At 36.4% G+C, this 71,736-nt stretch overlaps 7 protein-coding genes and 1 pseudogene across 7 annotated transcripts in view; 4 read left to right on the forward strand and 4 right to left on the reverse strand.

Annotated features, from left to right (window-relative positions):
• Positions 1 to 5,967: 5,967 nt before the first annotated feature.
• On the reverse strand, positions 5,968 to 7,177 carry LOC141826047 (sex determination protein tasselseed-2). The gene is made up of 2 exons (XM_074713301.1): positions 7,092 to 7,177; positions 5,968 to 7,002 (listed from the first exon to the last, which is right to left on the reverse strand). The coding sequence occupies exons 1-2, from the start codon at positions 7,175 to 7,177 to the stop codon at positions 6,159 to 6,161; spliced, it is 930 nt and encodes a 309-aa protein (XP_074569402.1). The 3' UTR covers positions 5,968 to 6,158.
• Positions 7,178 to 12,332: 5,155 nt separating this feature from the next.
• Positions 12,333 to 14,358, forward strand: LOC141826046 (putative WRKY transcription factor 26). The gene is made up of 5 exons (XM_074713300.1): positions 12,333 to 12,740; positions 12,831 to 12,965; positions 13,056 to 13,549; positions 13,626 to 13,787; positions 13,873 to 14,358. The coding sequence occupies exons 1-5, from the start codon at positions 12,441 to 12,443 to the stop codon at positions 14,180 to 14,182; spliced, it is 1,401 nt and encodes a 466-aa protein (XP_074569401.1). The 5' UTR covers positions 12,333 to 12,440; the 3' UTR covers positions 14,183 to 14,358.
• Positions 14,359 to 14,462: 104 nt separating this feature from the next.
• On the reverse strand, positions 14,463 to 16,979 carry LOC141826045 (putative pentatricopeptide repeat-containing protein At5g43820). The gene is made up of 3 exons (XM_074713298.1): positions 15,042 to 16,979; positions 14,796 to 14,846; positions 14,463 to 14,609 (listed from the first exon to the last, which is right to left on the reverse strand). Exon 1 carries the CDS (start codon positions 16,734 to 16,736, stop codon positions 15,072 to 15,074), a length of 1,665 nt encoding a protein of 554 aa, XP_074569399.1. The 5' UTR covers positions 16,737 to 16,979; the 3' UTR covers positions 14,463 to 14,609; positions 14,796 to 14,846; positions 15,042 to 15,071.
• Positions 16,980 to 17,377: 398 nt separating this feature from the next.
• On the forward strand, positions 17,378 to 18,011 carry LOC141826048 (abscisic acid receptor PYL4-like; annotated as a pseudogene).
• A 5,270-nt stretch (positions 18,012 to 23,281) lies between these two features.
• Positions 23,282 to 27,583, forward strand: LOC141828346 (uncharacterized). The gene is made up of 4 exons (XM_074715764.1): positions 23,282 to 23,356; positions 23,452 to 23,514; positions 23,612 to 25,982; positions 27,107 to 27,583. The coding sequence occupies exons 2-3, from the start codon at positions 23,490 to 23,492 to the stop codon at positions 25,888 to 25,890; spliced, it is 2,304 nt and encodes a 767-aa protein (XP_074571865.1). The 5' UTR covers positions 23,282 to 23,356; positions 23,452 to 23,489; the 3' UTR covers positions 25,891 to 25,982; positions 27,107 to 27,583.
• Positions 27,584 to 35,250: 7,667 nt separating this feature from the next.
• Positions 35,251 to 36,083, reverse strand: LOC141826502 (protein LIGHT-DEPENDENT SHORT HYPOCOTYLS 5-like). The gene has a single exon (XM_074713758.1). It carries the CDS (start codon positions 35,959 to 35,961, stop codon positions 35,314 to 35,316), a length of 648 nt encoding a protein of 215 aa, XP_074569859.1. The 5' UTR covers positions 35,962 to 36,083; the 3' UTR covers positions 35,251 to 35,313.
• A 5,111-nt stretch (positions 36,084 to 41,194) lies between these two features.
• Positions 41,195 to 68,628, reverse strand: LOC141827010 (uncharacterized). The gene is made up of 20 exons (XM_074714301.1): positions 68,545 to 68,628; positions 67,049 to 67,184; positions 66,902 to 66,969; positions 60,495 to 60,592; positions 59,710 to 59,881; positions 57,155 to 57,377; positions 56,290 to 56,416; positions 53,329 to 53,438; positions 53,139 to 53,228; positions 50,607 to 50,729; positions 50,290 to 50,423; positions 48,913 to 48,993; positions 48,785 to 48,834; positions 46,137 to 46,320; positions 45,973 to 46,044; positions 44,312 to 44,351; positions 43,552 to 43,805; positions 43,255 to 43,432; positions 42,658 to 42,869; positions 41,195 to 41,729 (listed from the first exon to the last, which is right to left on the reverse strand). Exons 1-20 carry the CDS (start codon positions 68,626 to 68,628, stop codon positions 41,433 to 41,435), a joined length of 2,733 nt encoding a protein of 910 aa, XP_074570402.1. The 3' UTR covers positions 41,195 to 41,432.
• Positions 68,629 to 69,291: 663 nt separating this feature from the next.
• Positions 69,292 to 71,736, forward strand: part of LOC141828691 (villin-5) — a 15,219-nt gene continuing 12,774 nt past the window's right edge. Inside the window, exons 1-3 of the mRNA XM_074716150.1 lie at positions 69,292 to 69,466; positions 70,695 to 70,798; positions 71,604 to 71,703. Coding sequence (XP_074572251.1) covers positions 69,440 to 69,466; positions 70,695 to 70,798; positions 71,604 to 71,703 — 231 coding nt within the window. The 5' untranslated portion in view covers positions 69,292 to 69,439. The remainder of the gene's footprint in view (positions 69,467 to 70,694; positions 70,799 to 71,603; positions 71,704 to 71,736) is intronic.

Genomic DNA, 71,736 nt, shown 5'->3' on the forward strand with positions numbered 1-71,736 from the left:
GTCTGTTCAACAGGTGTCACCCTTGTCTGATATTGAGTTCCTAATCTCCAAATTTCTTCGAACTCTAGAAGGTGCCCTGTATCATCTAAAATATGAACCTTAAGTAGGTATGACTTTGCTTCATTCCAGTCCTGAAGACTCACAAGAGTTTACTTAGATTCAGTGACATTTAAAAGCTAATCCTTAGATATTGTGATCTACCTGTCTGTTCAATAGATGTCACCCTTGTCTGATATTGAGTTCCTAATCTCCAAATTTCTTGGAACTCTAGAACAAAGAATGCTTCTTAAGTAATGCTGCCAAAATGGAACACAGTCAACTGATTGACAAAATCTAAACTACATGATTTTCATAAGGCTTAATTCATCCTCATCAATAGTAATTTCTTCTGAATGCAACAGGATCATCCATTCTTCTACAACTTGCACTATTGAAAAAGATTTGCCTACTTGAGTGGGTAAATCCAATGGTTGGAGCTTTGTCTAAGAGTTATTGGTTATTGCATTCAAAGTGATTTTGCCTTGTTCATTTCTAAACCTTATGCAAACTAGTTAGACTCTTTAGTTGGGTTGTGTTTCTTGGATGTATCCATCTGTTGTTTTATCTTAGGCTATTGGATCACACAAGTTTGAGGCACTAGTTCAGCTAAATCTATTGAGTCAATTGATTTCACCACTTGGTAGAAGTCTAACATGTCGGCTCATACAAGACTCAATATGATTCGTAATGTTGTGTTTGCACGAAATATAAATTGTACCAACAAAGAACATGGTGATCCATGTGTGTTGCATAAACCTTTTTCCATATATGCCATGTGAATTTTGTAGTGAGCCTAACACATACATGAGTGCATATGTTTGTGTTAGTGTTAGCTCTTAGAGTCAATTATATGATTGACAAAAAAATTTTGTATCATATTTTATTAATAAAATATAAAATTTATGGTTATTATATTTACATCAGATATGTGTCAGATAAATAAGTATAATAATGTCATAGGATAGTAGGTTCTAGTCTACATCATATCAATTAGTTGAATTGATAGTAGGAGACTATAGAGATATATCGAACAATACTCTTAACTATTTCTAGTTATGCTTTAATATACAAATGCAATATTAATATTAATACGTTGAGACTAGCATGTAAGTCAACTGATGACTTAATCTCACAAGTCATGGATATAAGATATCAAGTTGACACATGAGTATATATTAGAGAATATGTACTGAATTGACTTGTCATGAGAATGTTTCATGAATCGTTATATAAGCATCATAAACATTCTCATAATGACTATTAGTATAAATAGTCTTAGACCTAAAGTCATTATAGTTCCCTATATAAGGAGTTGTGTACTTTAGTATCGGTAAGCGTCACTTGTAACAAGGTGGACTATAAAGTTGATCACTGGGTATGAAATAAGTTATGTAAAGGGATGTAAATGATATAGATGAGATCTATCCCTTTCATATGACGGAAGTGATATCTGTGGGCCATTTGATTAAGTAGGACTACTAAAATGCATGGACATACTCAAATAAGTCAATATGAGATATTGAACTCATTTGGTTAAGTGAGTCTACTTGGAGATCAAGGAACACAAAGATTAATAAGGGGATGACACGGTCTATCCCTTATGGATCAATCTAGATATCGATGATAGAAGGATCAAGTTATACAAGATAATAGACACAGAAAGGTTAGGTTGAATCTCAACATTCTTATTACTTGAGTAGCAATGATGCATTGTTGGATGTCATTCATTGCTTATGTATATAAAATGTTATTTTAGTGACATTGTCAACGTTACAAGAACCTATTGGGTCACACACAAAGAACATGTTGATTTAGAAATGAGTTTATTTTAATTTGACTAAAATATGATGGACTCTAATATTATAGAGTTAAGTCTAATCTAAATTAGACCCATTGAGTTAGACTTAAATAAATATAACTATTGGATTATTGGATTAAGTCTAGTTCAAATTAGACTCATTGGACTAGACTCAACCACTAAAGAGGATTAATGTCCATTAATAGAGAATAATGGAGTATTAATGAAAAGGAGAGCAAAAGATAAAATCTTTTGTATTCATTGGATGAGTACAAAAGTCATTTTGCAATGCATTTTCGTAAATATTATATATTTCTAGTCTCCTTTTCTTCTCCTCTTGGTTGAACCATCCAAGTTGCTAGCATAATGAAGGTGGTTCTTCTTGAAAGTTGTGTTCGTGCGACGAACGAATGACGTATTCATGTGGATATCGAAGAGGCGTGACTATTTTGATCGTGCTGAGATCTGCCGAATCAAAGTTGATGTTGGGATTGTTCTGTTCACGGAATAAATATGACAACTCGATCAGACATGTATACTGTATTCACATGGAATACTATTTTATTTATTATTTTTCGTATAAGATCCCGACAGTTGCTTGTATGTTATACGTGACCATAAGTCGTCTATGGTTACCCTAACAAGTCCAATTTTTATTACGACCAAAGGAGCACCACATTTAGTGAACATGCCAAATCAATAAATATAAAGTATCAACCATAATTCTGCCAAACCAGTGATACAATAATAAAAAAACAAAAATAATGATGATACAAATAAGCACCACATTTAGTTATACAAACTTTATGGCTCAACCTTTCATCACTCTTGAAGTTTTTTTTATTTCATAACATTTATTACTTTTCAGTTATCATAATTTCCATGTTATGATATATTAGGCATTAGTTCTATGTGATCGAGTGTCTCATCCATTGGCCCCGAGGCATAGCTGAGTTGGTTACGATGCAGTAGAAGAGGACAAGGGTTTGAATCCTGACGAAAGGCAATACGCGGCTATTTTGTTTTCGAAGATTTCTCGATTTACCTCCTCACAAATGGTCGTGGGACTGATCGTGCCAGAAAAGAGTGTCTCATCCAACAAGCATACAAGTTGTGCCACCAACAAGCTACATGTGCAAAATCATAAGATCATGAAGAATTCAATAAAGGAGAGGATGAATTTGTTTGTAACAACAATTCCACAAGTTGTCCAAGTCTTGCAACTTCTTTTTTATGAAATCTCAGACAAACTCGACCAAGTGGAAGTGATCCTCGTAGCTCCTACCAAAATCTAACACATAAGGTTGAAGTAGATAGTTGGACATCTAGGAGGTATGTTCGACTGTCCATTTATGTGATAAAAAAATGATATTATTATGCAATCTTATGAGCCTTCTATAAATGCGTTTAATGTATATGTACTTGAATGAACCTCTCTCTTTATATCCATGGGACTAATTCTAGGGGGGTCGTTGATATAGCGGATCTATTTTTTTTATGAGCTCTCTACAACACAGTTCTCTTTTTTTTTTTTTTTTTGTCTAGTGAGGTTTCCTTATGACAAGCAAGGAGTGGACTATAGTAGTCTTAGTCAGTTTATCAACAATCACCCAAATTAAGACATGCCTCTTAGGACTTCATAGAAGGCCTAAGATAAAATCCATGTTACATAGAAGGCTACAACAACAACAATAATTAAATCTTTATCCTATTAAATAGGGTTGACTATATGGATTCTTCTTACATCATTGAACTTGATCCCCTACTATATCTTCATTTATATTTAAATAAAATTTATCCTATTTTATAGTTGTTAACTAAGTCTTAAAGATCAATCTTTCTCTTCTTTGATCAATTTTTATGTTTATTATAGTCTCACATTGCCTAAGTAGGATATTTATTATCACCTAAATACATATTCATACATTTTTAAATGTGTCTCTTGGATTTTTTTTAATAGGTATAATTTTGTCTTTCTCTCTAATATTTTTATTTTTTATTTGTTCATCATCGTATGTCCACATATCTACTTTAATATATTCATTTTTGTGATTTTTATTTTTTATTTATGTGTTTATTTTATAGTCCAACATTCAATTTTATACAAGTACCTTGTGATCACAAAAAATATTTAATTTTCTATTTTTTTTAAGGCATGAGAAGGTGAACTGACCATAGGTTTTTCAGCAGACCACCAAAAGTGACTCGCGAGGAAAACCCTAGATCGGGATGACTGGGCAAGAACCAACCTGCCAATCGACATGATCATAGCTGTTCGCCATTTCAACCATTCCATCCTATGCTTAGTCCAGAGCTTTAATTCTGTCGATTAGCTTGCCCTTCTTCTGAGTTTCCTATCAGTTCATTCATAAATACAAATTGGATGCCTCAACCTCTAGATCCTGATGTAATGCTCACTCAATCCAGCTGTCAAATCTTGACAACTTGTGCTCGGACGGCAAAGTCAACTTGTTCAGTTGACTATTATTTTGCCTCTCGTTGACTGTGAGATCGAGGCAGTGACAGCTGCACAAGCCCTCACCTGTCTCGGCCTTGTTCCCCAATGCTCATCGCAACTCACGCACTCCTCAATTCCTGGATTAATTGATTAATCCAGAAAGATATATTAATTAGTTAACACCCAAACTGGAGCTAGCTGGAAGATTTGAAGATATATTGTACTGTAGGATGATACTGAATCCTCACCATCTAAGAATAAAGAAAGAATTTCAACAGCTTTAAATAGCCATTTCAGTAAACTGACTGACTGACTGACAGAGAGCTGGAGATCATGGGCACTCCTAAAACTTGGCAGAGGTTGGAGATGAATTAAAAATATATGCCATTATATAAATAGCATTATGATTGTTATGGGTTGGCAGGATCCTACTCGGAAAGTCAAAGTATGGTCCGAGTAGATGACATGTCAGATTGAAAGATTGACTTGATCTTACGTCCCGATTTGGTACCCGATCTCTAATTCTGGTTGGGACCCAAACCCCTACCTTGATCTAGAATCCGACTTCTATGCGGTAGCCCACTCAGAGCTTCGATTCCTGACTACTCTGCCCCCCTAGCTCGATCGCTTCAGTTCTTTAGTCTGCTCAGCTCTGACTCCCGAGTGCAACACGAAAGGGCAGCTTAGGTTAGGATTCAACGCCCGACTCGACGAATAGGCTTAGCTTGGGATTGGACAGCCGATCTCTCTCCCGACCCTGTGCTCTAACTTTAAGGCTCCGCTTGGTCACATTTCAACTCGGTCCCCCAACCTATTCCGACTCGGGCTCCCTCTCTCGGCCAACAACGCTTCCCTCAGTGCCTTGTATAGCACTCAACCGATTCCACTTCTTTTCCTCAGTCAGTCAAGTCGTCACCAGGAGGATTAGGCAGTCACGTGATGGTATGATTGGCCTACCCCCATTCCTGTGGCATAATAATGCAGTATGATGATGGATGACATGACTTTTTGCTACTACGACAGTGATGAGACACTCTCCTTACTTGAGTGGGACCTCTGACAAAATCTCCACACTAGAATATTCTCCTTAATTAAGACAAAATAGGTTTTCCTTATCTCTTTCACCGTCGTCTATATAACTTCCCCTCCTCACAGTTACAGGTACACACACTTATTATGCCCCTTCCTCAATCAGTCAAGCCGTCGCCAAGAGGATATAGGTAGCCACGTGAAATTATTCATTCCTGTGGCATAATAATGCAGTATGATGATGGATGACATGACTTTTCGTTACTACAGCGGTGATTTCCTTATAGGACATCTCTGACAAAATTCACCGAATATTCTCCTTAATTAAGACAAGATAAATTATCTCTTTCACTGTCGTCTATATAACTTCCCCTCCTCACAGTTATAGGTACACACACTCATTATGCTATTTCAATTAAATTCCGTCTTCTTCTTAGACCGATACAAAAAACACTGACTTGAACATCAGAGTGGTTGAGTCAAGGCACTCCTGACCTTCATTCTCATCTCTTTGATGCTTGCAGGATCACAGAGTCCGTCATCCTCTTTCCTTTCCACAAGGTCAACTCAGGTGCTAGGTGACGGTGGCCGGTGAGGTCATCTCAACAGGAGATGAACATGGAGACCAAGATTGGACGAGCTCAATGCAAGAAACCCAAGCATTTGACTTGTGATGATCAGTTAGAACGTTGGAAACGCATAGAAGAGAGATTTTTGATTCCACGGTGAATCAATTACAGGCAGTGAAGAATGCTTGAACAGTTGAACAACGATCTGATGATATCAGTGTTGAGGAGGAAGAAGGAACAATCGAGTAATGCGACGGAGCAGAGATTACAGTCCGATGAGGTTTCTGGAGGTGGTGACGCCGCCGTCGACGACGAGGTTGTGGCCGCTCACGTACCTGGACTCGTCGCTGGCCAGGTAGAGGATCGCCTCGGCCACGTCCCTGGCCGTCAACGTCACGCCTTTCAGGTTCGCCAGCCCCCTCACCATTTCTTCGGTCTTCTCCACCTCCTCTGCGGTCGGCGGCGCGTCCGCCGGATCGACGTCCTCCTCGTGCTCCCCGTCGTCCTCGACCTCGCGCCAGGCGTTGACCAGCATCCGCGTGGCCACTCCGAAGGGGGAGACGCAGTTGACCCGGATCCCGAGCTTTCCCAGCTCGCAGGCGGCGTTCGCGGTGAGCCCCACGACGGCGTGCTTGGAGGCGGCGTAGGCGTGCGGCCCCAGGCCGCCCATCACCCCGGCCACGCTCGCCACCGAGATTATGCACCCGGCGCGGCGCGGCGCCATGGCGCGCGCCGCGTGCTTCATCCCCAGCGCCGCCCCGCGCACGTTGACGCGCATCACCGCGTCGAACTCCTCCGCGTCCAGCGCCGCGATGCTGCGGTCGCTGCTCGGGGTCTGCCGGCCGAGCACGCCGGCGTTGTTGCAGAACACGTCGAGGCGGCCGTGGCGGGCCAGAGTGCGGTCCACCAGCCGCTCGATGTCCGCCTCCTCGCGCACGTCGCAGTGGACGAAGCTCACCGAAGGGCCAAGGCGCGCCGCCAGAGACTCCCCGGCGACGTCCTCGACGTCGGCCACCACCACCTTCGCGCCGTGCCGGGCGAAGAGACGCACCGTAGCCTCGCCGATGCCGCGCGCACCGCCCGTGACGATCACCACCTTGCCTTCGAGCCTACATACAAACAGAAACAGAGAGATCAAAATACGATCACAGAACAGAAAAGAGTTGCAGATCTTTTAGCAGCAAACGAACAAGATCACCTTTTTTGCAGAGGAGTGGCCGTTTCCCAAACATGAACACGTTTCCCCTCAAGAGATTTCTCAGGCATCACTTCCGCAGCAGTCATTGCGAACAATCTCGGGAAGAAAGTGAAACAGAGAGATGTATTTATAAAGGGGTGACCGATCTGGTCCCACAGAAGTTTCCCACCAGCTATCAAGGGTAAATTGGGAAGTGCACGCAGCGACCAGCTCAGACGCCCATCATCCTTTGATTACATTCTCCATTTGGAGGAAAATTTCTGCAAATACGTCATAGCTGGAGATCGAACCGCAGGTACCTAAGTGACAATCTAGATGTCCTACCGTGACACTATTGTCCCGGGGACAGAGAGATGTATTTATAGACAGAGTTTGGGAGAGAGAGAATCAAAATCTTGACCATCTCAGTGTGAATGATAGAGATGGAACATAGTTAGATCTCTCGGCTCAATCGACTTGCATAGTCATTTTAGCTGCTCGATTGGTGTTCCTGTTTGAGATCGCCTCCGTTGTTCCTATTTGAGATGGAACATAAGTCACCCGACACCTAGCTCTTGCGTTGACGAGATTGCACGGAGTCCACGAGCCACGGGAAGAAGACCGTGATCTTACAGGACTTCAAAGAAGGGACAGAGAATTAGAAGGGAGGTCAAGGGTGCCCTAGCTCAGCCACTTCGACATTTAAGTCAGTTCATCATCGATCAGAGATGGAGAAGAAGAATAGAAAAAAAATAGAAAATGAGAGTAAAGAGTATGTGCACATGTGCACGTACATATACCCGCGGGAAGCGGAGTTCTTTAATAGAGTGTTCGGAAGAGATATCACATTGAAAGTAAGAAAAATATCTCATCGTGACAAAGGAGGGTCTCAACACTCATACTTAGTTCGATAAAAGATCATGTTGTACTAATATGGTAGGTTATCTACCGTTAAGTATTTACCATTGCACATGTCTTTTAGGCGGCATCAGGCATAACAAATGAGGGAAGTAGTGGTGATGGAGCGAAACTACTTAGGCAGAAGTGCAGACTCGGCGAAGTTGTGCCGATGGGGGAGTCGACTCCTGTCGGGAGACCATGAGGTCGATGGGGCACGAAGCTGATTTGGCACGGTGTCTGTCGGACATGAAATCGGACACAGAGCCAGTCGAGCACAAAACCAATTGGGCATGGAGTCGACTGGGTCGTTCGACGTGTTATCTCCCCTTGAACTTAATATTGACTTTCTTGACCAGGGTATATCAATCCATAACAATCGGTATTTAAGTTAGTCCAATCCATTTGACTTGTCGAGTTTATCGAGCTCACTAATCAGCTTAGCTTTGCCATACCTAATCCATTCAAACCATCTAGCCCACCTAAGTCGATTGACTTAGCTTAGTTAACTGGAATGTGAATGTAGAACCCACTTGGATCAAGTGGATGGATCTATAGAGCCCTCCTAGGTTGGTTGACCTGACTCAGTTGACTAAAATGTCCGAGTCACTTGGATCGAGATTTCTATACACTCGCTCAATTCAATAAAATCTAGTTGCCCATTTAGCTCAATCAGCTCGCATAAGATATCTAATTTTATCATCGAATGGTGATACACAATATAAAATCGTAGCATGAAATCGTAGCATGACACTCACATTGACAGTGGATCCCACTGGCATGCAGTAGGACTCACTGCATGCAATTGTGAGTGTCATGCTACAATTTCATGCTACCATTTCATGGTAAATATCATTTCTTTTTTATCATCTGATTAATCGTATCACAGATGGATACTAATGGACAGTCTAATATCATAAATTTTTTAAACTCTTAGATGTAATATATTCTATATGAAATTTAAATTTTTATTATTTGAAGTTCATTTCATCTGTTACTATCGTACTAAATTAATAAAGAATAACATTTCCATCTTGTTGGCCCATTTGACCGATTCATATAGCCCAATCAATCATATTGATGTGACAGGCTAACTAACGTGATTGACCAAGTTGACTTATTTTATTTACTTAAAGTCTTTTATTATAGAAAAAAATAATTTATTAATTATTCTATTCACTTAATTCAATTAAAATTACTGAAGATTATACTCTATAAGTATATCATCTTATTGATCAATTTAATATAATGAATAAATTTGAATAACTCATTAAATTAAATAAATAAGCTTGAATACAAATGTATTCAATTTGTTAATATTCATGAAGAATGAATAATATTCACGAATGAAATTTATAAACTATATTTATAAAAAAAACTCTCATCTAGAATTTTTCAATGATGTTTAACTCTAAATTGACTTTCCAAAATTTCAAAATCAACCCTACTAACTTCTATTCATAAAAATCTCCATGAACATCTCTAAAAAAGAAAAAAAAAAAAAAAAGGCATTCATGCGCTCTATTCTTTGGTAGGGTAATCATTTTTGTACTAATTTTTATATTGCATGTATATACAAGAATGGAGTCATAAGTGGAAGTATCTTATCCCAAGTGGTAAGTATGGAGACATGTGTTGCTTGAGGTTTCAAGTTTGAGTCCTCTTAGCAATATGTCCTTGTTGACTGAAGTGCTGTTTCGATTCGAGTCATCTTAGCAACATGTATTTGTTGGCTGAGGTGTTGTTTCGGCAGTAGGCTCTTATCAACATAGTGGTACCGTACCTCCAAAAAATTTCTTAAGGAGTTTTCTGATATGGAATCATTTCGACGGTAGAGCCGATCACTATAAAAAATTTACCCAATATAATTTTTCGTGGGGTCGCTAGGATGGCAAATTCCACCTTATGTAGAAAAAGAATGAAGTCATAAATTTCATACGAGGGGCAAAAGGTATATGTTTACATTGAAGAGGAGGCGGCCGTCTCCCATCCGCCCTCCATTCATATACCCTAGACCCTAAACAATACAACCAAACTCGCATCCAATGTGTTTTAGCCATCACCATCAATTCTAATAACTATTTTGCATTACTTTGAGTACAAGTTAGGGAGTGGTAGGGCAGTAGCCAACTAACTCATAATTTGCCATATGTTTGTTTCACATAATAATAATAATAATCATCATCATCGTCATCGTAATCATGTAGTAGACATAATGCAACCATCAAATCTCCGTGAAACAAACATATGGTAGATTAAAGATCTCCATAAACATCTCTAAAAAATATGAGCATTCACATGTGCGCTATTCTTTTGTAGGGCAATCATTTTAAGATTGCATATATAAACAAGGACGGAGCGGAATTTCATTTTGTGAGGTTGAAAATTCATCCGAGTGTAGCTTTGCCAACTAGAACGCTTAGAGGAGCTCCTATATCAATCACTTTCATTCCTCTCATCAATCCATCCGTAGCACTCATAGCTATAGCTCTCATTCTAATTTATCCTAATATATGTTGTACTTCATAAGTCACATTAATTTACTGACCGACAGTATCTTGACCCTTAACTACTAAAGCGTTCTAAATATTAGGTGCCCGTAGGAAAAACAACATCCAATATTGGACCTTTATAATTTTGTACAGCGAAAGGTGTATAGGGGGGGGGGGGGGGGGGGGGGGGGGGATAAAAATGATAAATTAAATTCCTTCCAATAATACAATCAAACTCACATTTCGTGGGATCGAATCGATCGTCTCTAAAATTAATTAGATCATAACAAATTAAATATCTAAATTATTTTTTAAAAAAACTCACATCCAATGTGATTTAGCCATCACCATTAATTGTAATAACTATTTTGCAATACTTTACAAGTTAGCAAGTGGCAGAGCAGCAGCCAACTAACTCATAATCTCTGATCAATAATAATAAAAATAATAATAATAATAATATTATTATTATTTTCTAAAAATAAGAGAATCTGATTGGTTAAGGGTCAGCTCCAAAGGGTCCCACAGATCTGAGTGATGGGATTGGGTGGACAGATTTTAATATCTAGTGGACATAATCCAACAACCAAATCTTAACACTAGATTTCTTGCTATATTTCCTAACAACCATCTGATCTAACACAAATGATACAAGTCTCTTGTATAATTAATATATTTTCCTAATAAAAAATATAATTTTTTTTATTTTATTAAAAATTTGATATGAGACGAAGTAGTCACCTTACTTGGAAACAAAGATATTGACTAAATTTGCTTTCCTTCTATTCATTTGATACAACTCTCTTATTTAAAAGTTCTCATGGATAAGTTAGTTCGGACCTCGTATTCTTGTCCTTCTATTTAGAGGCGCAAAGGAAAGTCATCCCAATCACCTTTCTACAATGTCATTATAACATGATATAGATCTTAATTTGATCGCTAATATTATTATAAGTAATATATTTATAAAAATGATCCTTCCATCTTTAACAATATTGATATACCATTCTATCTTTTCTAAAGGATTATCAAAAAGTTATACTGATGGAATTAAGGAGTTATCTCAGAACAAAATGATATGAATTTGTCTCACTTTGGATCTAAATCCTCATGACTTTGTTCTTGGACTCTCCCCAAAAGGTTTCACTTTTTTTTGCTCATATCTTATTATTCAAATACTTAAAAAAGACCTTAAACCCTATCATTATAGTCCTCCTCCTACCTCCACTTTTATTTCGATCTTAATATTGTTATAAAAAATTATTTACAAAAATGGCCTTCAAAACTGTCAATCTTAGACCTCTGTCAAAAAAATAAGGTAAATCTTTTTTTAATTGGAATAAAAAAGGACATTAATATCAACCCATTTTTATTTATGAAAACTCTATATTATTGTAGCAATTATGATAAGTCATTATACTCATATCTTATTATATTTATAAATAATATATTTATAAAAAATACGTTAAATCCTATCATAATTATTACAACATAAATATTTTTCTCTAATTAATATTATAATGTAATAATTATGATTTATAATTATTATAATATAGATACTTCATTTATAATCAATATTAATCAATATTATATTATAACAATTAAAATTTCATACTTATTATTATAATTATATAATTATAGTAATTATAAATTATAATTGCTATAATTATGTAATGCTATAATCATATTTAAATTATTTTTTATATTATAATAATTGTTATAATAACATTAAAAATATTTTTTTTAATTTTTATTTAAAAAAAAATATCTAACGCAAGTGGTAAGCAAAGGCCGGTTTACTAGTCAACCCACCATCTTTGACGGCCTTCCAAGTCAACGCCTTCATCCCCTTCCTCGAAGCAACCATCCATGTCGCACATTCACACTTGCTCCAAATCTCTCCTCTGCTAAATTAAATGAGCATCTCCTACGTCCTCCACCTTCATAAGAAGCACACCGCATTCTCCTCTTCACCATCTCCATGGCTTCATCCATCCGCAGCAGCTCCGGCGAGTCGGTGCGGCCGCCGGCCTTGGCCTTGGCCTTCTCCTCGCCCTTCGCCGCCTCCTTCACCGAGCTGCTCACCGGAAGTGATGATCAGGAGCCTCTGCGGCTCGGGATGAGCCAGGAGGCAGGAGGCGGCGTGGCCAAGTTCAAGTCTGCGCCGCCTCCCTCCCTCCCCCTCTCCCCTCCTCCCCTCTCCCCTTCCTTCTTCTCCTTCCCCACCGGCCTCAGCCTCACAGACCTCCTGGACTCCCCTGTCCTCCTCTCCTCTTCCTCAGTAAGTCAACGAACCAAGCTCGATTCCTCAATTGAATCTCTTTAACTTGTAGAAACTAAATCACGGAATCTGTATCGATCTATCCGACAGATCTTGCCTTCTCCCACAACTGGATCTTTACCTGCACAGCATCTCAGCTGGGGCTTCCCGGGAGCTAAAGATGAGAACAGAGCCTGCTCTGACTTCTCTTTCCAAAGTCAACTACAACTGCCAAACTCCACAGTGGTAATTCTTCCTGTTCTTGATATGTAACTTCAATTTACTCTTCTCGATCTGATCCTTTGGAACCGATCGATCGATCGATCGATCGCTCAGGGAGTGCTGGAATCCGGAAATTGCAGAGCCAGAGTTGAGGAGCGAGCTCCGGCGAGAGCAAGTGCTTCTTCTGATATCCCAACGCAGCAAGGGAATTCTCAGGCGCCGAGAGAGAAGAGATCCGATGATGGATTCAACTGGAGGAAGTACGGGCAGAAGCACGTGAGAGGGAGCGAGAACCCGCGGAGCTACTACAAGTGCACTCACCCTAATTGCTCGATGAAGAAGAAGGTGGAGAGGTCGCCGGCCGACGGCCAGATCACTGAGATTGTGTACAAGGGCAGCCACAACCACCCAAAGCCTCAGTCCGCTAGGAGGAACTCAGCTCAGGCGACTCATGCCATTCTGCCCTTTGAAGCAAGCATGCCTGCTGATTCAGCTCTCACGCCGGCCGACTCGTCGGTCTCGTTCGGCGATGACGACGCCGATACCTCGCACAAGAGCAACACAGACGCAGAGGAATTCGATGAAGATGAATGCGAGGCAAAGCGGCGGTGAGCTTGATCATGACTTTGTTAGAAAGAAGTAACTTTTGTATGTTTAGGATCTAAGAAGTTTAAATTTGTACAGCAAGAAGGAATGTGATGGTGAGGAATTGTCGACCACCGGAAGTAGGGCGATCAGGGAGCCTAGAGTGGTTGTGCAAACTCCAAGCGACGTCGATATCCTTGACGATGGATATCGGTGGAGAAAATATGGGCAGAAGGTGGTGAAAGGAAATCCAAACCCAAGGTGAGAAAGAGCTTCAAGGTCTTTGTTGTGGTCCATCATGTAGATAGGTGGTTAGTCGATTCAAGTTTAACATATCTATCGACAGGAGCTACTACAAATGCACGACGATGGGTTGCCCGGTCAGGAAGCATGTGGAGAGGGCATCGACCGACCCGAGATCGGTGATCACGACCTACGAAGGAAAGCACAGCCATGAAGTGCCTCAAGGCAGAGGAAGCAGCACTGGGCATACAATTAGCAGACCTCAACCTCATGAAGCTAAATCCAACTTGCTGCAGCCTTCCCCTGTGATGGCTGCTCGCTCTAATCGCCTTTCAGTTAACAATCCCTACGATCGAATGTTGCAGAATTCGGTCGACTACGGAGCTCCCACGCTACAAATGTTACAGCATTAGAGAATCCAAGTAGTCATAAGTTCTTGATATATCCATTGTTGTGTTGAGATTAGCTGACTGGACTGGTGTTTGCATTTGTTCTGTAAGAAATAGCAGTATGTTATTAGCAAAAACTAAACAATGATCACTTGTGAGTCATTAACAACAGAGAATACCAGCAGATGTGAAGTCTAACTCTTGCTGAAAAATCAAATCGCATACGATCAGAATCTTTCAGAAGTCAAAGATTGAAGGCTGTAGGATTCTGCTCCACTTGTCTTTACTCAAAAGTCATGGCAAAGTCTGCCATTTGGTCAGTCAACTTGTTCTCTTTGTTGACTCCATGAGAAGCTTCTGCATGCTGTCGCTACCATGAGGGAGGTCCTTTAATGGCTTGCTACTTTATTGGAAGACAGCAGTGGTTTAGGTGGTCGGCATCACCTTCAAGCTTTAATTATCATCAATGGCGAAAGCAATAATTTAGAGCAGTGTTAATCAATCACTTCTTAATGAATATAGACTCCATTGCAAGGCATTAAAAATTATTGAAAGAAACACCAATTAGCAAATGCTTGCAAGTGAGATGGGAAAAGGGAAAAGGGAAAAAGAGGATAATGAAAGATAGCCATCATACCCAATAAAGATTTTCACTGACATCAGACTTCTCAACCAAAGTATGGCTCCCCTGCACACCAAAGACAAGGGAAGACGACCTTATTTATATTGCAATTAGTTAACAGATCAATTGAAAGACTGCAGGAGCTTTTACTAAAGCAATAGGTTCTGGGATAAATGAACAACAATGAACATGTTTAAAGACAACCTACAGTAGCTACTGTTCTCTCATGAAGGTTGTTATCAAGTGTGAGAACTAACTTACATAGTAAAATAGCTGGACAAGAATTCACGGTCAAAAATGCCAACCATTAGCACGCCAATAGCTCCGTGAATTAGCATTTCGACGTGCCACTTTCACTTTCAGAAAGAGGCGGTATGCTCTCTCGACTTTGTTCATCCGCAACAACTTGCTGTTTAGTTTGCTATAGACGGTCCTTGGAAGACAAAACCCTCTCCGCAGAGATTCCTCCACAACAAGAACAGCATTATCGACCTGCCCGACATTGCACAGTCCATTAACGATGTACTCATAAACTTCCTTATCAGAATCATAACCATTATCTTGAATCTCCTTCCAGATTTTTAGTACCATCCCAACTTTGCCAAACCTTGAAAGCCTCATTAGAAGAAGTTTGTAAGTTCTCAAAGACAATTTACATCCTGCTTTCCTACACTTGTTATAAATAACCATAGCAGCATGGGGAGGTCCAAAGCTACATAAAGGCTCAATGATGGAAGTGATCATCCCTGTGCTAGGCAAAATTCCAGAACATACCATCTCATCAAAAATTTCTAGGGCATCTGCAATTCTCCTCACTTTGAGGAGTGCGCAAATCAATATGCTGTAGGTATCAAGATTTGGTGAGCATTCCTTCTCTATCATGCCTCTATAGTACTCAATGCCTTTGTCTAATTCTCCAAGTGCTATGAAGTTAGAGATCATTGCGTTGTAAGCCATGGTATCTTGTGGACAATCCTTCTCCTTCATCTTCTTGAAGATATCTACAGCTTCATCAATCCGTCCTGCCCGTCCTAATGCCTCAATGATGTGTTTATATGCCACACTATTAGGGCTGAAACCATCTGCTATCATCATCAGCCAGTAGCTCTCTACCTTATCAACCCTACCAAACTTTGCCCATCCACCAATAATCTCATTATATGTTGTACAATCAAAAGAGATTTCACCTCTAGTTTTGTTGAACAAAGAATTTGCAACCTTGATATGAGATCTTCGACACAAGCATTTTAACAATATATTGAGAGATTCAACATTACGCATAGCTCCAATCTCTGCCAAATTTTCGAAAAGTTCAACAGCTTTCAAAATTCGGCGAGCCCTAACATAGTTGTCCATTAAAATCTCCAAGGTTTCAGCATTGATTTTGACATCATCATCCTTCATTCGAAGCAAAATTTCATCAACAAAGTCAAAGAATTTCCTCCGGCCAAGGGCCCTCAACATCACATTGTAAGTTTTGGTACACGGTGCCACCTTTGGCTGTTGAATTGCCCAGCTGAAGAAGGAGACCATAGCAGCTCCGCCTAGGTTTCCCTTGTTTAGCACATCAGAGTAGATTTCATGCGTCAAGTCGACGCTGGTGGCTGAGAGTGCAGACTCAAGGGCAGACCTACCTGAGAACTTCTGAAGAAAGACTCCCCTAAGCCTCTCATCAGGCGAGAGAATTCGGTCTCGAAGACTAGTCAATGCCGACTCTTGCATTGGTTTCTCAACAAAAAGGCGGGGTTTTGGAGGGTCAAGATCAATAGGGAGGAGGTCGGAGAGCTCTTTAAGGACGAATTGCTCAGAGATTGTAGAGTTGGACATAGAAGAATAGCAAGTTCCATCGGAAGGATCAACAGAGAGGAAACGACGAGTAATGGAAGCGATATGGGGAAGAACGTAGCCATTACTATGAAGAAGGCGAGTAGCCCCTAGAATTCGTGGAAACACCATCAGGAAAAGTCATATGGCTGATTCAATATTCAGAATGTCAAACATAATGGAATTGCAATAGGAATAGGAATGAAAACGGAATGGAATCTAGAGTGGAACGTTGTATTCCATTCCTACGTTTGATTACACTATCGAATGGAGTAGATACGAGATACACGAATGAACACGCTGAACTTCAGATTGGGGTTGAGCAAAAGGGTCTTAGGGTTTCACAGAGAGACAAAATTCAATCAATCGATGCAGCCGTCTATCGGCATTAAACAACTTGCTCACAGAAACACTGCAATTCAACCAGATCAATATTTCGAAAAAGAAGGAAGAAACCAGAGAAAGAAAAAGAGGAAAACTAGAAGAAAAAGAAGAAGATGAGGAACCTAATCGGCGGCAGGAGGTGTCCGTGGAAGAGATGGTCGGCAGCGGGAGGACTGGCGGAAGAGATGGCCGGCGGGGGAGGAGAGCGAGCTCTTCTAGGGTTCGACGATCGGTAGAAGATATGATCGCCGAGTGTGAGTGACAGGCCAGCGGACAGGGAAAAGCCGCCCATTTTATATTAAAATCCCTATAATTTTACTATTTGTAAACGCCACCACACAAACCTCTATTTATTTCATTAATCGGCTCGATCTTCTCTTCCTCTCTCGATGGTTTGCGTTTCTTCTTCCCCAAATCCGTCCGTCATTGAGATCTCGATGGGAGCAGGAGGCGACGGCGGCGGAGGCATGGCCGTGGGCACAGAGCGGTGCACCGCCCACACGCTGCCGGACTCGGTGGCCAAGCACCACGAGCACACAGCGAAGCCGGAGCAGTGCTGCTCGGCAGTGGTTCAGGAGGTGGAGGCGCCGGTGTCGGCGGTGTGGCCGGTGGTGCTGCGTGGTGGTCGGCGACGGCGGCGTGGGCACGCTTCGGGAGGTGCGCCTCGTGTCCGGCCTGCCGGCGGCCGACAGCACCGAGCGGATCGAGATCCTCGACGACGAGAACCACGTGCTCAGCTTCCGGGTGATCGGCGGCGAGCATCGTCTCGCCAACTACCGGTCCGTGACCACTCTCCAGCCGTCCGCAGTCGCGGCGGGCGGCGGAGCAAAGGAAGGCACGGTGGTCGTCGAGACTTACGTGGTGGACGTGCCGCCAGGGAACACCACGGATGATACCCGGGTGTTCGCTGACACGATCGTCAAGTGCAACCTCCATTCCCTGGCGCGCACAGCCGAAGCCCTCTACCGGTGCGGCGACGCCACCGCCAGTACCGCCCCCAGGGCAATCTTGTAATTTTCGTAATCTAGTAGATAAAATTTAATATAAAAGACATGGCAAGCCATGTGTGTCATGCCAGGTGGCTTTTTCAGCCACATGTGTCATGTCATGTGACTTTTTCAGCCTAACAAAATTAAGAGGCTTTTTTCTCCTCCACAACAAAGACACTGTTGTCAATCGAAATTGTTGTCGCTATAACTTCACTGTTGAAATTGCTAAAAGGACATTTTGTTAGATGAAAAAGCCATGTGGCATGACACATGTTTTACCATGTCTTTCATGTTAAATTTCATGTCATTATTTTCATGTTTTTACTCTTTTAAGAATAACACAGGACTATAATGAATATTTTCGGAAGAATGAAACTTATTTTAATATTTTTTTCATTGTTCATTTTCTTTTTATTTCTCTTATATTAAATACTTAAAAATAATAATAATTTAAAAAATAGATTTTTAATTTTGTTCTATTAAACTTCACTTATTATATTTAGGATAAAATCAAAAAAATATTTTTTTTATTTTTAAATCATCCAAAAGATGTTTTATTTTGATTTTTTTTATCAGCGTTCCATGCCACTATTTTTCTTTGTAAAATAACATAAATACCCTTTGGTACAATAGTACAAAATTTTTAATAATTATGATTTTTTAATAGTAGGTTAAAACAGTTACGTTACAAAATCATAGTTGCTATAATGTGAAAATTAAATGAGAGATTTAGATAGAATATAATAATATCCATAAAAGAATACTGAAGAATATTTGATTAAATATTAAAACAGTAAATGTGTCCATTGTGAGAATGGAACTTTGATTGTTTGAAAATGCATTTTATTTTTTATCACTGCATCAAACCCCCTCCTCTCTTTTTTGGGCAAAAATAAAATGGATGTCCTTCATTTATATTTTTATTGGATGGATATCTCATTTCTTCTGCAAAAAAGGTAGGGTGTCCATCATTGTACAGGTAAATTTTGTCACAATGGATGCCTGACAGGAGGACATCTCATTTCTAATTAAAGTCAAATGAGCACCCTATGACTTGAACTGTTCAAAATATTCTTATAATCCTTGATCATTCGTCGTGTAGAAGTTAGAAGTTATTAGCTTCTATATGTTGTAGAAGCTAGTTGCTAGTTTATATACACATTATAAAAGCTAGCATCTAATTTTTATAACAGTGATTTTATATCATTTTAATTTTATTTTTTTTTGAAGTGATAATCTAATTAAAATAACATTTTAACTAACAAAATAATCGGGACTACATAACACTCACCATATTTTAAATAAATATTATTTGATCATCGATGTATAATATCTTGAAATTAATTGATGATGTAAAGTATTTCGAATAGTTTAAATTAAATGGAGTGTCTATTTAATTTTAATTTCTTAATTAGAAATTAGATGTTGATTTGATTTTAATTGAAAAATAAAATAACATCTTAATTTTTATCTTTTTTTTTCTCCACGAAAGAGCGAGAAGTTTGTGGGATGAAACAAATCAGCAATTGGTTGGGTGTGATAGCAACTGATGGAGAAGAGGCAAATTGGCCTTTTTTTTTCTTCGATGGTCTACATCAATTGCCACTGCCCTTCATTGGCCTTCTCTCCTACCTCGAGTAGTTCCTATTCCTCTGCAATTTGTTTCTACAAAAGTTGGAATCAGTCACACCAGCAGCCCCACACATTCGATTTTACGACCATCTATGAAAAGATAAATAAAAAAACTACAATTGATCACGATGAAAAATAGTTCTTATACCTCTGCAACTCATGGTGCTACTTGGAGATGTAATGGAAGGGTTTCATCCTCATGGTCTTTGCTTTCAAAATGCTTTTCTTTGAATTTATCCAAATGGTTAGATTTTTTTGAAAAAATAAATAAATAAAAAGTACTTTTTTATTAAAATTATTAAAAGAGTATTTTTTGTTTATCATTAAAATAATATTTTATCTTATCTAACTCTATTTTTTATTTTTAAAAATACTTTTATTTTTAATATTATTTAGTAGCTACTTATCGTAACTATTATAACATATAAAAAACTAACTTAAATATAATTATAACAGCTATGAGATTTCGAGTTTCATATTGAGTATTTCTGAGTTGGATATCTAAATTATTAAAAAAATCAAATAAATTTTCACAAGGAATTACAATGGTTTATTATTCTCTAATAATATTAAATAGATAGTTGAGTATCAAAAATATAATATGTATCATCTGTATCATGTTTCATGCCCACTCTCGACATTTAAAAATATTTATTATCATGTGCCAGGAGTCCAGCGTCAGAGTCAAGCATCAATTATCGACTAAGAAGATTTTCAAATAGAGATATAAGAATTAAAGAAATGTTAAGAGGACAATCGAGTTGAAACTTGACTCAATCATTCTGACACTCAATTCAGACTTAGAAGAAAATATGGAAAGAACGGAGAAAATAAATGATAAGCGAAAAGTAATAAACAAAACAATTACTTGTCTAGGTACTACAATTAATTACCTTTAAATAAAAAGCGAAAGAGTAATCTTGATTCTCAAAGGGTTCAACTCTTCCTTTCTTTGCCAGAGACGCATCTTTTGGTAGTCGGCACTTCAATAACTATTTTCTTTATAACAGGCATTTTAACAACTATCGAGTCAAATCAAAATTTTAATTTAGGCAAATCATATTTGAATGCGACTCGGATAGATTTGACTTGAGGTTTAGGATCGACTTGACTCGAGGTTGATTTGATTAAACTCAAGCACAATTTGACTTGAGCCAAATTCATCTTGACTTTGACTATCAACTCAACTTGAATCTTGACTTGATTATGTCACAGGGTGCTCACTTTTCTTATCACATCAACCATAATTACACACATCATTATTTGACCGTTTTTGGTTGACCGTTTTGGGTGTTTTGTGTAATGTAATATATACTTGAGCTATTTAAGATGGCTCCAACTCGTCTACTCAGGTTGAATGATCGTTTTAACCCTTGTTACACACATCATTATTTGACCATTTTGGGTGTTTGTGTAATGTGATATATACTTGAGCTCTTTAAGATGGCTTGATAGGCTGGAACTCCGAGCTAGATGACTTTGCCTTTTAACAGGTCGGAACTCGAGCCCTGAGCTCGATGATTTTGTCTTACGATAGGCCAGAACTTCGAGCTCCGAGCTCGATGATTTTACTTTACGACAGATCAGAACTCCGAGCTCCGAGCTCGATGACTTTGCCTTACGACAGACCGAAACTCCGAGCCCCGAGCAGGACGATGACACCTCATCCAGGATAAAGTCATAAGATCAGTTCATTTTTAAGATTAAGAAATTTTAAAATCGCGGTTCACCCAAAGAATAAGGAAAATATCTCAAAATATTTCTTAAATAAATATTTCAGAATCTTCCTAAAAAACTGGAATGGATATCTTAGAATATTTTCTAAATGGATGTTAATATTTCGGAGATCAACAGCTATAAAAGGTAACCCATGCCTATGGTTACAAGTATGCACACATCTATCCTAATTTCTCCAAGTCATTAAACTTCTTTCTCACGTTGAACCCTAACTTGAGTGTCGGAGTAGCTTGTCGGGACCCATCCTCGGTGTCATTCTAATCCTCTTTTTAGTGCTTTTAGGTCCCCTCATCTCTTCGGGCGATTCTCTTCGAGGAGCATACATGTCAGCAGTTCTGAACTGGCATTTGAACCATCCATAGTATATTGATCGGAACAGCGATATATACTTGAGCTCTTTAAGATGGCTTGAACTTGTCTAAGGTTGAATGATCGTTTTAACCCTTGTTACTTACACTAAGATGGCGACTTAAGCATCGGAGGATTCTTATCGGATAACTCTTACGTGTGTTGATCTATGTAGAGGTGTCGTCTTTAACGGTGGTGGAAGATCTACGTAGATTTTGAATCGTAGATTAATTAAATAAAAGAATAGTTTATTTTGAGTATTTTAATCTGATCCAAGTTTACCTTCACTTGGCAACCATGCTATAACACATGCAATTGTGGTTTAGTTTTGAGGTAACCGTTTAAATTTTAAATCCTAAATCTTAAAGATACAAGAATGTAAAGCAACGACCCTACTAGCCCTAATTACTCGGATAAGAAAAAAAAGATGAATTATACATTAGTTAAGATAATTTTCTTCATTTACAAAAACAATTAGTGAACTTAGCACTTAAAGTTTAGGCTTGGCTATGAATCACGATAATGAGCTCTAGTTGATCCAAATACATGATTTTATTAAGAAAATCTTATTCGCCCTGAACCCCTTAATCCTAAGTTGACTCACACCATGGGCACGAGTCAACTCAAGATTTAGGCCTAACTATGAATTCCGATCGTCAGCTCTAGTTGATCCAAATACATGACCTTATTAAAAAAATCTCATTCCTTCTAAACCCCTCAACCCTCAACTGACCCACAGTTTGGGCATGAGTGAAGGCCAAGTATAGGCTTGGCTATGATCGTGGTTATGAGCTATAGTCAACCCAAATACACGACCTTTTTCATTTCGCCCTAACCTCTTAACCCTGAGTTGACCCACACTTTGGGCGCGAATCAACCCGAAGTCTAGGCCTAGCTACGAATCACGATCGTGAGCTCTAATACACGACCTTATTAAAAAATCTCATCCACCCTAAACCCCTCAACCCTCAACGGACCCACATTTTGAGATCGAGTCAAGTTGAAGTCTAGGCCTATCTATGTATCATGATTGTGAGCTCTAGTTGATCCAAATACGCGACTTTATTAAAAAAATCTCATTCGTCCCAAACCCTTTAACCCTCAGTCGACCCATACTTTGGGCACGAGTCAAGCCGAGGTCTAGACCTGACTGTGAATCACGATCGTGAGCTCTAGTTGACCCAAATACACAGACTTATTAACAAAATCTCATTAACCCTAAAACCCTAAACCCTCAGCTGACCCACACGATCAGATCACTCCGAAATCTCCCGACGCGTCTCGGCCCCGACTCTTCAACTCGGGCATCGCCGTGCCCAGCGGCGACCTTCCCCTCACGATCGCCGGCGAGTACAGTTTGAGTGTCGGCCATCTCCGCCGCGAGCTCAGGTGGATCTGTCTACAGTGAGTGCCGGCCGGAGCTTTCCCCAGCGTCGCTTTCACTTCCGGGACACTGGCAGGAGACGACGGTTCCTCTCTTCTTCATCCGCCAAGGGCAGCCGCTTGTACCTCCGCGTCCCTGTACCCCGAGCCAAACCTACACCGGAGGAGGTTTCCCACCTGTGAGCAACCCCGACGCGGTATCCTCTTCCATGAGTTCTTATCTATGTTGCGGCGATCAGGATCGCTTTCGATCGCGATAATTCTCGCTGTTTTTCGCTTGTGAGTGCCTCCAATCACTTCCTCATCTTCGATTGACTTTCCTGCGTGATGGTTTTGTTATTATAATGAGTTGTAGGTGCTGTGATCTCGTGCAGATTAATGGCAGGCCAATCTGTATGTTTGGGCCGTTACAATGTGTTTAGGAGGAATATCTCGAGGTGAAATTCTGTTAATTCTTTTGCATGATTTCTGTTTCTTCCTTTTCCTTTGTGAGCTTGTTTTGAGGAGTATATTCTGTCTGTTCTTTGATTTCAGCCATGAGATTGAGCCTGTTGGCGGGCCTAGCTCGGGAAGGGCTTGACAATTGCTGTCTTCCTCTCGCAGGATTTACCTGGAAAAGATTTCTCCTTTATCGTGATACCATCGGATTCATCCGTTTATTGACATGTGAAGCCCTTGATTTTCCAGAAGAAGGTTTCATATCGTTTCCTCCCCCTCACGACACTATCTTATTACCCAATCCCAGTTCACCAACCTCGCCTCCAGGAGGACCATCCTCGGGCTGTGAGACTAACCCTATTCGTGATAGTTGGGTGTCCTATCGAGCTTGGCTCCAATGGAGGATGCAAGAGTGTGCCAAAGCCGGCAACTTAAGAGAGTCTCTGAACTTTTTGCAGCTTCTGCAGCCCAGTATTCTTGACTACAATGGTCTTCTCTACAATTATTTCAGATCAGGTTGTGTTTCTATAGATGCATTGATGCATATTTTTTCAGAGATGAAAAGGTTTGGACCATGTCCAAACGCTTGGACATTCAACATAATCTTGAATGGATTATGTGCAATGGGTAATTTGGAAGATGCCTTCTTTATGCTCGATGAAATGTGCAGCCACAGATATGTTCCATCTTTCACATTGTTGAGGAAATTGATGAAGAAATCAATAAGCTCTGGTAGCCTTGAGATATCTCTTGAAATGTTAGGGCTCATGATGGAGTTTGGTTATTTGCCCACACGGGCAGATGCAAATAGTCTGATAGTCAACCTAATCAGAAATGGCAGGATTCACCAAGCTTCTGAGGTTCTCTCGCTATTGCAGGAAAAAGGTTTTGTGCCAAATGTCTACACCTACAATGCATTTCTTTTTGGCTTTTCCCAATCATGTCTTAGCCATATAGCTCTTTCTCTTCTTTTTAGCATGAAAAAGAAGGCATTGGTTCCAAATGTCTACTCCTATACAGCTATGGTGCTCGGGTTCAGCAACGAAGAATTGTGGGAAGAGGTTTATCATGTTTTGAAACTGATGGAAGATGAAGGCTGCATGCCTACAGTTGTCACATACACTATACTTATTAGGAACCTTTGCAAAGCAAGGGAGTTTAAGAAGGCATTTGGTATTTTTGAGACGATGCATAAGAATGGATGTCAACCTGATCTAGTAACATGTAATGTACTACTCCATGGTCTTTGTTCCAACAATGCAATCATAGAAGCTCATAACTTCATTCATCTTATGGAACAGAAAGGCTACTTACCTAATCAGGTTTCCTGTTGTACACTAGCAAGTGGTTTATTGAAGGCTGGGATGGTACATAATGCAATAGATCTTCTGCAAAAAGTAGTATGTTGGGGAAACCATAGTATAGATATTGTCACTTGGAATATGTACTTTCATTGTTTATGCTGCAAGGGGAACATGGATGAGGTACTTGAACTGCTATCTAGTATGATGGAGAAGGGTTTTCTGCCAACTACTGTCACATATAACATTATCCTAAAGGGGGTATGCAAACATAATTTTATTGATGAGGCACTAGAGTTTTTTGATCAATTTTTTCGGAGTGGAAAAGGTCCTGACTCAGTTTCGTTTAATACAATTCTTTCAATGGCTTGCAAGCAGTGTAACTCATCTATGATTAGAAGGATTTTGATAAGAATGGACATTGAGGGAGCCAAACTTGATACCGTTGGCATGACTTGTTTGATGCAGTACTTCTCCAAGGCTAGCAAACCATTGGAATGCTATAATATTTTTAAGTATATGATTCTATATGGGCACAAACCCAGTACAATCACTTATAATGTACTTCTGCACAGCCTTTGCAAGAGTGGATTTTTATGGTATGCATGTAGAATGCTTCACAGATTCAAGAATACAGGAATATTTCCAGATATAACTTCATATAACATCCTTATACATGCTTCAATTAAGGAAGGTGATTATTTCTTAATGAAGTGCTTATTGGTCAATATGTATCGCCAAGGTTTGCTTCCAGATGGCATCACTTATGGCTCCTTAAGCCATGGCCTCTGCAAGGAAGGTAATATTAGTTCTGCTGTGCGATTGGAGGACTGGATGCTAGAGTCGAACATAAAACCAAACATGCCTTACTATAATACTATTTTGGCTGCTGTATTTCGAATGCGCAGATTGTGGGATGTCTTCTTAATACTTGTCAAGTTGGAGATATCAGGTTGTGTACCAGATGCAATTTCTTATAAAATTTTCAATTGGACGATGGCAACTAGTGGGAGAAAGAGATTTCCAAAGGCCATGAAAATTCTTGAAGTCCTGATGAACAGACATGTGACTTGACTTGTCCAAGGTTGGTGAGATTGAAGCACTTAAGCTCAGTCACTATTTATCCTGCACATTACTTCAAAAGCCAGAGCTGTTGACCTAACCAGGTAACTTATGCTCTTCCCTCTAGTTTTAGCATGCTGCACAGTTTGAGCATTCTATGGATGCCACTTACCAATTTTCTCAGTGCATTCTTTCAGTTTTTAGAATAAGATATCTATTTATTCATTAGTAGTATTGTGTACCAGACTTTGTTTCAAAAACATATCATTTTTTTCTCCAAAAATCCAAAAATGGATGTCACTATTGACCATAGAAAAATTAGCTTATGTATGTATGTAGTTAGAACCTCTGTTTCCATAGCACCAATCTAATATTTGATAAATATAAAACACCTTGATATTACAATTAATTATCAAATTTTTGTCTAGAGAGTTGGAGCTATTTTCTTCAGTATATTGGTTGCAGTCATGCATCGGTGTATGTTGTAATTCTCCATCCTTGATTCTAGATTCGCATCAAGCTATTCAATAATGCTAAAGATCTTCATGCATTGAGTTATTTGCCTTGAAACATGCTAGATTAATTGGACGAATTTTCCTAGTAAAAGTCCTAGATTTGATTTAATGAATTGTCTTATACCCAAACTAATATTCTTAATAATACTTAATAAATTTTCCTAGAAGAGAACTTATCATGACTAACTTGCTACCAAGTATGGATATAATTACATTTTGTTGCCTAAATATTGAAGTCTTTATTAGTAGTGATTGAATTCTTTTAGTGCATATGGCATCACGAACAACAACAAGATCTTGATCACAGCACTAGGATTTAATTGCATAGTAGAAGTCTAATCAATAAATGTTAATTTTGAATGACCGGAATAGTCATCCAAAAGAAAGAATGGAATTGCTTTTGAATTCTTCTAGGAACATTAGCAGAAATGTGTAGACATAAGAGAGTGAATGTGTGCATTTACCACCCACTTCATAAGTAGTGATTCATTGCATAATTTTGTAAATAATATGATTTTAAAACCTGACAAGGATAAATTTGAATTAGATATATGTCCTACGATATTTCAAGGGCCACTAGACTTGTTTTACATTGAGCCTTTTCCTAGTTCCATTCGTCCGTGGTGGATAACAATTTATTAGGAAAATTTATTTCTGATTTTGATAAATTTTTGCATTTACTTGAGTAACTCATCTATCATTTTTTGTAAAAGGTTTTTGAACCTTGGGTCCAGTTGACTGGAGGCGGCTAAAATCTATTCGTTGGAAGGCTTTGTATACTAGTTCTTGGAGAGCTTTTGGACGCATCTTTCACAAAAATATTTCTTTAACCCTTGTGCTCACCAAGATGCAAAAGGATTCAAGAGCGGATTTAACATCTCAATCTTTTGGTAATTCTCTTTCTTAAACTTTCATTTTCATTATTAGGAAGCGGTGAGCTTTATTTATGAGCGAAATCTTTGATCCAGTTTAAACTTGCTCTTGCAAAATCCCATTGATCAGGTAAAGGTTTCATTCTTGTATTGTAGAGGTTTACCTTATTCCTTTGTGAAGGGATAGTAATCATAGATCCCGGGTGATACGTAGGGGACATGATAGATAATGGAGTGAGATCTCCGAAAAATATAAAATCACTTGTTAGTGTGTATTTGTCTTTATCTTTATTATTTTCATTGCATATTGAACACTCTTAATTACATTAGTGCCCCATTGCTATTAACATTATTATTGTCTTTATGCTTATGTGAAGAACAAAAAATTCAGGTGCACTATCTATTCATCTTCCTTTAACCATCATAGACTCTACATATACAATAAACAACAACATAAATTGTTTGAATCAACAATGGATAGTTATCGCATTTAGTATGTCAATTTGTTGTTCAATATGGTATATATGCAAGTGTGTCATCTTTTGGGTTTATATCGTGTACTAAATCTATCACAATCAAGTGTGTCATTAAGTTTTTCATGTTGGGCACTTTTTGGTCGTCAAGAGGTTTTGGCCAAAACACCTTGATGACTTAAAAATATTTAGAAAAAAGGATTTAGAAGTCTTTCCACAATAACAAAACAAACTTCAATGTTTGCCACTTCTAGGAAGTACCATGAGCTTCTAAAGATGCACTAATGCTCATAGTGCTCAAATGCTTTCATGAGACTACATTGATATCCATATAACATGAGTTTAACCTCTACCTCTTTTGTCCTACTAAAGTATTTTGGTTAAAACACCTTGTTGCTAAATAAATTGTTTTAATTAAAACACTTTGATGCAAAAAATTATACTTGTAGGGAACAAACAAGCTACAAAGATCTTGGTTAGAATTGATTTGTGCTCAAGTGTGGATAGTTAGATGAGTTTGAGGGCTTGAAAACATTAGGATGACTGAATGAAGTCTTGAAATTTAGACTTATGAATCCCAAAGTAAAGCCCCCTTCCACCTTCATACACACACCACCCTTCTTTCAATCAAAAAGAATGTTTATTACTTCTAAGTGTATATAAGTTGTATTTTAGATTTATTCGATATGCTAACTAGGAAGGAAGACTATATACTTTCAAAATTTATCATACAAAATTCAGATGCCTAGATTATATAAAAAAGGATAAAAATTAAAAGGGCGCTCTAAATTATGTAAATTGTCAGGAGGATGTTTTATTTCAAAAAAAAGTTCAAAAGTGTGTTCCATCAGATGTTTTATACCTGAAATATTTTTTTATTCCAGTGTTGTAGTGATTATTCTGTAGCTATTATAATATGTAGCAACTATATGAAAAATTGATTATTTCATTCTAATCAAAATTATTATACATAAAATATTATTATATCAAAATACCCTTTATTAATTTAGATAAAATTATTTAAACTTCATCAAAATTAATCAAAATTATTTTAAATTCTAAATCTTAAATATTATTATATCAAAATAGTCTTTATCAACTTAGTTAAAATTATTTAAATTTCATCAAAATCACTTTAAAACAATTGTAAATATAGTTGTAGTAGCTATTATAATACTACAATAGTACTATATTAGTTGTTACATATTGTAATAATTAATCGTAGTTGCTACAATAGCATTGAAAGTAAAGAACAATATTATAGCAGTTAATCGTTGTTGTTATAACAACGTTGAAAATAGGAATATTTTTTAGATAAGATATTTGATGGAATGTTTTTTTTTTTCAAAAAAGAGTGTCCGTTTGACAATTTCAATAATATTTTTGCTCCAAAAAAATGCCTATTACAAATGCTGGTAGGTTTTCAGTTCAATTTGTCTTTTAGTCTTTACTGGAGAAATAGATTTTGGAAAAGAAAACTCCGAAACTTAGAGTGAAAAAGAAAGAAGAAAAAGATGGGCCAACTCTTCTTTAAAAGGTGGAATTTACTATTCTAGCGATTTCATACGGTCGATCTCATGACTATCTGTGAGGAGGTAAATTAAAAAAAAAATACAATTGATCATAACGAAGGAGAGTATTATTTCAGTTTTATCGAGATTCGATTTTTGTCTATTTCAGTAAATCTGTCCTATCGTAATCAATTTCAATTCAATTTGTCTTTTAAACTTTACTGGAGAAACAGATTTTGGAAAAGAAAACTCAGAAAACTCAGAGTAAAAAAAGACAGTAGAAACAGATGGGCCAACTCACAACAAGGAATGGTGTTAATAAAAATAATAATAACCACAGACAAAGTTGAAATAATAATAATATTTTTTTTTGCAGAAGAAAAAGAAATATTATTATTATTATTGTTATTATTATTATTATTATTATTATTATTATTTTGAACACCTAATAATTAAAAAGTTGTCTTTATCACTCAGTCTCCACTGATTCAACAAATGTCGAGAATGACAAAGAAAAATTTGTCTTTAGATTTATTTTAATTTATTATTTGAAAGTATTCTTTTTCTTTAATATGTTTAAGTGTACATATGGATGATTTACATGCTCAAATTTTATTTGAAGGCATGTCTAACTCAAGATGATTTGCATATCCAACTTCAAATTGACGTGATATATCTATAATAATTTTTAAACTATTACTTAACCTCGAATGAGATACTCTTTATGACACTTGGCTGTTTTGTGTGTTATCACGATTAGAATAATAGGGTGATTGATGCAACCATTTAAGATTCTTTAACTTGAAATAGTAGATAGTAGCCTCCGTATGGCGGTGGGAAACATGCAAATGGTAAGATATGAGTGACAGCCTCCATGGCACAGTGCAAATGGTAAGATAACAAGAACATCTAAGATTAATTTTCAGTAAGATCATTTGGTTGATTCTCAAAAAAAAATTTGATTGAGTGTCAGGTCATTTTGTGCTTTTTGAATTTATCTTAGTGGTTGGTGAAAAATTTCTATAGGATCGGATCGGTCACTTTCAAAATTAATTGGTTCGAAGAATTAGATATTTGGATCACTAAAAAAAACTTAAAAGAGTTAATATATATATAGAGGATTCGACTACATGAGGGAGTTTGGTTACCTAATTATACAAGGGGATTCATGGATATTTTTTTATATTTTTAATAATTTTTAAAATTTTTGATATTTAGGATATTTGTAGTAATTTCTATCTTTATATTTTTTTAAAAAATTTTGAGTCCGCATCTAGGGTTTTAGGTCTTTTTAAATAATTATCTAGTTGAAATTTATGAAGAAATTTTTGGTTTAATAATATTTCAACAGTGTTGTTTATTTTCTTATCTTCTGGTATTCTTTTGAATCAATAGATTTTAGATGATTGATTTTCAATATTCGTAATCGATCAACGAAATCAATAATCTGCAGAATAATCGTTATCCCATCTGACGTCACTTAAAGAAGTGAGTGCCAAAAAGTATATGATCACTAGGATCTTTGCCTTGGCGTCGCGGTGATTGATAACAAACTTAAAAAAACAGGAAGCAAGTTGAAAAGGAAGTGAGTGGAAAGAACAGTACAACAAACTTAACAAAAACAGGAAGCGAGTTGAAAAGGAAGTGAGCGGAAAGAACAGTAGATATAACAGTTTTAGGGTTTAGAGTTTTAAGATTTAGGGTTTAAAAAGAATGGTAGGTAGAAGAGATGGGATGGTCACAAATATCCTCTTGCTAGCTCTAGAGAATATTAGATGAGAATCAATGAGATAATGTGAGTGGATTTGATGGTAACATAATGGTGATGCATTTAAGATTATTTAAATGATAATACATGAGTACTTTGAAGTGGAATGTACTTGAATAATTATTTTTGTTATTTTCTCCTTCCATTTGACATAATTTTTTTTTAAAATTTATCAAATTTAATACGATGAATGGGAGTCTTGGCGTAACATATTCGAATAATATTTTATAATGTAAGATAAGATTGTGTATAATAGATTAATATAATTTGATCCTTTTTTGAGATTTCGTATTGGTCGGAATTTTATGTACTTATCAAATTTAATTAAAATTTATCGTGCTCATGGAATACAACGATACAATGATAATCATATTATAAATTATAAAAATTTTGAACGAAGATACTTTTCGAACTCTTTAGAATGTAAGTATAGAATACTTAACTCAGACGACACAAGATGCAAAGTGCACCTAGTGCATGTGGGAATACATGGAAGGTTTATTATCTTTTTAGGAGAATTTCATATCCCTTCATCTTTTTCTTTCCCTTCCTAATGGATTTTTATTCGGTTTTTAATGATTAATTTTTCATTCATTCAAAATTAATTTTGAGAAATTAATGTAATTATCAGATAGAATCCGTTCGAATTATTTTTCAAAGTTTATTAATTTAAAACTAATTTTCCAAGAATTAGTTATCTCAATTATAATGTAGGGTTTTCCAATATGTCGATCAAAACTTCACAACAATATCAGCACCACCTATCTTTAATCATCAAATCTTCATTCACAATGGGTTCTAATGTAAGAAATTTTTCATTCATGATCGAACTATTAGGATTGTTGGATCATTTTGCGTGGATTGTTGTTTGTGCTTTCAAATTTATTGTGATGATCAATAGAAAATTTTAATCGTTTGTATTTTTAAATTTATCTTAATAATTGATGTGACAGATTTTAGTCTTACGTGGCAGAGATAGTCAAAGGGCAAGCTGATGTATTAAGTCAGAAAGTCAATAGTCAACCTTGAGTAGATTGGCGTTTTCATCTCGACCTCGATTGTTTCGGTCACAACCACTTTACCACTTGGCCTCTGGGTCATCCCGGTCTGGACCATCTCGTCTACACGATCTCGGTCATCTCGACTTTGACCATCTCGTCTACACGGCCTCAACCATCTCGACCTAAATTGTCTTAGCTACTCGATCATCCCGACTTGGATCGTCTCGTTTACACAATCTCGGTCATCCCAACTTGGACCGTCTCTTCTACACGATCTCGACCATCCCAACCTGAACCGTCTCAGCTACTCGGTCTCTTGGTCATCCTGGCCACTCGACCATCTCAACCTAGACCGTCTCGTCTACACGGTCTTGGCAATCTCGACCTGGACCGTCTCGTCTACATGATCTCGGTCATCCCGACCTAGATCATCTTGTCTACACGGTCTCAGTAATCCCGACCTGGACCGTCTCTTATACATGATCTCGGTCATCCCAACTAGACCCGACCACGGCTCAGAACTGCCGGTTCGACGGTTCATAGCAGGTCGACCCTTAATCTTAACCGCCCAAGACGGTTACGGTTCACGGTTCAAAATCGCCGGTTCACGGTTCGGTTCATAGTTCGCGACGGTTCGAGATTATTATATTAAAAATTTAAAATGTATATAAAATAAATATTGAAAAAAAAGAGAAAAGTCGATGTAGTTTAATGGTGCGTATTCCTTTCTCTCACGCGGGAGTCCGATCCTCACTAACGACATGTAAATATAATTTTGAAATAAATATATAAATAAATTTATTGAATAAGTTTACTAAAGATGTTGTAGTATAGTAGTCTCTGTATCAACTCTCGGGTTCAATCCCCACCAATCGCGTATTATAATATATTTGAAATAAATATATAACTATATTATATATAATATCGTATTGAAATTATGTATAAAAGTCATTGGGGTATAGTGGTGAGTGTCTACGTCTTTGACCGATGAGAATTGTTCCTCATCAACGGCGTATTAAAATTGAATTAAATAAATATAAATATAGTATATATATAATTATATTAATTTTATAAACAAAAGGTGTTGTAGAACAATAATGAGTATATGCGCTTGTGTCTCAGGATGTCCTAGTTCGATCCCCAGCAACGACCTAGCGGTTCAATCCGCCGGTTAACCGGTGGTCTACCGGTTCCAAACGGCTTGAACTGTAACCGACCCGACATCCTACCGGGCCGGTTCCGGTTCGGCCCGGCTAACCGGGTCAACGGGCCAACCGGCCCGTTGACCCGGTCTGGGTTCGGGCCGGGTCCGGGCTGGACCCGGCCCGTGGTCGGGTCTAATCCCAACCTAGACCATCTTGTCTACACAGTCTCGGCCATCCCGACCTGGATCGTCTTGTCTACACAATCTCGATCATCCCCACCCGAATCGTCTCGTCTACATGGTCTCGGCCATCCCGACCTGAGTCGTCTTAGCTAATCGGTCATCCTGGCCAATTGACCATCTCGACCTGAACCGTCTTGTCAACATGGTATCGGCCATCCCAACTTGAGTCGTCTTAGCTACTCGGTCTCTCTGTCGTCTCGACCACTCAGCCTCTCGGCCATACGACCCTTCGGTCACTCGACCATACGACGCCTCGATCACTCAGCCACTAGGTGTCTCAGTCACTCCATTTCTCTTGGTCATTCGGTCATCTCGATCTCGACCGTCTTGGTCTCTTGGTCTCTCGACCGCTCAACCAATCCACATCTTGATCATTTGGCCACTCAACTGCTCAACAACTTGGCAGCCCGGCTCTTAGATGTCTCAGGTCTTTCACCGCTCGGCCTTTCCTCAGTTAAGCGGCCCCTCGGCTCGCTCAGTCTCTCCACACCTCATCTCGGCCCTCGCCCTCGTCTCATACAAAAATTGTCAAAATCCCCCAACATGCGAGGTCTGCCAAAGGGTCAGGACGATTACGAGGTTGTCAGACCTGGTTCTCTGGATCCTCTCGTGCCTGCACATACAGCCAAAGGTAAGAATAATTAGCAATGTCAAGCCACAAGGCAGTTACAAGGTTGGCATACTTGGTCTCTCAAGCGCCTCATGTGGGAATCCTATGTCAGCAACCCGCAGAATTGATCTCCTCGGCCCCGACAGAGGTCTTCCCTCAGGTCGACGTGGAGATTCCTTTCTCGTAAGTATATAAACCCTTTCACAGGTATGAAAAATCTCTGGATAACTTCAGCAATTTCATATATTTTCTCTTTTGCTTCTTCTTCTATCAGTATTAACTGGAGCATCGGAATGGCATGTCGAAAATCTCCAACATCCATCTAACTCTCTTATTCAGTCTCTCTTCAGGTCTCTTCACCGGCAGGAATAACTGTGCATGAGTCAGATGTTTGTTGATCGATGATTTAACTATCCACGGCGCCCTGAACAATGATAAATAGAAAATTTCAATCGTTCCAGTTCTTCTGAATTCCACGTATGCATGCACACTCATCAGTATTTCATGTGTTTACAAGGACACCGAGCCAAGCTGATGAAAGTACCTAATTAGCCCTTAATCACCGCCCTTAATCACTTCCAATTCCCATGAAGAATCTGTCTAATTAAAACCTGTGTTTTCAACTGTCGGCTGCCACTGTTCATCTCACTTTAGTGGTAGGGCATGCCCAGTCGTCACCCATCCATCGTAAAGCAAATCGAGTGTAATTTAGTGTTTAATACAGATTACGGATCTTTCTACAAGTCGAAGATCGCCCAAATCAAACCCTAAACTTCAGGAGGAAGAAGAAGAAGGAGGAGGAGGAGGGAGAGAGAGAGACCTGAGTTGCACTCGTGCGGGTGAATGACCTTTAGATTCTTGTTCTTCTGCTTCTTCTTCTTCTTCCATGCAGGCAGGGGACCAGTAAGATATGTGATATAAGGCGATTCGAGTATCGATCTGTTGCTGCCACTTAAAATGTCTGCCATTAAAGGAATGCTCGATTCAAAAGAAAAAGGATGAACACGAGAAGAAAAAGATAACAGAGAAGGCGAATCAGGGACAGCAGTCAGTCTGTGGCAATGCACGTAAACAAGGAAATTAAAGCGTGTTCGTACTATGAACAGCGAGAAGACTGGAATCTCATGTCAGTTCTTCCTTCCTGCACTGCACTGCACCACTAAAATTAGATCTTTTTGGGGTTTTGTTTTGATTTGTTTTTCAGTCGCAGTTCATGGAAGAGGAGGATACAGTAGTTGATCATGAAGTGATTGTTAAGAAAGATCGTTAGTTGTAATGCATAAATATGGAAGAGTTGATTATGAGACGGACGACGAACTACCGGCGGGAGGATCCGGCGCCGACGAGGAGGCAGCAGTTGCAGTTGCAGTTGCAGGCGGCGGCGGCGGCGCGTTGGATGAGGATTCCCCTGAGGCAGAAGTGGCGGCGGCGGCGGTGCGTTTGCGTTTCTTCTTTTCGTAGGGGATGCCGCGGGCTTTGGCTTGATTCTCGCGGACCTCGCGGAGGTAGATGCGGACGGCGCGGGCGGCGAAGGGGTTGGAGTCCGGGCGGCCGCCGTTCTCCTCGTAGGCGGCGCGGAGGCGGCCGATGAGGGCGTCGAGGGAGCCCCAGGCCTGGCGGAAGAGGCAGGCGCAGGAGGCCGGCGGGTTCGGCTGCCCGAAGAAGGCGCACCCCGCCTCGTGCACCTTCGTCTTCCCGAACTGGTCCAGGTACTTGAGGAACTCGATCACGTGCGCGCCGCTGCACCGCGCCAGCGTCAGCGGCGGCTTGTGGTTCCTCAAATACTGCAAGAACGTGTTCCAGTCCCGCCGCTTCTGCGACTCGTACCGACTCAGCGGCTGCCCCTGCTCCTGCTCCTGCTGCGGCGGCGGCGGCGGCGGCGGCGGTGGAGCAGTCTTGTCGGCTGCCGGCGAAGAGGACGAACCGCCGCCTTCTCCGGGCTCCATGCACGATCTCTAGCTATCAGATTCCCGCTTCCTCACCGCCGCCGATTAACGGACTGCTCCAGTCCTGCTCGATCTCCGTTCTCGGCCGATTCAGTGACAGAGGAGGCGAGGCCGAGGCGCAGAGCGGAGGTAGGTAGAAAAAGTGGGTCTCGACGCAGCGTCGTAAGGGCAACGCGTATAGAGGGCAAACGAGACGCTGGCCCACGCCGTGTCGGGAGGTGAGGTGAGTGAGACCGACGTTCTTCTCGTCTGGGTTTGAATTTGGGTGTGTCGAATTTTTATTGGAATAACCAGGCAAAAACCGATGGAAACCCGGTCCATTTTGGTTCGAATTAGTAAACCGGTTCGAATTCGATGCATTATTCAAACACATGTTTAGCATTTAACCTTTAATATTTGAGAAATGAAAAATGCTATAATTAAATAGGACCTCGAGCTAATTAATGTGGTTTAAAAATAGGTAAACCACCTCTAATGGGTTTCTAATTAAGTATAAACGAGGAAATAAGATAAGTTTTTCGTGCTCGATGCAACTTAATCTCCAACTTTATTAAAGGAAAATACAATCTAGTTTGTTACAAACAACCATATTTTGTACTCATCGAGTAGGGTTAATGGAGGATGAACAAGAGATACCTCTTCTGTAAAAGGTGAAATCCGTCATCCCAACAGTCCCACACGATCGGCTCCACGACCATCTGTGAGGAGGTAAATCGAGAAACTGTAGTTGGCCACGACAAAGGAGGATATTGTCTTAGCTTCATCGAGATTCAAACCCTTGTCCTCTTATACAATTCTTTTTTGTCGTAACCAGCTCAGCTATATCCTAGAAGCAATGAACCAGGGATACCTAATTTAGTAAATTGTTTGTTAAAGAGTTATATTTAACTTCTATCTATTTTTAAAAAGGAAAAGGATTCACCTATAGAAAGGTTTAGGTGTCTTACTTTTGCTAATAACTAAATCAAAGATTGTATTTGTTTAACCGGGTTCAATCTATCAATATAAAGAAACAAAAAAAGGTTGATTTATTAGGATCTGTGCAAGCTAGAGGAGAGATGTGAATAGTTTCGATCACTTCATCTTTTGATTGTGTAGTGGAAATCTTGAAGTGAAAACAAAACAAAACACAATGCTAACAAGTTTGTTTTACTTGATTCATCACCTCCCAATGCGATTATTGTTAGATTATGAAAATAATCTTTATAAATCTTTTATTATTAGAATGTAAATAACCACCTTAATTTATAGCCTAATAACACGTATGTACTCCTGTATATATTTCATCAAAATGAATAAGAAGTGCACACAGAATTTCTTACAATTATGTCAAAGATCTAGTTTCTAACGACTACCACTACTATTTCTTCTTCTTCTTAGATACTTTCCGGAGACAGATAAACCTCTTACAATGAGTTAGGAATTTTATATTGGGGGGGGGGGGGAACTTCTTTTCCTATATTATATTGATTCATCTTATAATTATTATTACATATCAATATTTAGATATACAAGTAGAGGTTAAAATATAGGAGGACGTTAGGTGTTCTTTATGACTGTATGGTACCTCTAAAATTCAAAGAAAAATTTTATAAAATAACGGTTAGATTATTATATTATATGGAGTTAAATGTTGAACTATAAAATAAATACATGAGTAAAAAATAAGAGTTGCAGAAATGAAGATGTTAAGATAGATGTGAGGGCATACAAAAATAGATAAGATAAGAAATATAAACATTAGAGAAAAAGTCAAAGTTGTCTATTGAGTGAAAACTTCGAAAGACTCATTTATGATAGTATGAATATGTACTTTGGTGACCTCCCAATCAAACAACGGAAAGATCAAAGAACATTTAACATAGTAGGGGATCAAGCTTAATAGTATAGAAGGATTCATATAATAAACTTCGTTTTTAAACAATTCCTATAATCATACCTTAAATTTGTATTTTTTTAATAAATTTTTAATAATAAATTTTTATTTTTTAATAAATTAATTTTTAAAAAATCAAAATTCACTTTCAATTTAATTTTCTTATTTCCTTAGACATGATGTTAGATTTTTTTTCTTAATGATATACTTTCCATTTCAGAAATACTTTTCCAATTCAATTATTGAATTTTCTTTCATTGTACGACATAACTTGTATGCATGCTCCCATAAACCTCTTATACATTCTCGTTCGATCACTATAGGAGAGCAAGTCAAAATAGAAAAGTTTACATTGAGTTTAGGATTAATCAGACTCGAACTAATGACTTTCACCACTTCAAAATTAGAGTTGTCAAATGGATCAACCCACCAGAAATTCATTATTTGATTAGATGGGATAGGGCAACCCAACAATTTAACGAATTAAAAAATCTTTAATCCAATCCAATCCAAGATGGATTACAAATTAAATAGGTCAATCCATGGGCTTATCAAAAAATAAAAAAAATTTAAATTTTAAATTAAAATTACAATTACAATTTAAATCAATCAAATTAAAATTTTTAAATTTGAATTGCGATTTAGACAGCTAAAATATACTAATTCATTCAATTTTCTATTTTAATTTTAAATTTTAAATAATAATAATAATAAATTTTTTCAACCCGCAGACCAATCCAAACCCGCCACAGGCCGACCCGCGCAGGTCGCGAGCCTAGGCAGATCGGCCCATCTAAACTCATTTTAAAATAAATTAATAAAATTTCAATCCAATCCACCTAAATTATTTGACGAAGCAGGCTAATCCGACGGATCCAATCCAAATTAACGGCTTTATTCAAGGTGACACTCTACTAGCTCATTCTATAAATATGAACATAACTTTTGGTTAAGGTCATGAAATTATTCTGAGTGTTTTATTTCTAAGATTTTTCTAACCATCTGTGTGAATCTAACATCTCAATCCTATTTTTCTATTATTTAAAAATTTTCCTACTATTATGTGTGAATTAACAGGTTAATCTTTGTTCTACTCGCTTCTACTACATCAATCTATCCCTCACTCTCACTGTGATTTCTGAAGTGTACAGGATATGAATTTACTATGATATGCAAAGTTTTAGTATGAGCTGACAAATTGAAATTTGGATGGAATTATGTTAAAAAGGAAAAAAAAAAAAAGACAAGAATCCAATGCTGGCACAAACAAGAGCAATGGCTGAGTGAAAAAGACCAGTTTCAGCAAACCTTATGAGTGTGCTTTGGCCACCCCCACAAATCTTTCCTTTCTGCTGAATGCCATTTGGGAGGCAGAGGCTGACCTACCACCATGGATTCCTTCAATCATTTAGGTCATGCAATCCAATCCAAAGCTAGCTGCCAAAGTGACTAATTCCCAGTGTCTACCATCTTAACTTTCCTGCCACATCACATTTGATTGACTACCACCAAAGTCTTTGAGAACTGCAATAAGTAGTAGTATCATTGCTCATGATGATCACAAATCAGGCTCATGATGATCAGGGAATTCAGAGGTTGAAAATTCATGAGATCAAAGACCAAACCAGCACAGTAACAATATTGAATTCCAGGCTTTGGTTTTCAGAAAAGATGAAAGGATAAAAAGCATTGTGATCTGGTAATGAGACCATGAAGGTGTATAGGCCAGAGATTTGGTGTTCAGCAAATAATTGCAGCTGCTGCATTTGGAATAGATAATCTTCTTTTGTTAAAAACCTGAACAATATTAATGTTATTCCCCACATTTTTGATATGCTTCAAGTGTTACAATCACCCTAATTAAACTGAAGTTAGCTCTCTCTGAACATGTCTGCAATACTCCATAATGTACTGAAGTTGTATTTTACATAGGTATTAAGATGGAGTATGAAATTCTATTCCAAGCTAATAATTAACACAAAAATGGAGAACTGACTGGTGAAAAAACTCTTCGGCTCCCGTTGATCCTCCTCCAAACAGAACAATGTGAAAGCTCTATAGTATTCCCCACCTTGTACCTTTATTGGCTTGCTAACTTGTAAGATATCATATAATGTTGCAGTAGCAAAGAATATGTAATATTGTACTAGCTATAGACATGAATACTAGTATACGATTGTCATACAACACTAACCAGTTGGTTTAATTAAATACAATATGATATAATTGGAGACAATTTACTTTGTCCTTACATGTAAATTTGTTAAGATCTGCTTTTGTTCATCCTCTCCACCCTCTTTATTGTTGCGCTCTATTTTGTTAAGATCTTCCTCTCCACCTTTTCCATTGTGGTGCTCCTCAAGACTTGCAACTCTCCTTGTTCGCGAGTAAATCCACACTCAAATCATACACAAAGGCCTAAACCAACATCCTACGCACTTGATTTCTCTTCATTCGACGGCCCTAACTAATGCTTCTGTTGTTTTCAATTGTCTCCCAGTCTCATCACTTGGAAAGGATCACCCAACCATCGATGACCTATAAGGGACTATAACAAAGTTTGAAGAAGAGGATCCACATCAGCCTCCCCTTAGAAATCACCCTCCTTCACTTAGTGATGCTCAAAAGAATTTTCAGATTAACTAAGTTGATGGTTAGCTCAAACTTAAGAATTACTAGTATTCTACATTTAGAATACTCTGCTGAAGCAAAAAAGTCTGATTCGATCAAGTTGTATAAATTGATTCCTAATTTGAATAAAAATGGTCCAGGTAAGTACCAATTTGTAAAAATTGTAAATCAAGACATTCCATAAATTTTATCTGAAAATGATGATGAGCAAGAAGCTCTCTCAAAGGTTTCTTACAGGTTCCTCTATAGCTTCACCTGAGAAAATATTGCTAGTTTGTTACATATCAAATGTGGCATGCAACTTTTCATCACATTGACAACAAAGCAATAGGAATATAGGCAATGTGTTTTGCTTTCTCTAGATAATTCATGGTTCATGGAACTGTAATATAAAGCTGCATGCTGAATTTGTTGCATATCAAAGAAAGTTATGAAAATGGATATGAATTTATCACAGTTGAAGGTCTCAGAATATCATAAAAAGATATGCTGGTATCGTTAGTCACACAGGAACAAATTCATCACAACGATCATGTTGCAGCACCAAGAGTGTTCATTAACAATCAATCATTAATTATCAAGTAATACAGCATAGGGAGTCACCTTGTATGGCAGGATCAACACCATGGGACAAAGACTTCAGGCGCATTATGACACCTGAAGCGGAACAGTGTTAGTACTCAAGAGAAGCGAATGTCAGTAAAGACACTTCTCAAATTTGAAAGTTGATGTAATCACTCGCTTGCAATTCTTTTAAAATCTCCAAGGTGACAAACAAAAGGACCAGAAAACTCTCCAGTGTAAATGGTGATCCAAGGGGAAAGCAGTAGAGAGAATAGATCATACTGTTAGTAGATGTCCCAGGCTCAGTAATTTAGCAATTATTTGTCCATGGAGTCCTGAGGGCCTGCAGACTTGAAAACAGCAAATGTATTGAAGACGTGTCCTTTTCAGATGAGGGAAACTAATCCCACGATGTAACGGATAATGCAACCCAGAGATCATTGGATGTCCCACATATGTACATGCGATGTGTCTGGATTTCTTCCATGCTGGATGTAGGAATACCACTAGCATAATGACTGTCTTGTATGCGATCATTAATGGAGAAGATTATTTCTCTTAAAATAGGTTCATGCCCATTTAGAAGATTTCCCATGCTCAATACTTTTCTCCATGATTGATTGGCGGTGGGAGGAGGAAACAAACTTGCAACAGCATTTCTTTCGTGTGGCATTATTAGTTGCTTAGTTTTGAACTCCTAAAACAAAGTCAGGAAATTAGAGAATCACACAAAAGAGCTCTCTTGCAAAATAACTTGCTAGGATCTGTAAAGATGATCATAGATATGCTGATAACTGTTGACTTCTTTATTGACAGGAATCTACTAAAAAAGGGTATATTTATCATAGTTTTTTTACCATCCTCATAGAATTGAGGTATTTTACTTTACCTTCCATACCTTATCCACTACTGGAAATGCCATACAGATTTTCAAAAAATATCAATTTTCTCCTAGACTTTTGAGATTTTTTTCAATTTACCTGCGATGCATGGTTTTGTTAGAACTGACCAACTAATGAACTAGGCTTATCATGGACTATGATCTCTCTTGTTACCTAACGTGTCTTATGCCCAATCTATCCATCATGTGATCCACATGGCTAGTGTTGATTAACAAAATCTAATTCTGCAATTTTACAGCCAATTAACATTTTTCTAAGTCTAGGTAAAATTTTGCCAAAACATGTAAAATACAGGGTGCAAAATGAGATTATTCCTAAAGTAAAACCAGGGATATACCCCACCCAAATGATGAAAGCAACATTACAACCAAAAACTTCGGAAACGATCTCCAAAGCAGGTTGCAAATACAAGATCTACAGGTATTGGTTGGAGAGCAATTCAAAAATGCTTATATTAATTTGGCATTATGACAAATTTAAGGGGAAAGCAAGTAGACATGATGTCGATAATTGAAATAATGCATAAATTATGTGTTCCAATCAAGCGAGTAGGAAGCATGCTATTTTATCATGAAAGATGAAGGTAAGAATAAAATAAGTATGTGTCACCCACACATGAATAGAGAGTATTAACAATATAAATATATAAATTGGTCTCTTATCTAGCAGCTCGAGCTTTAGGACATGTAGTTAGCTAATCAACTTTAATAAAAGAAGAAGTACCTGATCATAGCACATGCTCTCTAAACTGTTCCCCATTTTGGGCAGGTAAAATGCAAAATAGTCATTGAACACTGCTTCTGAAAGTCGTGGAGCGTCTAGCAACTTACGATGAATTGAAGCTGCAAGGATTAGCAACTTCTCTATGTGCTCAAATACTAGACAAAGCCGTCTTAAGTCACCAATCAATTCATCCTTCTCAAGAAGATGATTTGCTGTAAAAAAATAAGATTGTCACAATGTTGCATGTATTCCATTTTTCCATTTCACTAATTCTAAAAGTAGTGTAGTTTGAATCGACAATGGAGAGATTAAATGATCCTTTCTGAGCCACAATAAAGGAGTTTAAATAGGCTGTGCAAACCATTGCTTGTGAAAGGACAACCACTGAGATGGTGAACTAGTCACATAGCCAACAAGAAGTTGTTGTTAGATTTTCAAGATACTTTATTTTTAACAATTTAACAAGACATCAAAGACCAACATTTGTGATGAAAAAACATAATTAATACTTGAATTAAAATTAGGAATCAATTTGCTACTGAATCTAAATTTTACAAGTTGAAAGGCAAGTGTTCCCCGCGAGTCATTATCACATACCTTGAAAACATTTCAAATTTGATGCTATTGTAAGATAAAGCTGATCAAGTTTTGTTTTCATAGGTTTAAAATCACCATATGAAGTCTGGTTCAGAATGTCAGCTGATGCTCTGAAGGCTGTGCAAACCATTTGCTCAAGCAGATGATATGGTTTCAAAGTTTCAAGGTAATGGAGTATCTGCACAAGGCATTAAAATTCTTGAATTCATTCTAAATAAAATTAGATTGTTGAGCTTCATGAAGGTGTAAATAAAAACATAATTTTTGCAAGGATTCCATATTTGATAAAATAAGTACCTTTTCACCTTCTCGAATTGGATCAAGAAGAGGCTTCTGCTCAGAAACAGGCAAAGGTGGAGAAGCATTCCAAATCTGCCGCCATAAATTCCCATGTTCAGACATGCGTTGTGAAAGCTTTCCACGAGGAGGCCAGTCATTTGGTTGACCTGCACTTCCTTTCATCTTATTGTCCTCCCAATCACCAGGAGAATGCCACCGAATAAAATCTTCAAACACTGCATCTGGGTTTGCAGCCTTGAATGCCGACATATCTAATCAAGCAATATAAAACATTAAAATCCTTCAATGAATTTCTAATTTATACATTCTTTCTTTAAGAAAAGCCAAGGAGTTAGATAAGAATAGTGGGGGAAGTAGAAATAAAGGAAGAAAAACAAGAAGATTTGACTGATCTAAGCTTAACAACATATTTTGCCCTGCAGAAAGCTAAATAGAGAAAATGATTATGGAGTTGACTCAAAACAGGAGGAAAGCATAAATAGTTTTCATTGCTACTGTGCCACAGAGTGAGCCTACCACATTGCATAAAACGTTAGAAAAAAACAACAGTGTATCATAAAAAAATATGAAAGTAAAGACAAAAATTCACAATCAAATACCAAATATCAATAAAAATTTACATTTACTTCCAAACCATAAGAAAAAACATACAAATGAGCTGAAAACAAATTAAAAAAAACTAATTTAGAACTTTAAATTTGAATATCAATAACTAGAAGAAAATTGGTGAACCAAAGAAAAGCCACAGAAATCTTACCAGATGAGAGGATATCTCTTTCCAATTGTCCAGAGAAGCTCTGTACATAAGAATTACAGTATGTCAAAAATCTCATGGATGAAATAGTAAATATGTTGATAAATATATAGAATAAATATGAAAAAAATCTAAATGTATATGAAATAAAATTATTCAAATATGTGCTAACTCCTAACTAGGCTAACTTGGCAAAAGTAGAATTCAAAGAAATAAAGCATTATGCCTTTATACCTGAGCACAAAGATCTACATTATATCAACTCTTGCTTCAGCATGCCCTCTCTCCAATAATTAAAGAAAATTAGATTGAGTGAGGCATTTTCCCATCCAGAAACTACGCAAAAGTTTGATGGTTATTATTTTGAAATCAAAACACTAGCCCATCATTCAGTGATATCCTTTCACAGGGCCAGTAGATAGAATTTCAATTAAGTGGTAAAACCAAGATATCCTTTCAAATTTCCATAAGCCTCAGATCTCAAGGATTTCAGAATCAATCTTGTTGAAGTGGCGTAAAATCATACTAGCTTAATTAATTTGCAACTGTTTCCAATAAATTTGTGCTGATTTTATCCATGTAGCATAATGATGTAGCATCTTCATTTTCCTTAGATATTGGTCTAAATAAATATTTGAAAATTCTTCTATTGTGAAGCAAACTAACAACTTCAAAGGGATATATTTTAAACTTGATATGTGAAATCACATCCATACACATAGTCATAATTAACATATAACATGGTTTTAAAAAGTAGCTTACACAGTTGCATAGGCATTTGCAGCAGTCAACAGCATCCCATACAACATATCTTTATGCAGTTTCAATATGCAAGACTACATGGCCTATGCATATGCAATTTGTGTGGTCCTATATGGAGTCATATATGAGGATATACAAAAAAGTAAATAGATAAAAAAAAAGACAACTTGTGATTCATCTGAATCAAATAAAAACATGAGTAATTACTTGACCTACACATTCCTCAAATAATAAGAGCTTCATGTAATTGTGGCTTTTGGTGATTTTTTTAATAGGTTCATTTCTTGTGATTGTGAAATACTTTGTAAGGTAAGCTTTTGGTGTTGTGGCTTACAGGTGTTAATCTAAACACTTCTTTTCAGTTGCATGTTACATATATGATATATTCTACATTGTTGATTATTATAGATTATCATAAATTGTGTTTATTTTTCATTGTTACACATATTTTGTATACACCCAAAGAAGCTTACCCCCTATATGGAAGAGTGATTGACACAAAGAAATTTCAAGTTATTAAAACAACACTGAGTTATTTAAGCAAATTGGAGATTTGTGTTTGGTCATATTTATTTAATTTTCTGATAAAATTGGAAGGTGAATTTTTGAGCAACTCACATGAGTAGTCTCAAAGCATTAAGACTGGAGCCTTGAAATGATAAAAGGTATATCTAGGAGTGTGGCAATAATAGTCTTTTAAGTTATAACTATATTTTTATCTTTTATTGTGTTAATTATTCCTTGTTTCTAAATTAGATGGCATCAACTCTGCAATGGTCAACACAGTCAGCATAGAGAATTGGCTAAGGGACAGCCTGTGGACCAGCAAGTCTTGCTTAACAAATAAGAAACTTGCATATTAATGGAGAAGCCTTAAAGTTAGAAATAGAAATCAAACTTACAAAAGCATCACCAGAAGCTTCAACAGCACGAAGCCTTTCTTCATGCATATCTTCTGTCATAATTGGTGGATCCTAGAATCGAGGACATAGAAAGCACATTTAACAGATGAAAAATAAAACTTTGATGTGTAAAGTGCACAAAAGAACCAAAATGAAAAGATAACCTGTGTGTATGGAGCATGCATCTTTTGACAAGAGCACAACAGCATCATTGAACCAACAACACCAGCTGATCCTTTCCGTAGTAGATTTGTTGTTTGTGAATTAGGATATTCTTCTGTATTAGTGAGTTTTTCAGAACTTGAGGAAGATAATTCTGAATCTTGATGCCGAAAAGTTCTTGGGTGACTGTTAACAAAGTTTTAAGTAATTAAAATATGATAATAATGAACCATAAACAGGTTGTTGCGACCATAATGTGAGTTTTAGAATCATAATTTTAAACTTAATGAAGCTAAACTCAATGGAGCCAAAGAAAGGGCACACCTATCTCTTCTCAAGATTTAGGAAGTTGTCCCAGAAATCTATTTCCATCTTGAAAAAAAACAGCAAAGTGTTTTGAGATTTGGTGTACCATCCACACTCCTTAGCAGGTCCTCTTAGTGTCACCCCTTAAAATGCATTAATGAAGTTGTGGTAGGAGATGGACCTTTCTTATGATCCAAAGTAGGAGCATCTGAATGATGATCTGAATTCTAAAATATAGCAATATACTAGGAAAAAAATTCTTTGGCTTCCTATGAGGACTCAATACTAATGTTGATTAAATGCACGATTGTCTGCTTGGGACCAAGTTGGTACGCCTCTCTGAGAAGAATTTTGCTAAAGTACAAAGGGAGGAGAGCAAAAATGAGCCACACACAGTCCCTCAGTAGATCATCAACCAAGCTCTAAGTGACCACTACAATAAACTCTTTCATACCAGGAAAACTTGCTGGAAAATATGTTACACCAATAAATTGAAATCCAATAATAAGGAGGATAACTTAGCAAGTGTTGATACTACTACTGAGGTGGGAAAAGGTATAAAATTGAACCTATCTAATGAACAAGTAGAGATTTTTAACAGACTTTTAAATCAAACTCGGTTATCCAAGGGACTGAATGCTTCTACCTCCCAACTGAAAGCCTCCACTACACAATCACGTACTTTGAAATCCTCCTAGTTTCAAGACTGAAGATTGAATAGGTTGAGGACAATCTTTTGTAAGTTAAATAATAACCTTCGAGACTCTAGCCTCGTACCAGATAATCAGTCCTTGAATTAAAGACAAAACTAATATGGAATTGCAGATTTCAGAAAAGCAGTATAACTGATGTCTGGAAATTTGCTATTGAAGAGGCTGTTTGAGGGGCTTCTGAAAGAAAAACCTAGATGAAGGCTGAAAATAAACTAGTCTGGTCAGATCTGCACCTCAGCAGTATGGCTAACCCAGATCTAATGAAACCCACTCCAAGCAATCTTTCAGCAGAAGCAAAAGCGGAGCAAAAATTTGATCAGAAACAGTGGATAAGCAGTGAAGAAAACAGAAAAGTCTAAGAAGTATACTGTATTCTCGAAGAAACTTGAATCTAAAAAAGAAGCTGGAAATGTGGAAAGCCTAGGAGAAGCTGTTCTGAAAGGACTGGAAGAAATATGTTCTAAAAAATCAAAACAAAATCAGATTAGTTTTAAAATGGACCACAAAAAGAAAACCTCAAGCAATGTTACCGAGAGCATGAAGTCTTCCCTATTATGAGTATCCAGATTCAATAAAGACAAGAAAACCAGCAAAATTTGATACTGGAAGATCTTCATGGTTCTGAGATGCAGTTTTCCTTGTTTCCTGAGAATCTAGAAGAAGACCTCAGCACTTGGGAGCAAACATGCAGAGTAACATGGTGGTTGCACTGCTACGAGTGGATGTGACCAAGCACATGGATTTCTCCAGTAAGCTTATGCAGTAGTGCAAGAGAAGGTTATTTTTTACTTCCCACTGGAAAAGGCTCCCTGTCGGATAAGGTCAGGAACACCAGAAGAGGAGGAAGCTATCAGATCAGACATGAGAAGTTAGGTTCTTTTATGGAAACTGGGATGGAAAAGGAACACAAGTCTCTAATACCATGTTAATTTTAGGTATAATAATACTCTTAGGTATTTCCATCTACCTCAATATAGATCACCATTATTGCTAATTTGCATTTACAACCCTCAGATTGGTATGTTACAATTGGGATCTATGTATCTACAATTTTTGGTCCTCATCAATTTCCAACACAAAACATCATAGAAAAGAAACGTCGTTTCAACCCTCCGCTAACAGAATTCCTCTCTTAGCTACAAAGCCATGAAAATGTTGCCTCCCTCACCAGAAAAAAAGGGTACTATTCTAGAACTACGAGGAAATTAATCCTATTTTATAAATCAGAATTCTAAAAAGAAGGCATCCAATTATAATGAACAATATTGGTTGGTTCATAAGGTATCAAAGATTCAGTATATCCAGTCCTATTTTCAGGTGCAAACAAATGATAACCATAAAGTAGCTAAGCAATCAACAATAAGACAGGAAGTGCATATGAGCATGTGGGAAATAAATTTTAGGAAAACTTTGATCCTAATTAAAATCCAAGCCATTGTTACAATCCATGGATATGTATTTTGGAGCAAGTGGGTTTGCATAGTGCACTTATTTTTCTGATTGCACAGAAGCTCTTGTCATAGTTAGAAATTATTTGAAGGTTACCCACTTACAGTCTGGATGCTAAATGCTCAGGAAATGTTTTATGACAACGAATGTAAAAGCAAGACAACAGTGGGTGCATATCTTACCTGTCATTTTTATCTTTCACAGACTTGGACGGATAAGCTGCAGCATTTACCTGCATTTCAAGCTCAGGAGTGCTATTATCCAATCTTAACTGACAAAGACTAAAAAAACCCAGGAAATAATGGGTCACCTTTTCATGATAAATCTGGTTCACATTTTCAGTGCTCTTGTCAAAGTCATGGCTTGATTTCTTCTCATTGCATATTGCAAGCTTGAAAAAATATGAAGGAAAAGTGAGGATCATAATTTCATGACAGTAGATACTTCTATCTACCAAACTAAGAGTTTCATTTTGCATATGAAAGCTGTATATGCCGACAATGAAATTGCACTATTAATGATTATTATAAATTATCTACCAATATGGTATTTTTCATATTGCATTTACAAATTTACCTTTTTTCATAACATTAAATAAAGCATTAATATTTAGTGATATGGAAAATTTTCATGATGCATTCACGAATTTAAATTTTTTCATAGCATCAATTTTAGAAGCATTAACATCTTTAAATCTACTTTATTCAGCAATATTCTGAGCCAAATTGATTACGATGCTTGTCCTACCAACTTATTTATGCATTAGTTCAATTTTCAAATTACAAGATATGTTAATCTACTAGATATTCGAGCATTTGACTGGGTATGATGACTTTGACACGTGTTCTATTTTTGTGAATCCATCCTCATAGTGACTGGGTATTTTATTCTATTTTGCAGAGAACCTCCAGTATTTTGCTAATAGCCCAGTTATGAATCTCCAGATTGATATCCTTTAAACCTCCTCCAGCAGGGTCATTCTACCTGCCATGGAAAGGAAAGAAAACGTATGGACACAATTGGTTGAGCATTTTTTTTCCCCACCTTCAATGCTAGTGGTTTCTAATAAGGCAATTATTGGTATTTAGCAGCAATACTTCACAAAAGAACAAACCCTAAATTTGTGGATTGTGTTATTTAGCAGAACAGAAGGTTTTAAATTTCAGTTTAGAGTTAGTGCCGCGTTGAACTATGGTAGCATAACATAGCAACTATGATTTATGTAGACACAAATTTTACCCTGTTTACGTCCTGTATGCCTAGGAGGCACTTTATCATAGGCATGCCTCAAACCATCACATGGCATAATACATGTACAAAGACCAACTAATAGTTAAGTGCATTAGGATAGCAGAGGAAGGATCATAAACACTTATGAACCTTCAAATAGCTGATTGGAGATCACCTACATGAATGACTTGGTTCTTTCTTTTCTCCTTTTGAAAAAGAAAAAAAAAATCCTAAGCACATAGTGATGGAAGATGTATTTTAGTGATAAAAGAAACAAGTTATACACACAGTGATAAAAGAAACAAATTATGCAAATCACTATGTGCATTGAAAATTATGCAGAAGGAAGGTCAAAGTGTATAACCATGCCAATGTTTTCTAGTAAATTGATATGCTAAAATAGATAGGGAAGGGAAGAATTCTAAGTTATATTAATTGTAAAACATATGGGCTTTACCATTTGCAACTTCTGATGTATAAGACAAGTAGATAAGTCAATGCTGGAATCCTTTGGCATATTTGGCAAGGGTTGTGACTCATCCCAGCACCAGCGAATTTCCCGAACAAATTCAATCCAGAGGGATGCTATAGCTATATTAACAACAAAGCTATTATTCAGATTAATGCAAACTATATAAATATATGATTGAATTCAGAATTAGAATGGAAGTCAAAGGTAAATAAAATTTCTTAAAGAAACAAGGTTCACATATAAAACTACAAATTGTATATTCTATGAAGAGTATGTAAATGAGATCAGATAGAGATACAAACCATGTATGTTACAACCACCAAACCAAAGTGAATGTAGGCAAAACTGAGAAAACAATGATTCTAGAGGTGCGCCTTTGACTGCACGACAGTTTTTATTTTCAAATTTTAGAGCCGAGCTTCCACCTGGAGGTAGGACAGAATATCAAATTTCTACAATGAAATAAAAAATAGAATCGTTTAAATATTATTCACAGTAATTAAAGCATGTTATAGAAAACCACAAACATCATTTTTTGGAATCAATAACAGTTGTTATCTCCTCAAGTATGAAAGCTTCCCAATTCCTTTAGACAAAGGTACAACTGTACATGTCTACATCCTAATCCTAAATAGAAACCAAATGAAATTGAACTTACTATAGTGATTGTTGATCAGTGACCATTGAAAATTGTGGTAAATTGAGTACTCTAAGTAATTTGATCGAGATGTCAAATCTTATGGGACCCAACCCTAGTGAGATTGTAATAAGCTTGTAACAGCTGAACTCTAACTCGGCAAACACTCCATTTTACCTTATTGATCTTTGCTTGAGTTGTTCATATTTACTGTTTGATTCCTTTACAATCAGTTGTTTATAGCATGTTTAATTTACCTTATCATGCTTATGATGACATGAGATTAGAGATTTCACGGATGCACGTTTAGAATTATTCTTCTTTTATTACTATAATGTTACTTGTGCTAACATGACATATGAGATGTAGTGTACACTGACATAGTAATCTGTTTGGATAATTGTATTGCATTGAGAGAGATATGAGTTAGCTTAGCCCTACAAGTGATGAGATTTAATCTATGATGGTTAGGTCCTACAGTAGCTAGTTAGGGATCATAAGATCATAGAGATATTTTGGATCTGTGACAGTTAGGTTTTGTTGACACATAGCTGTGGATCACACAATGAAATAGAGAGATTATGAATCAGCAATTGCGTTCTGTTTGCTTTAGTGAGAGATCACAATACTAGATACAGTTTATGCCGGAGCAGACACTTTGATTTGATTTGGGTGCACACTCAGAGATACAGGATTGTGCCATCTAATTCTCCTCCGCTGTGGCCTAGGGTTGTTGCTCAGCACAACTAGTGTTGAGCATCCTCCTTCGCCTAATTCTCTATATCTAGGGTTGGTGCTCCGCCCACCCACCGACACCAGCACAACCCATTCTCATTCTGACCTGGGACCAAAACTCCAACTGGGAACAAGATTAAAAAGCTTGCCTAAAATTATCATACATAATCAACTGGGATCCAAAACCTAAAGACTAATGATAATGGAATTGAGGCATATTACAAAGATTAAACAAAATGTAAATTCTTCATAAAAATACTCTTACTACACTCGTATCACAACCTAACTACTAATACAACAAGGATGAAAAGAGATTGTAAAGTAATAATTTTGTCATTATGAGTGATAATCCTAATTTAGTGCTCGGCCTTATGCCAATCATGCTAGTGAACTTGTGGGATGAAAAGAACAACAAATCTAAAAAATCTCAAACAATCTAATAGGTGCTATGTATTGTTTATGGTTGATTACTTGGATGAAAGATATGAGGGAGACGAAGGGAAAGCTCATAACTTGCATATCAAAGTTCATCATATATGTACATCTTTTTGTCACTCTTCCCTCCTCTCCCTCTTATCTTTAAGTAATTGAAACTTAAGTTTGGTACTGTAACAATCTTGGGTGGATCAACAACCAAGAAACATACCAAACAAAATTTTTAAATATCCTTAGTCTAGATCTCACGCTAAGTAAAAACTAAGAGGTAATAGGGCTAGTTTGATTTCTAAGCAATATTTCTATTTCTAACCACTTCTGAAGTAGCAATCTTTTTGTCATTGTCAGTGATAAACCCATTCCAGGATTAGGCCCTACCAAACATGCCACTTGCCAGTTACCTTAAAGGATGAAAGGGAAAGGCCAAATCTGAAAAATGTTCCAAACCATCTGATACGTGCCATGTATTAGGGATTAGTATCATTACAATCTTGGTCAGATCGAGGACCAAGAACCATATCCAAATTTGGACCAAGAACAATATCTAAGTTTTTACTCAATAAACATTACATGGAAACTAAAATTCGGTCATATATCTCACAGTGTGCAAGTAAAAAACTAAGAGGTGTCACGTTGCGTGCATGAACAACTAATTTGCCTTCCAAGGTGTCATTTCTAATTATTCCAAAAATTTGTTTGGTAAAGGATGTTCCTACTTTAATAAATCAAAGAAAAATATATACAATTCCATCATTACACATCCAAGAGTCAATCAAGGAAGTATCATCTATATGCAAAACATAATAATATAAAAATAATAATAATAATAAAATATACCAGTATGCACTGTAATGATGGACCGCCTAGAGACAGATACTGTTGGCAATATGTTCTACAAGCATAAAATTACTAATTTATGGTTCATGGTAATGTGTTGCAGGATCAGAGCATCGAGCATAAAAATATCAAGATAAAAAACTTGACACAAACAAATACATAGATGACAGCTGGATTATCGGTGAGATACCATCATGAAAAATTTCTTTCAGAACACGGTCGACAACAGTTGGGGGAGGTACAGTTGAAGACTTTGAACTACCAGATGCTGGATTTTCAGCTGTCTAACATAAAAGAGAAATAAAAAGTCAGGAAGAATGATCTGTGTACCAAATATGCACATGCTACAAGTATGGGAAAGCATAATAATAAAATATAACCTGAAACAAAGTCTTCCACAAATTGTGCCTCATATGATTTCTCTAATGCACTTACTAGAAGACGTAATTGGGAAGCAAATCCAACAAACTTCTCAGGTACATCATTTGTCCTAGAAAGAATGATCTAAGAATGTCTTAAATGAAAATTAAATAAGAAAAAAGATGTGGATGATCAATCATTTTACCTTCCAATTCCACAATGGAGGGAACAAAATTAGGGGACAAAAAGGTGAATAAAGGGTGCAAACGAATAAAAAGCAAACTTTAGGAAGAAATATTATATTTTGGTCAGAAAAGAAGTATTATATTTTACATATGATGATGTTTAAAATAAAATTTTAGACAAGTTGAAAACACAAGAAAGTACAAAACAATATAATGAATCTTTAAATTTCTCTTTTGGTCAATAATAGCAGAGTTGGGAGCAGATAATAAATAACCTGAGAAGATGACAAATTTGGAATAAAACATTGAATGGCACACAAAAAAATATATTATTCCAAGAAGAAAAACTAAACATCCCGAGAATAGAGAAAATATTGTCCCAAATAGGTTTAGGTTGCAATGAATAATTCAATTGAAATTTTACTGCACCATTATATCATCGTCAAGCCATGTGTCCAAATTAAATGGGGGTAAAGTATATGGATCTTATGCTTCCATTGAGTTCTGTGCAAGGATATATTATTGGTAGTATTAAAATCAATTTAATATACTAATGATTAACTTCTGTACAAGGGAAACGTTTGAAATCCTGTCCTCTCCTACTCATTTCGATTTTGATTTATCAAGTCAAACAAAGGATCATTGGCGCACCAATTTTGGTGGAAAGTCAAAAGGAATGGTACATTCTGGATACTGCTCAGTATGCCCCCCATACCGAGCGATATACTGCATGTATCAAGAAGTATACTGCTTTATACTGAACAATATCTACTACCAGCAGCTTATTGCTCATATAGCCAATTGGGTTATTTATACCAGTGTTCTAAATGGCAGTTGAGGCGGCTGCCTAAGTGGAAGGTAGGCATCAACCGCACCGCCTTTGCCGTAGGCGGTGCGGTAGGCGGTCAACGTCAACAACTCACTCCTTTCGCCTAGAACAGGTGGAACCGCCGCTGCTGCTACCCGTGAATGCGTCGCTATCCGGACGCATTGCCCAAGCCCGACGACTCATCCGGACGCATCGTCGAGCTCGGGCGACGCTTCCGGGCCCGTCATGCGAGCCCGGACGTGTCGCTCAAGCCCAACGAAGAGCCCAGAAGCATCGTCGAAACTCGGCTACAAGCCCGGAAGCGTCGCTAGAACCTCGCAATGGGCCCAGAAGCGTCGTTCGGGCTAGACTAACAGGTGACGGCCCGAAACAGTGCCGAAACAAAGGTTTTGATTTTAATTTAGGGTTTAATTGAATAATTTTAGATTAATAATTTTAATTAAATCCTAGCTATGATTGAGATAATTTAAATAGACTTAATTAAAGCCTAATAAAATTATCCTATGAATTTAATATATATATATATATTTAAAATTTTATTTTTTATTTTTAAATATTTAGATTAAATTTTTTATTTTTAGTTAATATATTTTATATTAAAAATATCAAAATTAATAAATTTTTGTTCTAATTTTTTGATCTTTTATTTAATTATTGAATATTATTGGCGAAAAATGAGAATGATGACTAATTATTGAAGATCTCACGTTAATTGCATTTATATATTTATTTGTATCTTATATAAATTGTATTGTATTATATGAAGCTTATTTATACATAAACAGACTATATATAATATTATGTATAAAAAATAGTAAAAACAAAATTCAACCGCCTAGGCAGTAGGTAGTAGGCAATAGGCGATCACTAACCACCCCGCCATCACCACCGCCATTTACAACACTGATTTATACTGGTTTCAAGCTCTCTATTCTCCTCTTTTCTCTCAATTTGTTTTGTAGTGTCATAAAATATTAATCATGCATGCAAGCTCTGACGTCCAAGAAAATCAATAAACATGTAAACATTGTGGTCATCTAGTCTATAGTGGAAGCATTGTGTGGGTAAACTACATCTAGCCAACTACTAGTTGAGGCTCTCAAATTCCTAGAATGCAACAAAAAGTTTGAGTTTGAAGAATTAATTAAAGACCATAGTTGTTCAAAAATTAGAATCATATATTTCACGAGTTATATCATACAATACAATCCAATATATGATTCACATATAAAAAGATATAGTTCTTACATACAAATAAAAAATCAAAAGAATTGTGATGATTTAACTCAATGAGTCTTATTTTATATGATTCTAAAAATTAAAAAGAAGACCAATTAAAATTTAACCCATTAATTTCTTAAACTTAACCAATTAAAAAAAATGGGGCAAAAATCCAGGAGCACCATTTTTTTAGAATTTCATATTACTAATATATATGGTAACAAATTTCATTTCTTAATATATATGGTAAAATGTTATCTCGATTAAAAAAAATAATCTTTTAAGGAATGCAACAAGCTTAGATAAGAGGATACAAAAAGTAATTCACAATTATTTCAGCAGGGTTCAATTGTGTTAAAGCATAACAAGTGTCATACTGAAATTGTATTGTTTTGATCGAAAAATGATACTTTGACACGGAACGTAATTTTAAACTTTGCTCAAGAGTGGGCAACATCTATTTTCTCAAGTTTTGAAAGATGAGCAACTTATAGTGTTTGTTACCTAATTAATTGAAATTTGACAATATAATGGGTTGATGTGATTGAGCTTAATTATTAAGATGCAACCAGAATAAGTATTTCTAATCTTAGAATAATTCAAGTTCAACCAGCACAGGAATGACTTGGTATCGTATTTAATGTTATCTCAGGGAAAGCATCTATTAAAATCCATATGCAAACCAAAAAGGTTATTGTTTAACCACATCAGTAATCATTTCAAAAAGAACCACAAATAAATCTTACATTTTCAGGGAAATGATAGGATATAGAAGCCACTTTTCTGCATCAAATGAGGATGCATTTTCTAGTTCTGCCATCTCAAGAGAACCCTCAAACATCCTACTTGACCAATTCACCAGCAGCTCAAAAGCTGAAACAAACAGGAGGTAATATGCATATCACCAAGTGACAAATCTGGGATAAGTTACCACTATCTTAGAAAAAATGACCAATGAACTCAAGCATTAAACATCAGACTGAGACATCGTGGAAAATGAATAAAATAGATTTATAACCAAATTTCTTCAGGTAAGACTCAATTACCAATATAATATGTACTAGGTGACAGAAATGCATCTTGATATAAAAGTAGATTAACACAAGCATTTTAACATCTAAGAAATCATTAATTGAAGTTGCAAAAATACTAACAGAACTTGAACCAAGTTTTGCAGAATCTTAATAATGTTCAATTTTAATATTTAAAATAATTACAAGCAAAACATATCCACGTGTATGACTTAGTTCTGTGCTTTTACTTCTTATATAAAGTAACCATATAAAGGAACTTTTACTTCTTATATGTTCCTCTTTTTCTGTAAAACGACAATCCAACACGTGTAGTGTTAACATCCATAGAGAAGTAAATTATATATATAGTAGGCATTTTTCCTCGGTTAGTGTGTTTAAATGGGCATACCACACAAGAAAGTCAATTCCAAATTTTAAGTGTTAGCAACGAGCCATAAGAACCTCATATGAACACATGCATAGAATAACAGAAGCAGGCAACACTATTACTAAATGGATTTGTGAAATAAATTTATTTGCAAGGTTTTAGTTATGGAAATGCAATGTGTCAGCTAAGGTGTATGTAACTAAAAAGCACCTGCTACTGGATCCTCAGCAGAATACCATTCTGTCCAAGGGCAATCTTCATCCCATTGTGCTTTAGTGTGATTCAGAATAACAGTGTCTTTGGTTGTTTCTTTATCTTCAGGATCGATACTGGCAATCTCATCATCAGATTCATATGGAGGAGTTCTATATGTGAGCTTCATGGTAAATTGAACTTTGAAAAAGCTTGCCGAAAAATCCACAGGATATAAGGCCTCCATGAGCAATTAGAATATGTAAGAATCGTGAGAGATACATAGCATTTATATGATCTGATATCATTAAATAGTTCAATAATAGGTGGGATCAAGCGCAAAAAATGGTAAAAGAAACAGCAAAAAGAGACAAAAAGTTTTTTTTTACAAAACAATGTGATGTTAACCATGATTGATCTGATAATGTTACACTGACACAGTTAAAATTGAATCCTTGGAACTTGCTCAAGTATCAAATATGAAAATTTAAAAGGATTTATGGTGATGGGATTTAGGAACAGCAATAATTTTTTAGCTGGGGGCTAAGACATGGAAAATGCAAGATATTCATACTAATCATTCTTTTCCTCCTTTGTTTAGCCCAAGGTCACAATTGCAAGAAAGAAGAAGAAATGAGAAAAGTAATGGAGAACCTTGCACCTAAAGGATCATCAAATATCAAGGACATCAAGACTAGTTTACAGGGAAAAGATTGTAGGACTGAATGAAATGGTCCAGTACATCTAACTAAAGGGGGAGGGGTGAATAGACAAAACCCTAAATACGAATTACTATAAAACAAATACAAACAAATTGTCAATTGCATGTGAGTGCTCGTGTATCTTTGGTTGTCGTGTCAAGTATAGCGACAGCAAAAATAAGAATAAAACAATTACATCAGTAACATATGATGATATAATGCGGTTCAAAGATTCTGCTCCTAATACAAGGCCTATTGGCGCGTCAAGTGCATCGCCTCCAAATGTTCACTAAAACCACTCCTTCACAAACTCCTTCACAAAAAGTAATGGAGCAAGCATCTTACAATCTCAACATGATTACAATATGCTCTCTTCTCTCAAAGATGATAAAATGTAAATCTTAGATGAGAAGAGATTACTAAGGACTTGTGTTAAATATTGAGATTTGAGCACTTGTTCATTGGACAAACAAAAATATTTTCATATGAAGTTGTTGAATTAAAACTCTCTAAGTGCTTATATAATAATAGCTCCAACAAACATATTTTTCAACCTCTAGTTGACTAAAAATACACTCACTTGACTAACCCAAATCGGCAAATGTTACCGTTGAGCCGCCAATGGCTATATCACCAGGCAACTAAACTTTTTGTCTACTCAATTGTTTAAACCTGCAGTCGATTCGTCAAGTATTGCTCAAACTGAAAGTTTTTAGTGACCATAACCTCGAATTTAGTCCACTCACCAATCACCAGTCTTCTGGTGACCACTGCATAAACATGCACAAAGTCTTGGAACCAAGATAAATCAATACAAAACAACTTGGACCGACAAGCAAACCAAGTCACTAGGTAGTCTACCCCAACCTTGTTAATCACATCCATTTCATTTTTTCCTTATTTTTTAGCAATTAATTCCGCCAATGTTTACCTTCATTAGCACTTAACATCTGTTGGTTGTTTATTAAATGATTGGGATATCATTCATCTATCTTACTACGACAATGGATAAAATTATATTTTGATTTTCATCTCCTTCATGCCTTATCCTCTTCCACTTATGAACTTTAACTCCTCTTATTATCTTCTTCCTCTCCCTTTCCATGAGCTTCTCTTCCATCTTTTTTCTTCTTCATCTCTATGAACTATTCTGATTTGTTTTCTCTTCCTCTCCATGAAATCCACTTTCATCTTCTTCTTAAACTCCATGAACTCTCCATTACTTCCTCTTCCTCACTTTGAGCTCCTCTTTCATTCCTCTCCATGAACATCTCTTGCCATCTTCTTTCTTTTCCTCCCAGCTTATCATTATGATAGCCTAGATAGCTCCTCATCCTTGTCAAGCTCTTGGAGGTTAGCTGATACCTACTCAAATGTTCAGCGTCGACGGCCTCATATAATTGTCTTGACCTATGAAGAATCATAGACCAAAAGCTTCAGTAATTCCCAAAGTGGAGAATTGAGGAACCGATGGGATCATAAGCTTCATGAATGAAAGCCCTCCCATCATCGGTGGTGCCACACTGGTGTTCATGGTCTTGACAGTGTCATCTTAGGTTGTAAAGGTGGTAGAAGTTTCCAAGTAAATAGATCATAGGTAGAAAGATGAGGAGGGGGAATCTAAATTTTGCTTGTACTGAATACAGAAGATTAAAAACTTCATAGGTTATTTAGGTGAACAAAGAGAAAACAGAAGAATATCTCAAGTGGTAAGGGATTTATGTGCCAGTGACATGAAAATCAATTAAAATGGCAAAAGTGAGATTGCATTAACTCAGTCACAGATGGCTAGCCTGCAATTGCCTAGGTAGTAATCTGTTAGAATCTTAACAAGAAGAAATAAAAAAACAATTTAGACTTGCAGTGACTCACAAATTTTGAGACAAATAACTCATAAAGGCCCTCCAAATGCATGAGCCTTACTGGGACCTGACTGCCAATCCTATCAGCATCAAACCTTCTGGTGAATATAAGGCCCAAATTTTGGATCCCGATATATGCTCTTCGAGAAGGATCATGCACTGGAACAAATGCAGGCCAATTACTGCATGAAACTATAAGCTATTAGTAAGGTCTGCTTGGTCTATGAACCAAACGAACATACAAAAACATCAACCATCACCACCAGAATGTTAGCTAGTTTCCCTAGATTCTACTCATTCACAGAATTTAGTGAGGAATGATTGGATTGCATATCACTTATTAATTATATGCTACTGCAGCTATATGAAATTAAACTAATGAACGAGTTATTTGGATATGCACAACAACGTAGAATTGGATTATGAATTAGTTATCTCCCCAAAGTAAATAATTATCTTAATTATTATGTTCTTAAGAAGCCCTAAATCATTAACAGGATAATTGTCATAAAAAGTTTTCAAGAAACTACAGGAAACATATATAAAATGAAAATGTCCATGTTAATCTCTTGCCAGAAAAATAAGTAGACAACATGTGCAATATCATGTCCCTCATGCCCTATTTCACTTCTTCCAACAAACCTCTCTTGTCGTACATGTGCAATATCATGTTATATTTCCCTTAGGTTCACTATATACTGTGTTCAAGAAAGTAATAACTACAAAACCAATAACATAGATGAAGAAAAAAACAATAGATGGCTGGGCAGTAGAACTTTTGATTAGGCAACTAACCTGCCACAATTTGTCAAAGCGATTGCAACAGCACTTAATAATTTTGTAGATTCAGGTGCATCAAGAACTACCCCACTAGCACTTACAGGTGCAACAACCTGGTTGTGAAAGTAAAACATACATTAATAATTACAAACTAAAAATGTGTGGTTGTTAACTAGTTATATTAGCACAAGCATAACTAGGAAATGACAGAATAGCATCGTCGTGACCAAAAAAATGATGACAAAAATAGCCACTTCAATTACACAAAAAAAGAAAGTGACGGAAGAACTTTAGGAGATGCTAAAAGTTATCCCAGACAAATATTCAGTGTTACAATCAAGGAGGAAATTGGCAAGGACATCAATATCAGATGTGATTCTTCTAAAACAATAATAAGATGTTATGTTCTCCTATGGCTATTGATTCATGAGGAAGTAGGAGAGGAAATTAAAAGAAAAAACAAAAAGAACTACGAGAAAGGAAGATTGCTTGAATCCCCGTTCATTCTTTACATGATGTGGATCATGGGTTGGCAATATCAATATCGTTATCGATAACAGATGTTCCCAAAACATAAGTATCAATTGTATTAAAGCAGTAGGATCAGTGGAATCAGAATTGAAGAGAGAAATTTAAAAAAGGAAGAAAGAAATATCAAAAGAAGTAAATAAATGTATTTAATGAATGGAATAACAAAAGGTGTTCCAAAACCAATTCGAATATTAATTCATTCAAATAAAAGACAATGGCATTATTTGCTATTGGATTTCCTATCTAGTTTAAAGTGCATGTATTGTTGATACTATCCAGTATCATTCAGAATATTAGTTGATAGTTAATGGATATTGTTAACTTAGTAAATAAAAAAGAACTAATATTAATATTATTTAACGTAATGAATACTTATTTGAATATTATAAGTACATTTTAACAGTAAATTATTAATCATAGTTAAAATTATCAAGTATTAACAATGTACATTAATGTTGGAATATTTGGTAATTGACAATAAAAAAATACTGATACCTAATATTTGAATTCAATTCATGAATAAGATGTTTTTAATAAAAATAGAAATTAAATTATTTTTACCTCAGGATAGGATACTAAATTATTGATAATAAATAAAAAAGTATTAATCATTTGTAATTATGTCAGAACTATTGTTTTATTTATGTATTAAGAATATTTTCTGAAAACAAACACTATTTTTAAGCAATAATGATTGATTACATGGTTTGAAATCTCATATCGTGCCAGACGAAACGGTCGAAACATATTGTTTCAGTAAATCACCGAAACTCAATACCACTTAGCACCAAGTTCAAAATCTTGAATCGTGCCATAGTTACGATTGCTTGGAAAAATATTGTTCCAGCATCATACCGACCCTCCAATGCATAGTATCGGTAACAGATTAGAGGTTAAAGGAAGAAAGAGATGAAACAAAGAAAAAAGACACTGTATGTGCTAAGTAGTATCGAGTTTCAATAATATACCGAAATAATATGTTTCGACCATTTTGTCCAACATGAGGTACGAGATTTTCCTATGATTCATCTCCTTGCTTCAACTCCAATCTATTACCGGTACCATGCATCAAAACATCAACACGATACTGAAATAGTACCCTTCCAATCAAAGATCAAAACTTTGACATAGCTCGACATTTTGAACCTTGAATGATTATATAATATTAATTAAGCTATGTTGTAATAGAATTGTTAAGTAATTGTATATGATCAGAATACTGTATTATAGTATAGTGTATTATTATATATTATTAAATCATAAGTTAATCATTTATATTTAGTTATTATTCTTAAAAACCCTAATATCCCTCTCTATCTCACCTCCCATGCCTTCCCTCAAACCATGAAATTGTCACTTCCTACCCGATAAACTCGCTCACGAACTCAATCCCGTGCAAGTAGATCTCCCGCCACAAAAAATCAACAGCACTAGGCTTTCACCATCCTTGATGCTTTATTGAGTTGTTGAAACATCAAGTGTCACCCAATTTAACCAAAAATTTATGGTTTCCACCAATTTTGACTCAATTTTCGATTTTTGAGACTTTTACTTTGTTTGCTTCTTTCTTCACCCTAGGATTTTCTTGAGATGCCAAAGAAATCATGTAAAATCAGATCAGACTCAACCACTTCCGATCCAACTCAGTTGATCTAGATTGGCCAAGTTTGCCAACTATGATGTGGATTTCATATTCTCCTAAATAACTGTAAATTGTAAATAGTATTAGTCTATATGATGTAGTACCAAATTGAATCCTTACTCACTAGCTGGTACAAAATTTATGAAGCGGAATGATACCTATCTAATTAGACTCTAACCAAAATTGTTATACTCTCTAAATTAACAACATTCCAAACACTAAATTATTATGAATACTAAGTTTACCACTTCCCTAAAAACTAATTCTCCTAAATAGGAGATCATACCAAAATCAATTTTTAGAAAATTTAAAAAATTAAATACTAATAATAATTTTCCTTGTTTGCACTCTCCCACTAAGGAAAACTCCACTAAGCAAGTTACAATCATCTTCATCCTTTCCTATGTGTAAGGAACATAAGTAGCACAATTTGAGTTTTGACTTTCGATGAGTGTATCTTCATTGTCTTCTTCTTTGGATGTCATTTCCAATGATTGAGAAATTAACCAACTTTATTTTTACTTTTGAATTTTGACTTTTGTTTCCTCTCCTTTTGGTCGCTCATTCTATCAAACAAGAAAACATTTTGATTTATCATAGGGTGAGGATGAAGTCAACATCTATCTAATAGTCATGGGGCGTGAAAGTGGTGATGTAGAGAATGAACCCGCAAAAAGTCAACATACAAATACGTAAGAATAAATTTTGTCTAATTTAAAAATTAATTTAACTATGTTGGCATGTTGAATAAATAAGCACTAAGATTAATTTTCCTTGCGATATAATTAAATAGATAGAAAAAGAATGAATTAAAAGTAGATTATATGAATCAATTTGAATTCATGCCAGTATAAAATGAGTATATTTTATCATATCACTAAATACCTAATAATAATCACTACTTAATACAATTTGGAACCTAGTATCAACATTTGTCTCTCAGATCAACTAATAGAAATCTAAGTATAAGGGCATGTAGAAAATAAGGAAATGATCTCATTATGCTAACAAGCTTTCAAGTATGACTATAAAAGGGTGCATTCCAATGGAAGTTTTAATTGATTTTTCAATTTTAAAATTGATGTCTTTGTATTCCTATGTCATTATGCTTGTTTTAATTTTTTCTTTGGTTTTAACGTAAGGAATTATAATTTCTGAAGAGGTGTAGTTCTTCTAAGATTGCATCGTTAATAGATCCGTCTAAGGTATTATTAGAGCACTTTTGTTAAATTCCATCAGTCAGTTCTTTTAGGATTAAGATGATTTTTTTAAAGCTCAATTTCTTTAATTCAGTTAAAAGATCTTTGATTGCGAGTGAATGAGGGGCTTTAAATTATATTCACTTAAGAAAAATTGTTGTGGTTTACAAACTTATTAGACAATTGTCTCTTATATATGGTGGAATATATTTTTCCATCAACTTTCATTTCATCTCAAGTCATTGTGTGATTGGTTCTAGTCCTATCACATAATAACAGCCTTTTCCAAAATTCACTAGCATCTCCAATAAGTTTATTGTTGGTAAATCATCTTTATTCGATAGAGGTCAAGGTTTAAAATTTCGCGTCATGCCGAAGTTTTAGTTTATGACTAGAACAATATGATTTTGGTACTATATCATGCAATGCCAATATAGTTTCAATACTTTTCAAATATAATTATATTAATTTAAAAATATTTTTATGAATATTTGATTATTATAGATACTTATTATTGAGTTATCTTTTGAGATGTTGATATTGAGTTCAAATTTTGATATTTTCATAAAATATTTGATGCTTATTAAGTAAAAGTTAAATTAGGATTAGTTAAAGTCCACCAAGTAGACATAACAGGTTCAAGTAGATTAAATTGAATTTAATTTGGATTTATTTTAATCAATTTAAAATTAATCTAAATTTATATATATATATAATAATTTAATTCATAATAGTATATTTTATAAGGTTAAAAATTATGTTATATTTAATTTTTAATTTTTTTCTAACAATATGTTTCCTCCCTCTTAAAGAGGTTTATTTTTTCTATTTACCTTGTGGATAAAAAAAAGAGCAACCCGGTGCACAAAAATCCCGTCAATATGAGGTCCAAAGAAAATGTCTATTGTACGCAGTCTTACCTTGTAGATAAATTAAAAAAAATAACCATCCTTTGAGAGAGATTTTTTTCATGGATAGATAAAGAAAAAAATTAATCATTGTTAAAGAGGTAAGGAGGGTTTTTTCCTCTTTGTTTACTCTCATGTTTATTTTCAAACAGAGGCAGCTGCGACCTCACGGCTATCTTCGTGACCTCGTGATGGACGTCACAAGGTCACAGCTGTCTCTGCGACCTTACGGTGGGCGCCACGAGATGGCGACTTCATTCGCAACACCATATTAGTGTCGGTCCGCGAGTGGATTGGAAAATTCCACCTGTACCGATCAACACTATATGTTATTTGAATCCATGATAGAGGTCATGTTATGTCCATTAAAATAATCTTTAGCCTTATATAAAGAAATCTACTAGAGTTGGATTATCTACCAAAACTAAGAGTATCAATTTTTTTAAAAAACAATAATAAATTAATTCTTTTCTAAACATAGAATGACATGATTATAAGAGAGGGTGCATATGGTTCATAGTTTTGGAAATGCATGAAGAATAATATTAAAATCATGTGGTTGATTTCCTTTAGTTCCCATGAATCAAAGCTTATCCTCCATATGAGATAGTGGGGGGTTTATATCTCTCTCCTACAATCACTCATGTATATTGTGGTTGTGAAGAAGTGGATAATATTAGAAGCATATCGGTCTTCGCGAGTGGCACAAGTGAGAAAAAATTATTAGGCAAGGATGCAAAGGGTTTTGATTTGTGACAAGGGAACACGCAAAGAGTCAAGCAATAAGTAAAGGTGAGTATCAAAGAAGTGTGTCAATCCTCGTGGACAAGCAAATAGTGTGGGTGAGAAAAACTTGTTGGCCAAGGATGCAGTGGGTTTTGACCAACGACGAGGGGGCATGGTGGGTTTCAATTAGCCATGAGGGGATGGATAGGGTGTCAGGCAGCAAGCAGTAGTGGGTTTCAAAGTAAAAAAATTGGGAGATTTGTGTCTTCTTGTGTATCAATCAACAAACGGAATGGAAAGTTTTACCTATGTCAACCAATACAAAATAAGATTTAAAACCTATACTAGCGAAATACAATTTGGCCTTGTCATTTCTCGACACATGGAGATTATGTATTATATGGACAACAACCCACAAACTAAGAAAATGAATACATAAAAAATGATTTATAAGAACAAAGGAACAAAAAGCAATAGGAGAACAAAGGGAGAGAAATAAGAGAGATTCTCTATATTTAAGAATTCCTATGATTAAATGAGATATTCCAAAGAATATTCTTGGAGATATAACAAGACTTATAATTTCCAAAACTACAAGAAGAATCGTCTCAGCATTTAGCACAAACTCTCCTCATCTTCCCCCATGTCATGTAGAAACTTGGAAATAATAAATTCCTAACAAAATGATAAATAATTCTTTTAAGACACTATAAGCACTCTCATAGTTTTATTTGCAAATGCAACCACAGAATGGCTCCACAACATAACGCTTGATTCCACCATTCAATATTAAGTATTGTTGTAGCAAATTTTTATGATTCGACCTGTAATAATGGCTCATAATCTTCAGATTTATATCTCCATTAATTGACACATACTTGGGGACCAAGTATTCAGGTAAGCTAGCTAATTATTGAATTGAAATTTTTTTCTAGAATAACCCAAGCAGACATTCCTCTATTTCCAAACGGCATCTATCTTTATGGAACCATTTAAGACAATTATTTAACTGATTGTAATGGATACCCACTACGCAGAGTAAGTTTTATGTTTCAACCAATATACATGATGCTTTACTAGTGAATATTTATAAATTTAGAAATTTCTTTGTGCGGCATATTAGACTTGCATATCAACCAAGAAGTAGCACCTAGGGTAGTTTATGTGGCAAAATAGTGTGTGCCATGTGAACTGTAACATCACACCAAAATTGGCCCATCAGACAGTTGAAATATATACTTCTCTGGACACATGATCCCTCCTTGCAATATTATTATAATTATAATTTTGAACACCTAATAATTAAAAAGTTGTCTTTATCACTCAGTCTCCAGTGATTCAACAAAGAAACATGCGTTAATTTCATGGGAAATCTACCAAGCAAGTTCTAAGCATAAATGGAAAATAAAAACATACCAGAAAATCAGACACACCAAAAGACAACTGCAGATCATGCAAATTGTCATCCCATTCTGCAGCTTTGCCTGTTACAATTTGAATTAAGGGGCCAGCAATCACATTTATTATGAGAAAACAAAGAACTTTACTTCATTATTCATTTACCATTACTAGAGACACCAAAGTAATGCTCAATGCGGTAAAATTTTGTACTATACTTTATCTCAGATTTGACCTTATACAAATTTGTCCGTGAACCCAATTGTTCTGCACCCTTTTGCTGCAAAAGAAAATAGTAATCCTTAGACAGGAAAGATGTATCATATCTATTTTATTGGTACAACGTAAGTAGCACGTAGTTTGTAACTGCTTAGGTAGCACAATGAGCAAGTGTTGTCGATCAAACACAAGTTGAGCCTTGCATCAATTGAACAACAAATAGTCCAAGATCTACAAGGTATTAATAAGGCATGAGGTTCTGTTTCTATGCCACATATAAAATTATGATAGTATAATGTAAACAGTTGGATGCCCCTGCATGTTCCATGTTAGACTACTGAATATCCCAAGCATGGAAAAAGTCAACACAAACACAGCAAATTTACCTAAAATGGCACCAATATTTAACCACCATCAATCAACTAAAATCACATGTAATTAATCAATATCACTTTCAATTAATTAATAGTTTAGATAGTAATGAATTTGTAGAAAAATTAAATTGAAGGTCCTTTGAAAAATAAATACACCCGAGAATAAATGTCAAATGTGATATGCAATTTTTGACAATTTTGAAAGTAATGCACATTAGTAAATCACAATATGCTTCTATAATTGATAATTATTAACCGGTTTACTAATTAATTTAGATTTAAACTTAAAAGTAAAATTAATTTATTTTAAACTCTCGAATACTTAAAATCGAATTATAAATTAAGATGCAATCTGAATGAATGAAGTAAATTTGTGTTGTATTTTAAAACATAAAATTGTTTACAAATGATCTGTAAAGAAAATTTTATTTATAAATTTACTATGACTTAATGCTTTAGAGAGATTAAACTTATTTTTCAGATATCCAACATTTTAAATAAATAAATTTTATATATATATATATATATATATATATAACTTTAAATTTGGATATAAATTAATTTTATTGTAAGTCAATTTACATTTTATAATTTAAAGAAGTTAGTACAGACAATAACATTAAAAAAAAAATTAAAGACACCGATTTAATGGATTGAAATTTCTATTTATTAAAATAACCTCAGCCTCCTTGCAAATAAAAAGAATCATTTAAAAATATTAATTGTGATTAAAATTAACGTAGTATTTCTAAATTATAATAAAACTCTAACCTTTATTCGCATAATATTTTTTGTTCTATTTTTTATGAATTCGTTAAACTTTTACAACGCAATATTTTTATAATTATTCGCAGTTTTACGCATTTGGTGGGCTGACTGGGGCCCATTGTTGGGCCCCAGCCGGGTCAAAATCATAGGCCTCCAGGTCGGGCTCTTCCCTGGACTCGGGCCCGCGTGCACGGCTTTCCGAACGGCTCCGCTGGCCACGTGATTGGCTGCTCGCTAGTCGCTGCGCTGTTCGCTAAATTCATTCGGCATATTCGGGCTCGGTGCCACACTGGTCCCCACCTCTACGTTCCCGAGGACTTCCACGTCATCCCACGTATCATATCCGCTGTCCCGGAGCGAACTGCGGATGCCGTACGAAAGCATCTCAGCGCCATATCCATCCTCTCCCGCATCGGATTCCTGGAAGACACCGAACGCGCAACACCGAAATCACGAAACAGGAGAAGCCACGTCGGAATCGACGGCTGCTTTTGTCCTCCTCCTCGGCGACCATAATGGCTGTAAAAAAGAAAAGGCGCCATACTTTTATTCCGTAACGAGGATTTACCCAAAATCCTACCTGGTTTGTTATTGGCAATCGCTGCGAATGTTTCGTTCTTTTTGTTAGCGTGCCCAAGATTTTTACAAAATCTAGTAAAGCTTAGTTAGCTTCGGCACGCCTGCGCCATTCATAATTCGCTCGCCTCTCCTCACTATTTCGGAAAAATCAGTTTTTTAGTCTTCGGGTTCGTTTGGGCGGCGACGGTTCCTTCGCTCCCATTCGTCCTCGAGGTCGGTAGAGCTGCTTGCTAGGGTTCACTTCGTGCCGACCTCTCCGACCCCAGTGTCGGTCGCGCCGCTCGCTTTGAACGAGTAAGGTGCGGTTTTTCTTTGATTTTTCCCCACGCCTCCTTCTTATTACTGCCGTTTCTTAATTGTATCGGACATGTGTAGCTGTCGTCGTGCCGCTTGCTTTGAACGAGTGAAGTTGTGATATGTATATATATATATATTTTCCACTGTTTACCCCTTTGTTTACGGGTCGCGATAGGTGTTGCTGTCGCATTCTATTCTTAATTCTGAAAAAAAAAGCGACGGGATTGTTAGTTGTTGACATTGTTTCCGAGTTCCTCCCCCATCTCAGGAACTGATCTGATTTCTGAGTTTATCTCCGTGATTGTTTTGGTGGGTTAGGATGTCAAGAACTGAGGCTCGGGCTAAGGTAGAGAAGCAGATTCTTATTGATTTTTCCTGTTTTCTTGCTACAAGTTCGGATGATCTTCCTGGGCCCTTTTTTGGATTTTTGGCACTGGAAATTTATTGCTTGGTCTGATTAGGTCGATTCTGAATTTGTTTTTGTACATATGCCTTTACCCGGAGGCTAGTCTCTGATTGACACAGCAAGCATCCGAAATTATTCGCGCACTTTCTGTTGTATTTTCAAAATGGAAGCTCTTGAATTCTGTTGATTTTTTTTCAGTTCCAGTTTAATTATCCTTTGATAACTTTTTTAATATGTTGATCTATTCAATCGATCAATTGAACACGTATATGCGTTTGATTCTATGTATCTCTGGAGGTTTGGGCGCTAGTGCAATCTGAAAGTTTAGTGTATGTTATCTCTGACTCTTTTTTGTTCTTTGTGAGATAACCAAGGTAATGATCGATAATTGTCATTCTTTGGTGTGTGAAAGTAGTATGAACGCAAAGGGTACAACAAATCTGCATCTTTTCCAATGAATTCTCTGATCTTCTCTAAATGCTCTTGAGGGGTTGACTTTAGTTGTTTATGATAATTTCCAATTTCACGCTGAAAACTAGTACTCATCATGTTTCCCTGTAAATGGCAAATTAATTTGCCCACTGGTATGCTGACTGACTTGTTAATGTCATATTCACATCCCTCTTCATTTTTGGTTTTCTATGATGGCATATGCACTGTACACATAAAATTCTCCATCGATGGACTTATGGCACAAGATTTTAAAATTTCAACCATGTAAAAATACTTGTCATTAAGAACTTCTTTCTCTTAATGAAGTCGTCATTTACCTGTCTGAATTGTGTTTGTCATGTATAGTTGCATTAAAAGGTCTGGTTGATTTTCATAGGTTGTTTTGGGACAAATAATTCTGGAAGCCATTAAAAATCTTGTTAATGAGCGTGGAATGATATTATCTCAGTGTTAACTATTAATTTATTCATCTTGTGTAACTTATCTGCAGAATTTAAACTTCTAATGCTGTTTGTCTTTTGTTTAACTGCATGTTCTACTAAAGTATAGCATTCGGAAAAAGTACCTTACTGTGAAATTCACTTGAGATAATTATCCACTAAAATTTCAACTTTTATAAATATAAAATGATGCACTTAGTTGTTACTTATTGATCATCATCCTGTCTTGGTTGCAATGGATTGTTTGTCTAAAATATATGAATGCCTTTATGCAGAATCCTCTTGCTGGTGGCTTGAAGCCAAAACCAAGCAGTTCTCCACATATGGCAGTCTCCATGAAAAATGTTGATTCAGCTTTTCATGGAGCTGGGCAAAAAGCGTATCCTTTTGCTCAAGTTTATTTTTGCATTGTCGTAAGTTTACCTTCCAAAGTATAGTTGTGCAGTATGAAATATAAAGAATTTATTTATTTTTAATAGAACAAATATCATTGTTCTTCTTGAAATGTCTATGTTCATGATTATTCTATGGAAGGAATATTTGGAAAAATGTAAATAAAATTTACAAATAGTCTAAACTTATCCCAATTTAATAAATTTATTCTACCATTAGTTATAGATCAAACTAAAATATGTCAATCATTTGATCTGCATGCCTTTCCTGAGCTGCATGCCGTGAAATCTTAACTTCAAAATTTGTTTCCATTGCTTGTATGATCTATAAAAATTTGAGTTGATACTTCGTCTTGCATTCTAATCTTTGTAGACATGACTAAAAAATGAAACAGCTAGTGGTGTTATTGGGATTGTTTCCACTAGTTAGCATGATGTTTGAGTAAACAGTGTTTAAGTTAAGTATTTAATTGTTGACTAAAAGAATTTCCTGTTAGAATAATCACAACAATGCAGAGAGCAGATCTGAGACATTGCATACAGATTAGTATGAACTAAAACAATTGAGGGAGTAAAAAAACAGAGAGTTCATATCAATTGGATCCTGTCTAGGAATGCCTAATTGTGAGTGATGATGTTAAGCTCTCTTGTTGCATGAATTTCGTCAACATGATCACAAATTACAACTATGCTACTTAAGTATTAATTTTAATGGAGTGCATGTGTCATTTAATCGTTATATCCCCTCTGCACATTGTGCCTACTGGTTTTGTTTTGCTTAATAATATATAGTGGACTTGAGATATGGCGTATTGAGAACTTTTGCCCAGTCACTGTACCAAGTTCTTCACATGGAAAGTTCTTCACTGGAGATTCATACATAGTTTTGAAGGTATTTTGCTAAGATTTTCGACAAATCCAACTT

The sequence above is a fragment of the Curcuma longa genome, chromosome 4 (assembly GCF_044706935.1).
Source record: "Curcuma longa cultivar G26 ecotype Majalengka, Jawa Barat chromosome 4, ITB_CL_G26_1.1, whole genome shotgun sequence".
Classification (NCBI taxonomy): Eukaryota; Viridiplantae; Streptophyta; class Magnoliopsida; order Zingiberales; family Zingiberaceae; genus Curcuma; species Curcuma longa.

What these genes read in the sequence shown, in the direction of transcription:
- LOC141826047 (XM_074713301.1), bottom strand. Translation starts at nt 7,177, where the DNA reads ATGACTGCTGCGGAAGTGATGCCTGAGAAATCTCTTGAGGGGAAACGT. An exon ending in GCCACTCCTCTGCAAAAAAG is followed by an intron (nt 7,003 to 7,091) that starts GTGATCTTGTTC and finishes GTTTGTATGTAG; the next exon opens with GCTCGAAGGCAAGGTGGTGA.
- LOC141826046 (XM_074713300.1), top strand. Translation starts at nt 12,441, where the DNA reads ATGGCTTCATCCATCCGCAGCAGCTCCGGCGAGTCGGTGCGGCCGCCG. An exon ending in AACTGCCAAACTCCACAGTG is followed by an intron (nt 12,966 to 13,055) that starts GTAATTCTTCCT and finishes TCGATCGCTCAG; the next exon opens with GGAGTGCTGGAATCCGGAAA. An exon ending in AAAGGAAATCCAAACCCAAG is followed by an intron (nt 13,788 to 13,872) that starts GTGAGAAAGAGC and finishes ATCTATCGACAG; the next exon opens with GAGCTACTACAAATGCACGA.
- LOC141827010 (XM_074714301.1), bottom strand. Translation starts at nt 68,628, where the DNA reads ATGCTTTCGTACGGCATCCGCAGTTCGCTCCGGGACAGCGGATATGAT. An exon ending in GCTTTGACAAATTGTGGCAG is followed by an intron (nt 59,882 to 60,494) that starts GTTAGTTGCCTA and finishes AGTTTCATGCAG; the next exon opens with TAATTGGCCTGCATTTGTTC. An exon ending in AGAGCATGTGCTATGATCAG is followed by an intron (nt 41,730 to 42,657) that starts GTACTTCTTCTT and finishes ACTTTGTTTTAG; the next exon opens with GAGTTCAAAACTAAGCAACT.
- LOC141828346 (XM_074715764.1), top strand. Translation starts at nt 23,490, where the DNA reads ATGTGTTTAGGAGGAATATCTCGAG. An exon ending in TTTAGGAGGAATATCTCGAG is followed by an intron (nt 23,515 to 23,611) that starts GTGAAATTCTGT and finishes CTTTGATTTCAG; the next exon opens with CCATGAGATTGAGCCTGTTG.
- LOC141826502 (XM_074713758.1), bottom strand. Translation starts at nt 35,961, where the DNA reads ATGGAGCCCGGAGAAGGCGGCGGTTCGTCCTCTTCGCCGGCAGCCGAC.
- LOC141826045 (XM_074713298.1), bottom strand. Translation starts at nt 16,736, where the DNA reads ATGGTGTTTCCACGAATTCTAGGGGCTACTCGCCTTCTTCATAGTAAT.